Below are 72,089 nucleotides of genomic sequence, written 5' to 3' on the forward strand. Positions count from 1 at the left end.
AGACATGAACAGAGAGCTATGCATGCAGAAGCACTTCTGGATCAGATATATTCTCAAAACATGTATTTTCCCAGCACAGATTACAAATACCATTATAGATGATTGTGCAACTTTGCTTACACACCTCTGCCTTTATGCAACAGCATCACCACTACTGTTATTCATCATCTTGAATGCATATACATTCAAGACAGGCACAATTTCGTAGACAGTGCCTTTAAATGGGAAGACCAAACATATTGACACAATTTAGAGTTTTGGCACTGCCATGCTTTTGTTTGGAGATGCAGCTCACTTCTTGTAACTTTAGTGTTTTTAATTGATTTCTTCTTTACCAGCTGGCATATTGCACAATACACAGTTGATTCTCATTATTTGTGGTAGTTATACTCAGTGAAGTTACCAAAAATACTGAATTAGTAATGTTGAGCCAGTGCTCCCAGCTAGATTTCTGCCAACATCTGATTACCATATTTTTTGCAACCAGTCAAGGTATAAAATCTATGTTATGTTTTTCTGGTCCAAGATACCTTATTTAGAGGATATTGTTGACTCATTAACATTAGCTCACACTCAACTCTATATAACTCTTGCCTTAAAAATGCTTATCTAATACTACGAGCATTTTCTCCATAAAGCATATTACCTTCTGTTTGCTTAGAAGCATTGACTAGCATTTAAGGATGAAAACTCATCCACAAAAAAAATCACGAAAAACTTCAAAATGCAGTATGTGCACTTTAGAATGGCTATTTCTCAAGCATGGACTGTACAAAAACAATTCAGCCACTACATATCTAAAGATTAGATCATATTTTATAATATTTTATTAGTTCTTTAGTGACATAAAAAGTAGTAAGATTCACATCATTTTTTTCAACTCATATCTTATACTACTGTTAAGTAAATCTTTAGTGCTCAATGCTGGTGGCTCATACCTATAATCCTAGCTGCTCAGGAGTCTGAGATCTGAGGGTGGTTTGAAGCCAGCCTGGGCAGAAAAGTCCCAGTGAGACTCTTATCTCTGATTAATCACTCAAAAACAAGAAGTAGAGCTGTGGTTCAAAGTGGTAGAGAGCTAGCCTACCTAACTCAGGTATAGGATGTATTACTCTTATCTTTGATATTACTTAATTATTTAATCTCAGTTTAGCATCATCTCCACCAACAAATCCAAAGCTAGAAAGCAAGCCTGACCAAGGAACTGCCCTTTGAGTTAATCTAATCCTCTAATATGACATTTAGAAGTGAATACATTTTCTGTCACTTCCCTATAAATACATCATGTCTTTATCATTTAGTGGGCTTCATAGCTCAATGCCTGGTTCATAACAAGTGTTGAATATTGGGTTCAAATGAAGTGAACAGAATCAGGAAAGGGGTAGGGAAAAAGGATGTGAACTCAACTCAATTATGTAAGAAAATGAAACCTTACAGGAAATACAATGAGGAATCATTGGAAATTCCATTGATTTCAGAAAGGAAAATGTTTGTGTGTTCTAGTACTGAGAGGGACATGCTTCTCATCAGATCATACATAAAAAATAGATGATTCAGCAGCAGAAAGCAATTACCTTAAAAGCTAACATTGTGCTGAAATATATTAATAGTTTGCCTAGTGTATCATAAGTAATAAACTTTCTTCCATATTTGGCAATAATCAAGCCTTTCCTGAGGTATTTATATAAGTTCTGGAAAAATTGGAACTTACACAAAGATGATCAAGACAAATGAAAATAAGACTGCTAAAAAAGATGAACGGAATGTTGGGACTCCAGCAAAGTCAAAGAGCACCAAGAAGCAGCATGAATTAAAGCTTGTCACTAAGCCCAACCCATTACTTGGCACAAAGCTTAATAAAATAGTCTTTGATTAATTGAAGTATTTAAATTAAGGCTCAAAGGACAGAGATCAGTAGTTCTACATTAGTAATGCTGGCCAAAACTGGATAAATAAATCTACAGATAGATTAAAGAAGTTTAAAGTGGAATCTCTTGATTTTAATAAGTGATAAAGTACTGTAACAATTTTCAGTGTGAGATCTTGAAGTATTCCTGTGTCCATATCCATTAGAACTTTTAAAATAACTACTCTAAGCTGCTTAAAAGCTCCGCCTCGTGGGATGGAGCCTGTGGGCCTTTCAAAGGCTTTCTGAGAATTCTAATGTCTGCTGGTATATGGCATTAATAGTATCTTCTGGTTTAGATGTCTATGACTAGAGGTTTTGCCTTGTTTTGTTTTTAAATGTATTTAGTCTATCTTTGTCATGAAAATTTCTAAGTTTTTCACTAGTGTGTTCAAGATTTTCCCTAAGGATGATCAAAATAAGGCCTCAATTTATATAATCCTTTCTCCCCCTCCCCCCCATCATAGATTTAAGCCAAGTTACTAGGAAAAAAATGTTAATATAGTAAACTAAATCATATCTCTTGCATAGGTAATAACTAGAATAGTTATTTTTATAGCATCTGTTAAGGACTTAAAAATACAAGCCTTGGGAAGGAGGGTTAAAATGCTTGGTCTCATTCTGCCAGATAATTTCCCAGAGAAAGCTACTATTACTATCTCTTTCCTATATGGGAAAAATTGGTTATTTCTTCTAAGTCACAGGACTTAAGAGTTGCTTTGAATTTGTATTCTTTCCATTGTAAGGAGAAAAATAATGGAAAGGAGAGGGAGATCCAAGGATTAGGACCAGCTGGGTTTGGTATTACAGGTAGATAGGCTTCATTGAGCAGAGTTGAAAGAGATGAGAAGATACAGGAGAACCTCTAAGGGAAGAGACACTCTGGCAGGAAACAGCTGCATGAGAGAACTTCAAGGGAAAGAAATCATTCTGCAATGTGTGAGGTACCATAAGTGGGAGCCACTGCTCAGTGTGGTTAGCTCATAGCCTGCAAATGGTAGAAAGATATGCTGTAAAAGTTGAAAACAATATCACAGAGATAACAAAGGGCTGACATTCTGAATGAGGAATTTATCTGAGGGTTTTGAGGAAGTTGTAAATGGGCTGACAGTATTAAAAGCTCCCTCTTAGGGGTTAGCAGGTTGTTAACAGAGTAAAAGTTCGATTTTTCCATCGTCTAGGTGATAGTTCTCTCAAAGCTGGAAGAGGAAGAAGTGATTATAGTCTACAATATAACTGGAAAGTGAACACAACACAATTTGGCAACCTAGGCTCCATAATCTACTATTTGGCCTTAAGTAAACGATTTAATTTCTCAGAGCCTTTGTGCCATTTCTTCAAACTACAGATAGCAGCTGCATTCTACTGAGCAGATTCTGAGAATTAACCAGGAAAATGTATCAGATGTGTTTGGCATTGCATCTGGAACCCAATGGATGCCTAATTCTGCTTCTGCTCATGTCTCTGGCCTTTTCAGCATGCTTTTTCTTTTGTTTATGTGGTCCTAAAAATTATGCTTTAAGGTAAAAGGAAAAAGGATAACCACTTCAGTCTTAAATGAGAAATTGCTTCAAAAGTTAATGAATTTTAGCCAGTTGCCCATGGCTCACGCCTGTAACCCTAGATACTCAGGAGGCTGAGATCTGAAGATCCAGGTTTGAAGCCAGCCTGGGTAGTAAAGTCCATGAAACTCATATATTCAATTAATCACTCAAAAGCTGGAAGTAGAGCTGTGGCTCAAAATGGTAGAGGGCTAGCCTTGAGAAAAAGGAGCTGAGGGATAGAGTCCAGACCCTGCGTTCAGGGTGCAGGACGGGGATCCCCAAAAAAAGAAAAAGAAAAAGTTAATAATACTTAAGGGGAGGGGTCAGAGAGGAATGATGGGTGAATGCAGTAATAATATTTGATATACATATGTGAAAACAGAACCAGGAAACTTGAGGGTATTGGTAGAATTTGGAATAAACAGGGAGAGTCATGTATTGTGCCTATAAATATATATGTTGAACTGAAAGCTTTTTATACAACTCCTTTACAATAATAAATATATAAGTAATTTTTAGGTTAATGAAAACATCCCTAACATTCAACTCCTATTTCAGTGTCTTTCAAATGTAGAGCGAGGGTTCTTGTTGACTTCTGATTTCTTCCAGATATCTCTCAGATCCCATGAGAAATAAAATTTACCCTGGTGGATTTTTTTTAAATGTGCTCTCCAAATTTTAAATTTTAAAGGTTTCCTTTAAAGAAACATATGCTAGCCCAGCTGTCTATGTCTAATAAAGCAACCACTGACATAAGGGAATAAAAAGGAGTGGAATATAACATTTCAGAGGTTCCTCAGCACACGGAGGACTTTGGAATAATACGACTGCAGTTAAATCTGGTGAACATGCAAATAGCGGAAATCATGGAAGAATGAAAGTCCCTAATGCATATTGTAAGATGCCAGACTTGCAAAGGCAATACGCTGTTTACAAGGCAGAAAAATCTCAGGCTACTAAACAAAAACAAAATGAGAGTTCGTTCAGTCATTGATTTTTTTTTTTTTTTTTTGCATAGTTTCGTCTTAACTTTTTTTTTTTTTTTTTGGTGGGTCATGGGGCTTGAACTCTGGACCTGGGTGCTGTCCCTCAGCTCTTCAGCTCAAGGCTAGCACTTTATCACTTGAGCCACAGCACCACTTCCAGTTTTCTTGTGGTTTATTGGAGATAAGATTCTTATGGACTTTCCTGCTGGGGCTGGCTTTGAACCGTGATCCTTAGATCTCAGTCTCCTAAGTAGTAGGATTATAGGTGTGAGCCATGGGTGCCTGGCTCTTCCTAAATTTTTTTATGTAAGATGTTACTGTAACAAGATTTATAATCTTGCCTTTCTAGCTTAGAATGGTTATGTGAATAATGAAACAGGGCCTGACTCCTGTGTATTTCTCCTTCATGTTCAGAATTAGAAGTATTAGAACAGTTTGTTGGTTCTGTTGCTCATTAGAAAATTTTCATTGAACAGTGGGTCAAAAGAAGTTAAAAGAAAAAGAACTTTGAATTTCTAATTGCCTTGGCTGTACATTCAAGTTGGGTCAATAACTCAAAACTTTTTGTCTAGAATTTTCTAGAAGACTTGATATTTTACTTTATTTGTTTTATGTTTTAGTTATCAAGATCAGTTTCGTTTGTGTCACAGTTAATTCTTACTTTGCAAATGATATGGCAATATTAATGGCACTGTCCGAGCCCCTCAAGAATGACTTGATTTCACCAAACTGGAAAAATCTCCTTCTGGAAAAATCTCCCTTCTACTGTTGAAATCTGGATAAAGATTTAATAAAATGACAGCGATGAAAATTTCTACTTTCAAAATCATTTGGAGAGTATTTAACAAGTAGATTTTTTAAAATTCTTACACGGAAACCTTTCCAAGTCAGAATTCTGGGGTAGGACCTGGACATCCTAAGATCACTGCATGACATTTTTACATACCAAAGTTTGAGAAGCACAAATTCTAACTTAAGAGATAATGTGAACAGATCATTAAAATTTATAAATACTTGTTCCTTGCATGCAGATTGTGCATGAGGTTCACATCATCGGTACAGAGAAAGTTTCATCTGATAGATCCATTGTGAATGGTTGCCATTTCTTTTTCATTCTTTGGACCTAGCATTTGCAGTTTTCTAGTATGTCTCAAAGGAAAAAGAAGAGATAGGAAGATATTTTAAGAAAATAGTCCCAGCAATAGATCATGAAATTTAGACATATCACTGATTATAATGAAGCCAAAAAAAATTGGCAAAGGAAAAAGATCAGTGAATGTTGGATGGTCTAACAGTTTCAATGGAGCCAAAGAAAAACGTGCAACAAGCTTGTGTGGACAATTGGCAGGATGAAGAATCTTCTTCCCTGCCTGACTTCACTAGCCTCAAATTTCTAATATGATATTGTGTATGTGTGTGCGTGTGTGTAAAATTGTTGGACATGTAACAGTACTAAAGTATATGAAACTAGCTGCAAATTTTATTTACCATTTAAAACCCTCAAAAAAAATGAACCTATCTTTACTACATCCAAGAGTTTCTAACCCTTCAAAAGTTAAATCAGTCTTTGTAATAATAGGGGTAGAAAAGACCAAAGAAGGGAAATTCATATTTAAGATTGGTGGAGTGGCTCATGTCGATGGAAAAGCCTAGGATCTGAGCAGAGCAGAGTAAGCAGAGGTGAAGGTCAGTGAAGTTGAGGTCAGGACCTTTGACTCACAGATTATCACACACTCACAGTTATCAACACAGAGAGATGGTTAAGGGAATCCATGGTCAAGCAAGTGACCCACAGAGCTGGCAAGACCCAGGTATCTATCCTGTCTGCCCTTGCTTACCATATATCCCCATACATAGCAGAATGTGAATAAAAGAAAAAAAATCCCCCCAGATCCCAGAAATAGACATCCATATAGAGAGCCCTGCCTCAGTATTTCCCATTGGGTCTCACAAATTATCCCATTGCTTTCGATTGATCATATGCAGAAGTCGCAGTGGAAAGACTACTGAAGGACACAGACAGCAAGAAGCAGCAAGAAGTGACATTAGTGAAGCTTTAGAGGAGAGATGGATAAATCAAGTTAATGAGAGATGAGGAGAACTATGCGTTTTGAGCAGTGGCCAAAGATACATTTGTGAGAGGCTGGGAGGTTAGGCTGTCGAAGATCCAAATGAAACTCTGGCCAAAGTTTTAGTGAGTGCACTGAACTCCAGTGCTTTATTGCTGATAGCCTCTGCTCAGGTACCAAACAAAAAGTTGAAAGCTTCTTATGAGTTGGCTCAATAAATCCAGTCCCTCGGGCTATGTTGTGAGAGAAATTTCTCTTCAATTTTGAAGCAGCTCCTCACATTGAACACAGTGGTTGCTTGACGGTATAAGTGGATGAATAGGCCCAGGAAGGCAATGGAGACAATTCAGGCATCTTTAAAAAGCTGGTTATAACCCCCAAAGCATATTGATTACCAAAAACAAACAAACAAAAACCACAAAATGGAAAAAGATAACTTTGGTTCTGTTTGTTTTTTTTTTTTTTTCAATCACCTTAGGTTTATCTATAAGATGGGAATTATTGCAATTCCTGTGTTGAGAATACTCAGGGTGTTTGAAAGCAACAGCACTACATAATTAACGTGAAGGTTCCTTGTGTGATATGTTGATCTTGCTACTTTAATTCAATATTTTATTTTTGAACGATTATAGGATGCTTCTAATTACTGTGAGATGGTTTAGGAGAGAGACCTGCAGCCCTGTTTTACGATCACTAGGCTCCCAATTCTTGAAGGTTAAAGCCTTCGCCTAGAACAATGGAAATTAAAAACAAAAACAAAGTGAAAGGATCAGCTCCACAGGATAAAGAAGGCTGTAAGTTTATAAACACACATGTCAGGTGTATGTGACTGTGTGAAGAGATTGATACGTTGAAGAAAGAAGACTGGAAGAAGAAAGCTTTTTTTTTTCAATTTTATACTGTTTTTTTATTCTGTATCATTCACCTATTTGTACATTGTCTATTTTTTTATGTTATGGTGTCTTCCTCTGTTTCTATATATTATGGAAAGACCTAAAATGTAAATGGCTATTTAGTCTACCTCACTACTTATTTTCATTTATTTGTGGATTTGTACACAAGAAAAGTTCTCACAAAGCAGCGAGGATGAACAGTATGGGGAAAAAAAGTTAATGAAAAGCGACCATTAAAGGTTTTCCTTAAATAACATTATAGAAGTTGCATAAAAAGATCTATGGCAGTTAGTCCAGAAAGTTCACATCTGAATTTAGTTTTTCACAGCCTCTTCCATAATTAACAAAACCCTTTGACTTCCAATGCTTTGGAAGTAACTTTTCTCAAATGTGTATTTAAACTTGGAAAGATTAAACCTCTACAGCTTGGGAAGCTTTTGAGAATAATCTTCAAATCATATTATATCTCAAAATTGTATTTCTTTCCCAGATGAGATTAAAAAAAAAAAAAAAAAGAACAAAGTGGCCAGAGCAGCTCAATTCTTAGACTGACATGCCTACATAGCTTCTTGGGGAATTTCGCCACCTTTGGGAAATTCAGAGTCACTGCAACATCTGCAATGCGCCACACTTGGGATGTTAACACCTAATGATGTAAGAAGAAAAACAGGCAGTGGATTTCTCAGAAATGAGTTAAATCACCTGGGGAACATATAATGCCCGATAGTGTTTTGTAATAATTTTTTTTATCTGATTCCTAATTAATATCAGACCAACATACAGCTTTTTGCTTATTAGTGTTTTATTTCTAGTTTGTTACTCAAGAAAAATTAGAGAATAGATATATTTAGACATATATATATATAGGGCTGGGAAGGTGGCTCAGTGGTAGAGTGCTTGCCTTACATGCCTGAGGCCCTGGGTTCGATTCCCCAGCACCACATAAGCAATAAGAAAAAAGCCGGAAGTGGCGCTATGGCTCAAGTGGTAGAGCGCTAACCTTGAGCTGAAGAGCTGAGGGACAGCGCCCAGGCCCAGAGTTTAGGCCCCATGACCGGACCCAAAAAAAAAAAAAAAAATAGTGAGAATAAAGCATTTACATATGGAAAATTTAAAAAAAACTTAAATAATGATTTTATTATCTGACGGGGTTAAAATCCTAACATAACTTAAAAAATGGGCAAAAATATTTCTTTTAAAATTCATTTATTTGTGCCTGGGAATTCTTAACTAGACTTCCAAAAGAGAAGAAAGTTACAAAGCAGATTATTTGGAAAATAAATATATGTTTTAATTTCTGATGTTTCTGATTTCTTAGAGGATCACAGTACTTTCTGAAGCCATATTTAACATGAAATTTAATCCATACGCTAACCTTTATACGCTGCCATGTAGAAGAAAGGTAATTTGAAGGAAAGTGTAAAACACTTAGGTAATTTTATTTATATGATACAAAAATTGAATGTCATGACTGAAAAAGGTTATGATTTCCAAAAGTTAATTCTTTCTCTGAAGTCCTATTTTTTTATTTTAAATGAAATGGTACACTGAAAATACCCATTTTTCACTAATCAGATGCTTCTATACTATGAATTTTTAATAAAAGGAGGAAAGTTCTAGGGAGGAAATTAATTTTTGTCAATTATTTGGAAAATATGGTATTATAATTTTACAGATCAGTTATACTGTTTGGTGACTTCCTAGTTATTCTCCAACCTGGCTAGTAGATAGTAAGATCATAAGCATATTACATGTCCAGTTATTTTGGGGGTGTTAATTGATCATTATTCTAATTAACTGGTGTTCAAATAATGGGTGATTATAGTTATATCTAGTTATATCTATAATATTTAAAATAATACCTGACATTTAGTAGGGACTGATGGCTGACAGTTAGTAGAGCCACGAAATCCAATGGGGAGGTGAAGGAATCCATGGCTGTCTGAGTTAGGTCTGGCCCCACTCTAAGTGTGTGTTTATGAAAAACACCATTGTCCCACAAAAATAGAAAATATGACCAAGAAATTAATCTCCTGTAGTAGATTAGACTAGTTGGTATACTCTTAGAGATGATTGCTACCTTCATTATTTCCAAATAATCAGTACCTAGTGGCTCATTAGATGTTTAGCTATACACACACACACACATATGTGTGTAGAAAATTGTGTGAATCACCGATCTCTTTGGGGTCATGGTTTTTAGGTTAATTATTATAAGTTTATGGACATAGATAAATAAAATTGACATTTGGTCACTGTCTGATAAAGCTATTTACATTACATGGCTGTCTACATGAAGTGCAAAAAGCACTGTAAACATGCTGAAAATGTCTGAATTTGGAATCATTCTTGGGTTCTAGGATTTTAGCAAAATCTGATTGCATCTCTCCTGTGAATGTTATCTAGGCCAGACATCATCTTTTCTGTCCTTCAGCGCCACACCACCACCTTAGATTCCCATCATGTTTTATCTTGTTCCAACTCCCTATGGACCCTACTTTCTTCTATGTCAACAATTCTGCTACACTGGAGAACCTAAGTGCTGATAATATAGTCATTGGGAGACAGTTGTCACTGGTCTCTTGCTAAAGGTAAAAATCTAGTGGTTGATTTACAAGTCAACACCTTAAAAGTAAAGGATTGTGAGCTGAAGGTGTTCAATATGGAACCACAAGCTTCTTTTGAAGAAAGTAAGGGGTTTAAATATACCAAACTTTAAATCTCTATTGTCCACACTCCAGTCTAGGTATATGATAACTTTAATGACAAACACATTACACTTCACTTAATGCCATCTCTAACTAAGTTCTTATTTACCCCAACCAGTAGCCAGTAATTGTCAGTGATAGTGTTTCCTAATTTAGAGGAGTAATCTGCAATCAAAGAGATTTTTATGCTTTCACCTTAGAAGAAAAAAGAATGAGACTAGCAAAACTCTTCTAATTGTATGCTGGGATAGTTTTATACTCTACTGCATTTCTGTTTCTAAAACATCCCATCTCATCTGTAATCCCAGCTACTCAGGAGGCTGAGATCTGAGGATCATGGTTTGAAGGAAGCCTGGGCAAAAATGTCCATGAAATTCTTATCTCCAATTAACCCACAGAAAACCAGAAATGGCATTGGGGATCAAAGTGTTAGAGTGCTAGCCTTGAGTAAAAGAGCTCAGGGACACCACCTGGTCCCTGAGTTCAAGCCTCATGACAGATCAAAAGAAAAAGAAAAAGGAAAAAAAAATCCTATCCTATAAATTATTCAGAAAACCTTAAGGCATCAATCAATGAGATCCCTCATTTTTCTAGGACAACATTATTCCAGAATACAATATGCAGCATGAACAACAAAGTTTGGCGTAGCTATTGACTCAAAGTTATGTTCTTGAATAATTTGAACCAAATCTAACATTTCCTTCTACTAGTGTGAAAGTTGATCAGTTAATAAAACAAGTCAGCTACCATTACCATTTCTGCTAAGACTGGGTAATTTATTCAATAGTTATAATCTAAAGGTTTTTTTTTTAAAATAAAAAACTAATAAACTAAGAATCTGTGTCTAGTATAAAGTCTGGGTCCAAGTAAGAATACAGAAAAAGTGAGCACAGAATAAAGTGTTAGCTGTGTGAAATTTTAAAGGAGGTAATTTAAATTGTGGCGGGACAAAAATCTTTTTATAATGTATATTTTATTGTAAAGATACTGTACAGAGGGGTTACAGTTACGTAAGTAAGGTAATAAGTACATTTCCTATGGAGCATTGTTACCTCCTCCTTTGTTTTTCCCCTGCTATCCCTTCCCTCCTCACCCTCCCAACTCCTCCCTCCCCACCCACAAGTTGTAAATATGTTTTCAGGTGCACTTTTGAGGGAGAAAGTACCTCAAACATTTAAAGACAGTTTCTCTATCTCCAAGGTGATTCGGTGTCCTGGCAATCACTGAGGTTGTGAAACCAAAGCCACCAAAGGTTTGTGTTCATTTCCTATGACAGTCCATCTATCCATAAGGACCTGGCAATTGCACAAGTCTTTAGAGTACATGAGATGTGATTGGCCCCTACTTACTCTTCAATGTGTTTGACTACTGAAAACGGGTTCAGTATATACTCGAATAAGTCACTATGGTCAGTTAGAATTACCTATCACGCACCATTCAAACACACGTTATTTACTTTTTAGAAGAACTGTCATCATTTATGGCTTGTGTGTGCCACACTCTCCACTGGAAGTAGGTGATGAACTGTCCTTTGCCCTACAACCATTTCTAGGCACAAAGTGAATCTCAGTCGACTAAGTGTCATTTCACAAGGCTTACAGAAGTACTCGCATAAAGTGTTAAGGAACTAGAAAGCAGGAATGTCTGCCATTTCTAGAGACATTCTGTTTCAATTCGTTTATGTACTACTAAGCAAATTATAATACAAAGACTGCCTGAGAGGTTAAGGCAGAGTCCATCTTTTATACTGATGAATGAGCTCAGAGCAGTAGCTAAGCAGCTGGAAAGAGCTAGAAATGCAATGGTAATAAAAATATTAATTATCCTCAGGGTATGAGATAAGCAAACAAGCAGGTTTGTATCCTTCTCTAATAAGTTGTAGTCCTAATAGTTCTAATTAGTGGCTGTGACCATTAATAAATGATGCTCAAGTCCCAGGAGATGATTGCCACACATTCTGCTCTTAAAAAAACTGTACTCACGTACTCATTTTCATTTCTTGGGATTAAAGTCTTGAACAATTAAAAGGGATTTAAAATGTTCACAGACTTTCAAATTGTCTTTTGTACTATCACCATTACAAGTAAAATAAAAATAATATCAGTGCAGACTGCTAATGTTAGTGGCATTAATGACAACAAGAACTCAACATAGAATTTCTGTGGGAATAATTTCTAATAAAATATTATTACCAATATAAAAATATAACTGAATAAAATAGCCACAGAAGTCCAAGGGCTTTTATAGACTAATATTTTTCTCTCCATAGCTTAGTTTTAAAGGTCAAAGAAAGCCCTAATTATGAAACAGCATGGCACACATTTAACAAGTCAAACATAGGAACACATTTAAATAAATAATATACCTTACTAGACTCCTTTGTACCAACACTTTCACAATAATAAATTATGTGTTACAACACCTCTGAAAATGTAAGAACTTGGTTATTAGTCACATTTAATTTTTTAAGTTGGCCACTAGGTGGCACCTATACATTCTTTAGTAGAGAGTTCTGTATTACAAGGCAAAATAGTAGATGAGAGAAAAGAAAGCATATATTCACCTTGTTCACTACTGAAATATTTGTTCAAGAAATAGTGTGAAATAGAGTATTTTATGGGGATGAAAATATTAAATACTTGTCATATTTTAAAAGGTGAACATTGACTGAAAAAAATTGCCAGGCAAGGACATAACATATACCCACAGTAGTCTTAATTTCTCTTTGCAGATCCATATTATAATGTTTCAGCCCAAGAAAATTTTATAACCAATAAAATGTTAAAGTCGGAGGCAGAGGTTGGGGGACTATAGTTAAAGGCAGTCTGGGGAAAGATACAATTAGCCAGACTCTCACAAAACACCTGGACATGGTGATTCATGCTTTTAATCCCAGCCACACAGAAGGTAGAAGTTTTAGGATTGTGGCCCTAGCTTTAGGCAAAAAATATAAAACTTTATTAAACAAATAAACCAAGGGGAAAAAAGCTGTGGGAGTGGCTTACATGATCAAGTGCTTGTTTAATAATCATGGGGCCCTGAGTTCAAACCCCAGTACTGCCAAAAAAAAAATAAAGTTAACAAAAGTAATTGCAACAGATATATGAAGAGCATTACAATTATGCCTTTGGTTGTAATATTTATTAGCCAATATCCAATTAAATAATTCAATGGTGGTGTTTATGTGAAAAGATAAATACAAGTTAGAAGATTTAAATTTCTAGAATTAAAGTGGTCAAAGTGTAAGCATCTTAGTAAGAATACTTAAAAAATAAATAAAAGGGAATTATCAATCATAAACATTTCAAATATAATGTGAAAACATCAGAGATACCATCAGGAGATATCAGCTTGAACAACATTTTAAATACTAATTAATGTCAATCTAAAAACTTGAAAGAGAAATATAGATGTCTATGCTTAGATGTAAAAGTGAACTCAAAACTATTTCATGGGAATACTAAAATATCAACAGAATTTGAACAAAAGGACAATGTAAAAGAACATGACAGCAGTCATTAATTTTTCTTTCTTTCTTTCTTTTTTTTGGTCAGTCGTGGGGCTTGAACTCTGGGCCTGGGCGCTGTCCCTCAGCTCTTCAGCTCAAGGCAGGCATTCCGCCACTTGAGCTACAGCACCACTTCCAGTTTTCTGGTGGTTTATTGGAGATAAGAGTCTCACGGCTTTCCTACCTGGACTGGCTTTGAACCGGGATCCTCAGATCTCAACCCCCTGAGTAGCTAGGATTACAGGCGTGAGCTACCAGCGCCTGGCAGTCATTAATTTTTTTATTACAGCTTTGATTATTAAGGCTCTCTTCTTGCATTTACTTTTATAAAATCCCAGCATTGAATTGAATCCAGTGTGACGGAGTGATTTGAAGCAGATGACAGAAGCACTGAGTAGTAATCACAGTTACAGACCCATGTGGCTCTGTTATAAAGCATCTTACTTGCCCTCTCATTGGGAGGGCAAGTGTCAGGTTCTTCTTCTTAGACAGCCTTCTGATTATCCCGTGTTTCTGTTGGAGGACTCCTACTGTGTGTCCATGTTTAGACATGTATACTTCCTTAAGTAAATTTTCTAAAATGGTTGACCTATGGAAGTTAAGTTCTACACTTATCATTCTTACTGGAACAGAATATATGCTGCAGGGGGCGAGGGGAGCATACTCCATTCAAGGCATTGCGAGAGAATATTTAAATGTAGTCTGCTTCAGGAATAGATTGGTCTGAAAAACTCCTTCCCGTCCCCCACCCCCAACCATAGTCAAAGAGCAATTAATTATATACCACGACTTATAGCAGTAGACTTATAGCAACAAATCATGATGCTATATCATGGATTGTTCTAAATAGATAACTTTCCAATTTTCTTGGCCATATAAAGAACTATCCCTCCTCCATAGGAAGGATTCAGTCTAGTGACCTTGCAAGCCAAATCAACCTTCTTTCCCACTCAGTGGAGATGCATGTGTGAGCACAAGAACTATCTGAGGAACGGAGATTTTTCCTGTCTCTTCATTAAGTGCTTATCATTCTAGTATTAAAGAGATTAATGCTTTCTGCCCTACTGAGAAAATATATTTTTGATTTAAACAGGTGGTTTAGGTAAGGCTGTAGGGAAGCAGACATTTGAAGTACTAATCGTCAATTTAGGTTCCAAAACCTTTTCCTTTGTTTTTCACTCCCTTCATCCATAAAAGGAAAACGAAGCATTCATTCTCAGAGGAGTCACAGGTTTAAGTTAATAATGTAGGTTCAGCACCTTACACAAAGCTCAAATGATTTTTGAAATCTAAGGTCTAAAGTTTTCAGTGTTCTCCTTAAGTGACAAGAAAAATATTTGATGTTCTTACCCATATATATTTTAACAAGATAAACTTTTAAAAAATGTAATGTTTCACATGTTTGCATGTTATCCTTGCTAAGCTCTCTTAATGTAACAAACTGGCATTTTCAATAAAATAGTAATATTACAAATATTTTTCAATATGTCTGTAAAATTACCTGTAAATTATTGTAAGTAGTCTTCCAAAATAAAATGTTTGTTTTAATTATAGCTGATGCAACACAAAGTAGACTATTTTATATCACTTAGATATTTTCCCTACCAAATATGTGTGTATTGAGAAGTTGTACAAAGGAGTTGCCAATTAACAAAGCAGTTTATGAATACAACATATCTTGATTGATGTTTAGAAAAACCAATGCATTCTAATATACTCTTATATAGCAGAGTTATTAGTATTAGCTAACAAGAACGAGGGAAAATCGTTGACCTGAGGGCAAAAGCAAGGCTATACGTTATAAAGGACAGGAGATCTTATTTCAGGATTTCAGCTCTGGGCATTTTATTGGTTCTTGTCATCTATATTGGTTTATGCACATGCAAATCAATGTAATATATCTGATTAGAGTTATCCTATGGAAATCAGGACAGAATTAGTGCTTCACTTTGTGAATTACTGTGAGTGATTTCATATGGATAGCTTTTCTAGTTAGGAACAAGTAACATTTAGATGCCATATATCAATACTCAATGTGAATTCATTGGCTAGTAACTCCTGGATGTCTATTCTGAATGTTTGGCAAAGATTAACAATGCAGTTTACATAATAGCATAGTATCCTTGAGGTCACACAAAGAGTAATTGATAGGATTGTGAATGCACAAAAACTACAGTCCTACTTCTTAAAGTGCCAGGAGTCATGTACAGTGGGTCTTATCCACAATCGATAGATCCTGTACATCTTTATTGCTCATACCTCTCACTTAGAGACCTTGTTACAAAGCAAATTCTGGAAAACCTGTGCTTTAGTACTCCTCGCTGTGGTGTAGATTTTGTTGTCCCCATTAAACTGCAAAGAAGGTAGCTGCTTGAATTTGCAATTTTAGCATAAGCCCAAACTATATTTCAAAGTCAAGTTGTTTTCTGCTTTGTGTTTGATGATGAAGTACAATATCTGGATATCTGAATGTGGTAGAATTGAATGGGATGTGATTTCCTGGGTCTTGCTAATGAATCTAGGTGGATAGAATTTAAGAGGGATCACTGCAAAATGCAATTCAGAATATAATGAGTAACATTGATACATAGTCCAAGTACAATTCCTAAACTATTTGGTTCTCACAACAGGCCTAACGGTAGTGGAATTTTACCACTGGGGAAACAGACCAAGGCTTCTGCCACAGTCAATTTAAGGAGCAGAAAATTACACATCCAGTCCCTCCTTCTTCATGCCCAAATCTTTTTACTTTTCTCCTTCCAGATCAGCTTGATAGTGAACAGTGTTCCATTAATTATCTAAAACTAAATACTTTGCAAAGTTAGTACTGAAATTAGCTAAGGCATAGCCATGTTCTGACTTTGTTTTAAATTTACAGGTAATCAAGGCCAAAGTGATTCTGAAACATTAAAAGAAATTATCAGTTGTTATACACTAATATAAAGTTATTGGTTAGAAATAACAGGGCTCTGTATATCATTTCATTATGCTGTTAAAATTAAAATGACATTTAAGGAATCCCTTGTGTTAGTTTTTGCATCACTGATTTCCTAGATTTGTATGGTTGATATAGCTGTCAAGAGATAGGCTGTCTTTTACCTTTTTTTAAATGGAACTAAATGTATTATAAATATTATAAATACTATATTCTTTATTCTTTTATTTTTATTTTAAAGGTGATGTATAGAGGGGTTACAGTTATATAAATCAGGCAATGAGTACATTTCTTTTTGAACAGTGTCATATCTTCCCTCATTTTCTTCCAGTTCTTTTTTGTATGCTTGCATTTTTTATTACGTGTTTTGCAAAGTCAAATTGTGGAAACAAAAAACAGATTACGATTCCCCATATTATATTGAAGGTAGAAACTGGACTGTGAAGGTTCTCTAGAAACTTCTGGAAGGTGTGCGAACAATTTAGTGTCTTCAACATGCTGGTAGTTGCACAACCACATGCTTTTGCCAATATAATATAATAAAAAGGGCATTTTTCCTATATTTAAACTAAATATTAAGGCAAAGTAAAGGAAGCACTAAAAATTTTTAAATACACATTATCAAATCAAAGTAAGATTACATTTTTGTAACTCATCTCTTAGCTTCTGAGAGAGGGAGAATATTTCCAGGTTATAGTAATACAAGACCCTATATTGAAAATGAACCTTACCACTTTGTGGGGGGAGAAGTTTTTCTAGTTTTTTCCCTCCTGAAGCCCTTCCTCCACAAATTGTAGAGTTCATTTTCAATATAATGTCTAGCGGGTATCACCGCTGCATTTGTTCATCCTGGAGATATTATCAAATGTCATAAAATCTTTTTGGAGCTCAAAGTTGATCTCTAAACATCAAATGCATTTTTCATCCTTAAAGGATATTTTCTGTGGAAAATTCCTCCTTAGTTACGGCAGAAATAATATACGGAAAACAAGTTACAAAGTGCTATCAGTCACTAGAAGAGGAAACTACCAGAATGTCTAAACATAAGAGTACCCCACAATAGATAGTCATGTTTATCAAACTGTGACCTTTCTTGATATGTTTAGGATTTATATTTCTGATAACTGATAAAAGAACAGCTCCGTTTCTAAAAGAAATGCCTATGTGGCCTTTCTTTTTGCAGTGTGCTCTCCATCCACCTTTGGAAGGACTTAAAGTTGAATGAGTTTCTTTTGGAAAACTGTGTTTATTTTTTTGTCAAGTGCCTACTTACCTCTAAAACTAAAGACTGAATCTCTTAGGAGTCAAGCTAAGATTGAGAAACTACTGGTTCATCCTTAAGTGGTCAAGAATAAGCTGTGAAGAGTTTCTCGATGGCAGCTGAGAGCTGGAGGCCTTCAATAATGTTAAGCAACAGCCTCCTAAATCTCCAGTATGTGATCCAAGGAAGGACAGTATTTGAGAACTGTAATGGCCACTGTACTGAGATGCTAACCCCTCCAACCCTCAATCTGGCCAACTCATATATTAAGACTCCTCTATTTGCCCACCCTTAAATGGTTTCTTCAGTGAAGCCAAGCACTCACCATCCATTTCCCATGACATCTTAGTGACCGTGGCTGGACACTCTTAAGATATCTTAGATAGAGCACAGAGATAACTGTGCTCCCAAGGTGCTAGTAAGCTCATTATTATTATTATTATTATTATTGCCTTTGCATGGAAGTTCCCTTTCAATTTCTTTTCCTCCAAAATATCTCTTCCTTTTAAGGCCAAAGCCAAACTTCCATATGCTGAAGTCATGGGTAAAGTACTCAAATATAATTAGGATGGCCACCATTAAAGAGTCCATAACAAAGTGGTGGGCTTCACCAAGCAAGCTAGATAGGCATTAGACCTGCAGCCTCTGCATGTCAGTCTCCCTCGATCGTACACCAACTCAGTAGAAATCATCCAAAGGCAGATCCTTGCAGTTTCATCCTTACTAGGATTTTTTCTCTACGTTTTTAAAAAGTATTTTATCTTTACATAGTTGCACAAAGGAGTTGCCATTCACTGAAGGAGTTTGAGTGCAGTGCATCTTGATCAATTTTACCCTTTGCAATATTCTCACCCACCCCTCCCAGCCCACTCATTTCCTGACTTTTACAAGTCTTCTCGTGGATTTCAGGTCATCCCATCCTGTAGCAGTCTATTCATCTCATGCCGATCTCATTTTGTTTGCCTGGTTATTGGGGATAAATATTTTTGGGGATAAATATTTTTGCCACACAGCCATCAGCCATTTCCCTGAAGGGCCGTGGCCTGATTTGTATTGGACATGTGAGTACTTTGCTCCAACCACTCCATTAGTTATGGGAAGATGTGCACAGCAATGCTTTCTTCTGATGTGCTTGTCTTATACATCCTCTCTTTTCTGTCATATACAAAAAATAAAAAGAAAGACAATGTAGCATCATTTCAGAGCCCTACCTTTGGATTTACTGTGGGTTCCCGAGAGACCAGCCTCCTTTCTTAGAAGCATAGGTCTATTTTCAGCTGGCAGAGAAGAATTTCCAAAATGGAAACCTGACACAATCATTGAGAAGGACACTAAGCCGGGCTCTGGTGGCTCACACTGGTAATCCTAGCTGCTTAGGAGGCTGAGATATGAGGATCACAGTTCCAAGCCAGCTTGAGCAAACTGCCCAACAATGGCAGTTTGAATTATAATACCTCTACCTCCTAACAATTTGTTCTGGAAAAGAGAAGAGACTCCAAAAGTTCACATTTCCCCACCTTGGAACTAAGAAACAAACCATGTCAAGGCTGTATCATTGTGAAGTGTTTGACTCTGGATAGTGAGATGTTGTCACTCTCAGAACTGAATTTCCTGTAAAAGCAAGGCCAAGGGATTTCTCTGTAGAAGTAATGCCTATTTAACCCTTTTCTTTGGTGGTCAGGTATATTCCTTGGTATGCTTGTTGCCTCCTCTTACTCTGATTTCCAGAGACACCCCATCTCCTTTTCTCTGACATTCCCTTCTCCTTATCTGGATGTCCAGCCAGAACTGTCCAATTGATACCTTTTCTTGTTCTCTTGGGAATTTTAGTAGGGAATGTCAGAAACTATCTAAGTACCAGTGATACATCCCAGTCTCTCAAAAGCATTCAGCCTTAACCTACAGGAAATTGTCAAGGTTCTACAAGACTTTGCACGACTAGGCAGGTATTGTCTATAACTTCCACTGTAATTTAAGCTACTCAAGCTGATACATGTTCTTCCTTTCCGTGTTAATAAATCTATCCTGATTCAAAGGGAACTTAATAGATCTGCTCAATAAAGCCACTATGGACCAAGGAACAGGCCGCTTCAGGATGACGATGATCTTCCCAGGATTATCGGGGAACAGCCTCAGCTAGCCACTCCCACTCTTAACCTCAATCCTTCAAGCATTGAGTGTTCACCATATCATTTTTTAAATGCTGAATTTCATTTCTACTTTCCAGGTTAAAGAGGCTCTCTTTGTACTTGTGTCTATGAGATATTCTAGTCAACTTCTCTGAAGAAACAGGTATCAAGTCACAACCCCTAGATGCAAACAATTACTATCATTTACTATTTGGTTCGCTCTCCCCACCCAGTTGCAGAAGAAAAAGTTTCAGAAGGGCTGAGAAGGTGGCTCAGTGGTAGAGTGGTATGAGGCCCTGGGTTCCATTCCTCAGCACCACATAAGCAGAAAAAAAGACGGAAGTAGTACTGTGGCTCAAGTGGTAGAGCGCCAGCCTTGTGCTGCAGAGCTGAGGGAAAGTGCCCAGGCCCAGAGTTCAGGCCCCATGACTGGACCAATAAAAAGAAAAAGTTTCAGAAGAAAATATCTCCTTCCCTTATTATTCCTATTATTAAGGATATAGTTTCCTTAAAGAGGGATACAGAGTGTGAGATACAGAGAAGGCAAAACTAGAATAATAACAAAGGACTCAGGGAGCTGATATGACACTGTGTCCTGGTACATGTCTCCAAACTTCTAGTTCCTTTGTTCTGGAGTAACAGTTGAGTATGGTTGAAGCTACTGCATAATAGCTGGGATTTTCCAGACTCTTGAGATTAGCCAGCTGTATTGAATTGTCATTTGTAGGTGCTGTTTCACATTTCCCCTCACATTGCCATCTTGGCTCTGAGGACACCTTATTAGGGAAACCACTACTCCCTTTTCTCCTTTGTGGAAATAACCTCCCATTTCTTGGGAAATTTCACAATGATGTACATACACTTAGCCTAACCATAATAATCATCAACCACTATCTATAAAACTGCCTATGGCTAAAAGCATGAGGCACTTGACCTCTTGGTCAAGCTTCCCACTGTCTGTTTCCTTTGGAGGTGTACTTAGGCTATATAAGTACTTCTTTAATCAATTCTAGCTTTTGCTTAATTAAATCTGTTCTGCTAAAGACTTCTCTGTGTGTCCTCTAAATTCATTCTTTGGTGAGATCCAAGTACTTGGCATCGTTCTCACCTTATAAAGGTACCTTAATATCTGTGCTGCTGCACATCTGTTATCATTGCTACACAGGAAGCTGAAATCTGAGGATTGTGGTTTAAGACCAGCCAAGGCAAGAAAGTTTGTGAGACACTTATTTCTAATTAACTACTCAAGTGGGAAGACATGAACACAAAGTATAGCCATAGTCTTGAGCACAAAAGCTTGGGGAACATGCCTAGACTCTAAGTTCAAGCCTCAGGACCTACACACACACACACACACACACACACACACACACACACACACACACACACACACACACACACAACCTCATGTAGAAAACCCCAGTAACTTTCTTCCTTCATTAACTTTTGCTGATGTCTATTTTAGGAATTATCAGATAATATGGCTTCTGCCTATCTCAATTTTAATTGTCCCTTCCAACACGAATCCTCCCTCAGTCCCTAAATTCACCCTGCTCCTCTTAGCTCCTCTACACTGAGTCCTTCTTCTCATACAGTAGACAAGGATGATACTCTTTATCCTCTCATAGTGTTTCTTCAGAACTGCAGTGACCAACTTGTCTAATTATTATGGGTTTTCTACTTAAACATGAGCAACATGAATGGGAATTCTGCTGATTCACCATTATGTCCTTATCACTATTCAGTGTTTGCTTCCTTGAAATATAGTAACTGTTGAATGATGTCTCATGGATTAGAACAGAAGCTTCTGAAGCATTGTTCGTATCCCTTTGTGACTATTGAATAATGTTCTGTACATAGGCAATTGGCATGCATTGTTTTTAAGCATTGTTTTTAAATTTGCAATTTGACTTGAGGAAATGCAAATGTTAGATGGACTTAAGATTACACTCAAATTTGACCTATTTCAAGCATCATGAGGATAGTGATTGTGTGGATTTTGACTTAGGAGGGTTGGTCTGCATGGGGGAGAATATTGATTTTTTCTCTATGAATACACTTGAACAATAATAGGCATATGGTGACAAATTTGAACCATTTAAATAATTTGAACCATTTAAATAGGCTATTTAGATTTACATCTAGAGCTTTTTAGTGTGCAACTGGTTATTCGTTGCTGGAACTTGTAATAAGTGATGTAATTTTTTCCACAATATTTGAGTTTCTTCTTTTGTGCATCTTGTTGGACATTAGAGTGCTGCTGCATAGATTATTACACCAGTGGCTCACGCCTGTAATCCTAGCTATTCAGGAGGCTAAGATCTGAGGATCACGGTTCAAAGCCAGCCCAGGCAGAAAAGTCCCTGAGACTCTTATCTCCAGTAAACCACTAGAAAACTGGAAGTGGCACTGTGGCTCAAGGGGTACAGTGCTCACCTTGAGCTGAAGAGCACAGGGACAGCGCTCAGAGTTGGACCCCATGACTGACAAAAAAAAAAAAACCCAAAAAACTTCAATGTACTCTGGCATATGAGTGAAATCAATATCCAGGTAAGATATTGCCATTGGTCTTCTCTTTAAATTGGTCTTCTCTTTAGTCTTCTCTTTAAGTGGTGGTTCAAACTAAGAAGTATGATCTGTTATAAGGTGTAATTCATGTGGGAGTATTCTGGAAATGTGCTACAATTAGAATGTTTCATTCAATGCTCAGGAAGAAAGGACTTACCATAGGTAATAGTTTAGATAGTATCAAAAAATAGCTCACACAGGCTCACATGCACAATCTTTGTTTTAATCTCCTTTATAAGAAAATAAATTAGGAAGCATAATGTTATTCAACCCCCAAAAGGCAAATACTCATTGATTTTAAAAAATCCATTCTGCAAAAACTATACAGTTCCTCTGAACTTATGTGAGGACTATATCCAAGAACAAGGCTTCAAAACCTAAGCCATGTTCTGTGGTATCTGTGGTATGCAGTTACCTTGGAGCTGACTTCTGACCATGGGGAATCCTCTCCATGATGGATTATGGATTGTTGAGGCCATGGCAGAGAACCAGTTCCACAGAAGCAACTTCATGTTCTTCTGAGGAAGATCCATAGCACTGTGGAACAAGGAATATAGATGAGCATTGCCAGAAGACACTGCAGATAGGGTAACCAAATACAACCCTCAAAAGTGAACACTGTGCCAGGTGCCAAAGGCTCATACGTGTAATCCTAGCTACTCGGGAGGCCGAAGTCTGAGCATCTCAGTTCAGAACCAGTCTGGGCAGCAAAGTCTGTGAGACTTATCTATTTACTACCAAAAAAAACCCCCCAAAAACATGAAAAAACCAGAAATGGAGCGGTGGCTCAAGTGATAGAAAGCTAGCCTTATCAAGCGATAGCTAGCCTTAAGCATGAAAGTTTAGTGCCCTGAGTTCAAGCACCTAAAGATCAGCACCTAAAACCACCACCACCACCACCAAAAACAACAAAAAAAATACCTCTTGATTGCAAAGTACAAAATGTAGAAAAATTGTTATAAAATGACATTAGAAGAGCAGTTGGGAGGCATTCAGTTACCACTGCTTATGCTTACGAATGTTTGATTTGCAGCTCAATAGATAAGCCAATTTGTATTTTCACCATGGTCTGAGTAATCTCAATTGTCTAGAAAGAATAACGAAAGCATTCAAACTGCAGTAATAAAATAGTTGGCCTTTAATTATTTCCAGTAAAGTTGTATCTGAAGGCTTCCCCACCCCCACCCCCAGTCATACACATCCACACCAACTTTTAAATACTTTATAATGGCCAAAGAAGAGTTTACATAGATATGTTTTATTAGTGGGACTCACTTCTGAATTCGTGTTTTTTTTTTAAATAAGTTGCCAATCCATTTTAGCCTCAAATCAGTTCCATCCCATTCTTCAATTCCCATCCAGATGTTTAATTGTTAATGTCCTGTAGCATAAATAGCGCGTCCTGTGGCACTTTGGGAATGATCTGCTCTGAGTTTAAATAAGAAAAGTTTATAAAGTCATCTCGCTCTTCTTCCGCCCCGACGAGGATTGACAAAGGCATTTCCAGAGACAAGTGATTTTCTTCCTCTCTCGGCTCTTCCTCCTCCAGCCCCTCCTCTTCCAACCCTTCCTCTTCCACTTCCTCTTCCTCTTCTCCCTCTTCGCCCTGCTCAGTCTCTTGGACCTCTTCTTCCTCCATCTCTTCCTCCTCGGTCTCCGACTCGGACTCTCCACTTCCTTCCTCCTCCTCTTCCTCCTCCTCCCCTTCCTCCTCGCTCTCCTCCTCCTTTCCATCACACTCTACCGGCTCACACTCATCATTTTTCTCCTCTTTCTCCTCCTCCTCCATCAGTGGCAGGAAGGGTGACTCGTCCTCCACCGGGACAGGACTCAAGGCTAGAGAAGGATCCTGCAGTAAGCTATAGAGACTTTCTTCCTCTCCGCCGGTAAGGGGCTCATAGTGACCCAGGGGCGAGCCTGGCGGGGAAGGCAGCTCCCCAGCCTGGGCCTGCGGTGCCCCACGCAGCACCTCCTGCTGGTGCCCCAGCTTCTCCTGCTCGCGCATGTCTCGGTAGACCTGGTTCATGATGAACTGGGTGGTGTTCCTGGGCGCTCTCATGCCCGGCGCCCGCCACCCGTACAGGTTGACGGGCCGCAGCAGCTTGCTCAGGTCTACCTGCTGGCTCCTGGGGAAGGAACGGCCCCCGGCGTGTCGACGTAGGCCGCGTCCCCGGTGGTGGTGGTGGTGGTGGTGATGGTGGTGGTGGTGGTGACCCCAGCGCTTCTTCCGGCCGGGGGGTCTCATCCAGCCGGGGTTCCAGGGCTCGCGCCAGCAGGAGCAACAGCACAGGCAGAAAGGGTGCAGACCGTACACGCGGATCATTTGCAGCACCGGGCAGAGGGGGTTCCGGAATCCCGCCAGCGGAGGGTGCCAGGGGCCGCCGCCTCCGCAGCGCTCCCAGTCGGAGCACACGGCGGCCCAGTAGGGCTGCCGCCGGCGGGGCTGGAACCACGGATCGGAGGAGCCGTGCGGCCCTGGCTTGGGCTGCTTCCTGGGTGGCTCAAACTCAGGCTTGGGGCCGTAGTTGTAGCGCCGCTTGTAAATGGGAGCGCCCCTGCGTCTTCGATGGTAGGAGGACCAGGTGCGCAGGGGGACGGAGGAGGACCAGCCACCGCCCAGATTGAGAGGGTCCTCCTTCTTGTTGAGGGTCTGGGTCATGGTTCCGGGGAGCTCGCAGAGGCCTCAGTGGGTAGCGTCCTAGAAGCTGTCCTCAAGTCTGACCAGATCTGAGAGTCCGCCTGGGCGGGGTGGGGGGGTCTGGGGGTGCGCCCAGCGCAGGCCCCCCCCCCGCCACGTGCCTGTGGCTGGGATCACGCCTTTCCTTCCACGAGGACCCCCTCTCCTCCTCTTCTCCACTCCACTCGCTCCTCCCTCGTAATCGCCTTCTCCTTCGCACCCGGGTGGTCTTGCCCCAGGGGTGGGTTGGGTTGGGACTAGGGCTGGGTAAGGATGGTGGAGGTGGGAGGAAGGTGTTTGGTGGGCGACACGCAGTGAGAGCCTCTCCCGGGTCCCACGCACCCCCGCCTCGGCAGAGGTGCGGGCTGGGGACTGGGGGAGGCAGGGGTTGCGCGCGTTACCTTGTTGCTCCCTCTCAACCCAGGTGCTTCACCGTTGCCGTCCTGGCCGGACTGAGCGGGCACCCGCCCGGGGCAGCCTTTAAATACCGGCTGGGGGGCCCCCACGTGACCACTGCGTCCTTGGTTGCCCCGGACGACAGCCAATCCGCGTCGAGATGGTCCCGCGTCGGTGTTCCGGCCTAAACTAGGTGTCCAGTGAACATTCTCAGGGGGCTTGTGACGTGGCATTTGAGGGGCGGGGTGGGGAGTGGGGGGGCCAAGGTTGGGTGTACGTTGTCCAACCCAGGCAACCCTGGAGTAACTTGAGGCGCGTGGTGGGGGAGGGTGGTTGGAACACCGAGGGGCTTCAGTTGAAGCCCGTGGAGTGGGAGACGCAGATATGAACGAACTTACGTTCTACACTTTGGTGGGAGGGGGGGAGGGTGTAGGAATAAAGAAAACCTGACCGAGTAGGAGCACTGGCCTTTCTCCTCTGACCCATGCCTCGTCTTTTCGCCCTAAGAGCCGCGATCCATCACACAGGAAGCGCGACCCACACTTAATTGCACATGCTTCTTTGAGGAGCCAGTTACGCTTGTGTCCTGTCACCCTCAAGTCTATCCTGGAAGGTGGTTTCCCGCCTTTTCTCGGATTAGGAAACTCAAGGGGTGGTTTCATCCAAGGTTGTGGCGCTGCTGAACTTCAGACCTGATCTTTAGACCTCGGTCAGCTTGAGTACAAAGTTCTGTCTGTACCATCACCACCCCACCCTTCGGTGAAACTCTTGGGGTAAATCAAATACATACATATGAAAGCACTTTGCCCGTTACAATGTTCCATTGGTTCAAGGGGAAAAGCCATGGGATTCTTCGCCGCATTATATATGCCCTTATATATGTCCTCCCAAGACCATACAGGATATGCATAGGGACCCTTAAAATACTGTGGTTAAACACATGAAGTTTGCTTTACATAGATGTGATTTAACTCCATCTCATCTTTGTTACCTCTGGGAGCGTTAGGACTCTTATCCATACTATCATTATAGTTATGTTATATAGTAGCATCACACAGAAGTGTGAGAGAATTAGGTTCCTCCATTAAAGTAGTTAGCACAAGTATCCCTTACATAGAAGTAACATACCATTATTGTATTTAACTACTTTTTTAAAGGGATGATACACAGTATAGGCAGACACCTAACCTTGTGCCTGATGCAACAATAGGCATTTTACCACCTTATGTCCTGTGTCCTGTGTCCTGTTTTTTATCTCACTTGGTGGAAAATTCAACAAAGTGGTACAGGGATTGAAGCTAGAGGAACAATTCCAAGGTAGACCCCTCTGTTACTTTCCTGTGGTGAGGGACGGGGAGCATCAGTCCATCAAAGTTCAGAGGAGCTACATGTGGGAAAGCAGCTAAGTTTGTCAAGGTCATTTATTCATTTCTGGCTGAAAATTGAGACCAGCGTAGGGTTTCCTGGGTCAGGACTCTAGCCACGGCCCTGGGACTTGTCCACTACACAGGCATCATTCAATTTTACTGTGTCTGTGCTTTGCTGAAGATGAAGCCTGCTTGACTCAAAGTGCAGACTGCGGACATACTTAGGCTTTATTGTCCCCTTCTGAATACAGTTACTCTAACCTTGCTCTGCTTAGCTGAGAATGGCCTGATGATAGTCTTGATCTATCTCTCTAAAGACATGTGGATCATTCCATATGGGCTTTGAGAGCTTTATAAATTGACCATATTAGTCTAAGGGGATTCTCTCTCCTTTGTTTTCATTTTAAAGAAGATGATGGATTTACTTTATATCTGACTGGCAACATTTTTGATCTTTAATGTGTCTTGTATTAAAACAGTATTCATATTTTCTTGTCATACCCGTAAGCAGCAAATTGTCATGTTTTCCCCCTAAAATTGGGATTGTAACACAAATTTTATAGTATGCTAGAACACTACCCAAGACAATATACTATCAGAATGCATTAAACATAAGAGTCAGAAATGTACTTTAGGAGTTAAAGGTATGTTTTTATTTGACCTTTTTGATTTAAATACTGCACAATGAAATATTCGTATTAAATTTTAAAGGCTATTATCTGAAAGACCCCAGTAGTAGGGATTCAGGAATAGCTTTGCTTATCCCTCTGCTCAGAGGAGAAATAAGCTGTAGTCAAGGTGTGGGAAAATTTGCTCCACAATTTGTGACTGTGTGTCCTTCCATTTGTTATCTCTTATTGGAGGCCATCTTTAAGACTTAGCAGGCCAATCAGAAGTCTTAGGGACCAGCATTAGTTCTTAGCTACTAGCCACAGATCCTTGCCATGGGCTACTGTAATATGTTTGTTTCTCTCTTCAAGCCGGCACTGGGCGCCGGTGGCTCACTCCTGTAATCCTAGCTACTCAGGAGGCTGAGATCTGAGGATCGAGGTTCAAAGCCAGCCCCGGCAAGAAAGTCCATGAAACTCTTATCTCCAATAAACCACCAGAAAACCAGAAGTGGCGCTGTAGCTCAAGTGGTAGAGAGCTAGCCTTGAGCCGAAGAGCTGAGGGACAGCGTTCAGGCCCAGAGTTCAAGCCCCATGACCGACAAAAAAAAAAAAAAAAAGCCAGCAAAGAGATCTTTGCAACATGGAAGTATATAGGCATGAACATATGTAATCTGTATGAGTGTGTACCTTTCATATGGCCAGGACATTTTTACCTTCTACTCTCTATGCCTGTTCTGTTGGTTAGATGCCAGGTCCAGATCCCATCAACATTCAATGGCCCTCAGAAAACTTTCCTGTATTTGTGATTTGAAAAAGAGAAAAATGGGAGAAAGGGGGACAAAAAGAATAAAGCTTTGGAATACTGGAAAGTTATCTTGTAATGCATTTGCCATGTGTACGAATGAAATCTGGCAAAATATGTCCCAGATATGTCCTCCATGTTCAATAGTTACTACCTTAATGACATTGTAAGTATTTTGAAATTCCAATAAACATGGTATGATGGATGACATTGATTATACTTTAAATTGCACATAGTAGTATTTTTAAAAATTGAAAACACATTACAATGTTCAAGTGCTAACACTTGGTGGCAGTAGTAGCCCATTTCCCTCAGTAAGAGTTCAAAACAATGAGAAGCAAACTCATTTTTATGTTTTATCACAAATTTCATTTTAAACAATTCCAGATTGACAATATTAGATCTCATTTATTCTGACACAGTGGAATCAGATGTATCTAGTAGATTTGAACATTTTATATTTGGCTTTCTAAAAGCAAACCTCAGCTGATTAATTTGATAAATAAAATGTCTCGGGGAAAAGTTGTCTAAGCCTGATACACTTTGCCAGGAAAATGAAATTGAACAAATTTCATTCATATTGACGCAACCAATTCTGTGCTATGAGATACAAATGTAAATAAGTAATGGGAACACATACACTTCTCAAAGCCTTGTTTTCCATACCAAAGGGCTTCACATACTCATTTTTTAAAACTGAAAAGATCAACACTATCTTGTGGTCACTAAGACTAAGTGCAAGGTATTAAGTTTTTCTAGTTTTTCAGAGGTGAGAAAAAGTTACAAAGTTATTCATTATTTTCTCTTAATAATTTGCGAAGTGAGGTATGCTACACATCAGAGAAAATCATGGGGATATTTTTCCATTTTGTATCCTAAAATCTCAATAAATTGGGAAGAGAAAATTATGAAACTAGTAAAACTGTGTTTCTGCCGACTTAAAGACAAGTAAGAATGCCAGTTTTACATTTCCAGTAGTTCTATGTGAAGGTATGATTTGTTATTTGGAAAATGTTAGCAATCCTATGGCAACTCAAGATTTTCATAGAATGAAACCATACATAGTAATTTGAAACACAGGATTACTCAGTAATGACTAAACAGGACTTGCTGGCCTGGACATATTGGGTTACAAATACAATATTCCCATGCGAGAGAATTAAATGCATTTGTTTTTCTTGGCAAATGACCTGCAATAGTTAGAGAAAAATAAATCTAGCATTTTAATAAGAAAAGGAGTTGGATTATTTAAATGTTTTATATTGTGTTTAATCTGGAATCTTGGAATGAGAACTGTATTTTAAGAGTTTGAGGTCATTTAAACATGAAACAATTGGAAGGACTGCGATGATATCATAATTCCATGAAAGAGTAAACACTTTTCCTCTCCAGAGTTCATGGCAAAGGACTCTTGTCAAGTAGCCTTCTGAGTTAGCAGCCATGGGGTTGAGGATTTAGCTCAGTGGAAGAGCACTTGTCTGGCAAGTGCAAGGCCCTGAGTTCAGTCCTCAGCTCTGAGAGAAAAAAAAGAAAAAGAAAACAAACAACAAAAAAGGCAACTCAGTATGCAATCATATTTATCCAATTGTTAATTAGCATTTCACATTTGCATAGTAGTGCCCTTTTCTTTCTAGCATTTTATTTTACTTATTTTTATTTAAAAAGTCCCCCTAATTTTGTAATAACAATTACTCTGAGAAGGCTGTAAGGACAAAAAGGCATTGTATGACATTTGTAGGGGCACACGTTATCAATAATATTTTGCTAGGCCGAGCCTTATTATGAATTTCATGAGATTGTTCATCCACAAAGTAAAAATAATGAAATAAGATTATATTTTGTGACTCTTGATATAAAGAACACACATTAGATTGATTACTACATGTTTTTTATCATTACCATGGTCTCCTTTATATTGTGCTTAATGATTGTTCTGAGCTTTCCTTTGTCCAAGAAACCCTAAAAGTCTCAATCTATCTCCCTATTGGTTTTCTACAGGCAAAGACTATTTCTAGGTTTTGTCCCCAGAAATGGTTCCTCTATTGTGACTTGAAAGAAAATCATAGATCATTTGGTAGTCACCATGACATATAGGGAACCATGATGAGCTATATACACTAGGACAAGCCCATAATCCTGGTACAGGCTGAGAAACTAGTGAGACACTGTCTTAAAAGTGATCACTTTTGCACCCCTGTTCGGTGAACTGTGATGATAGTCTAAATCAGGAAGACTGCTGGTGTGTCCTGGGGTATTGGAGCAAAAGACTGAGGAGTGAACCCTTCACAGCACTAGCAATTCAAGCTCCACCCTTTGATTGATGGCTTGGGATGGTTTTCTCAGTTCTTAGATTGTTGGGAACAAACACATGCAGAATATAGGACACCTAGTTTGATATAATAAGTAATTACTGTTATGATGAAAAAATGAATACTAGAAATGGAAACATGGGGGGGGCAAAGGGAGGACATAAATGAAAGGAGAAAAGGGTGAGCAAATGCAGCCATTATATCCAATAGACATTATGTAAAAATTGGATTACCTAACTTTAGGGTAGAGATGGAATGGGGAAACGTGGGGAGGATGATTGAAGGGGTAACATTGGTTGAGATGCTTTGTACTCATAACCTGATTTATCTAATTGAAATCTCTTTGTACGACTATATAATAATAATATATAATAATTGTTATTATAAGAAGAAGAAAAAGAAGCAGCTTCAAGAGAACATTTCTGTCCTTCAAAGTTAAATTCTGGCCTAAAAGTAATTTTATGACCTTATCTATAAAATCACTCTTATGGTCTCTTTTATTTTACCTACATCTATTTTCTTTTAAGGTGTTCTAGCTCTGAACATTTTAGACCACATTATACAAAGTCATAACAGCCCTGTGAATATTCTAGAGCTTTATCTTCATTAAAATGGATATAGGATAAGATCTGTCATGATTTTGTCTCACATATTACTTTTCCTCATATTTCCTCAATATATATAACCTCAGAGAACATTAAAATATACTTTTGGACAGAAGTACATCTATATGTTAAAAATAGCTGAGTTTTCTAAAAATTATTGCAGTCCTTTTTCTTATACCCTAACAAACGAATTGAAACCAAAATGATTCAGTGGCCTCATCAGCATAGATATTCAGAATGAGAGAAGTCAGTGATATTATTTATTTCCTTGCCCATATGGAGATGTGACCACAAATAATCACTATTTATTCCATTTATAGACGTAATAATAAAGCGACTTCAGTAAATACTCTTAATGTCTTCTTACCTTTTCCACTACTACCACTTATGTCATTATGTGGAGATTTAAGTGTAAAAAAGAAGGCCCTTCTCTGTGGTTTAATGCTACTGTGATCTGGAAAGAGTGGCAAGTAGACTTTAAAAGATGGTTCTTGAAGAATTCTAGCCTCTGAGCATTCAAAAATTAGGTAGCTACTATTGTTAAATTTTTGTATAGTTGTTAAAGTCCCAAGAAAACTGACTTTAAAATATGGATGTGATCTATGTGGGCTTGGCTATTAAAGAAGCTCTTTAAAAACAGATACTTTGAGGCTGGGAAGGTGACTCAGTGGTAGAGTGTTTGCCTTGCATGCATGAGGCCCTGGGTTCAATTCCTCAGCATCGCATAGGCAGAATAAGCCAGAAGCCATAGTAATAAAAACAGGGTGGTACTGGCACAAGAACAGACCTGAGGACTAATGAAATAGAACTGAAGATCCAGAAATGAACCCACAGACCTACAGCCAACTAATCTTCAATAAGGGAGCTAAAAAATATAGAATGGAAGAAAGCCTCTTCAGTAAATAGTGCTGGCAAAATTGGTTAAACACCTGTAGAAAACTAAAGCTAGATCCTTATGTATCACCCTGTGCCAGAATCAACTCCAAATGGATCAAAGACCTCATCAAAGCAGACACCCTGAAAACATTACAGGAAGGAATAGGAGAAACTCTAGGTCTCCTTGGCACAGTCTGAAATTTTCTTAATAAAGACCCAGAAACACAACAAATCATAGAAAGGTTGGACAAATGGGATTGCATGAAATTGCAGAGCTTCTGCATGGCAAAGTACATAGCAGGATCAATAGAAAGACCATGGATTGGGAGAAGATCTTCACTAGCCATACAATGGGTAAGGGCCTCATATCTAAAATATACTTAGAACTCAAAAAATTAAATCCCCCAACAACAGATCCTCAAAGAAACAACTGCCCAATAAAGACTAACAGAGAAACTTCTCTGAAGAGGAAAGAAGGATGGCCAATAGACACATGAATAAATGCTCAACCTCTCTAGCCATAAAAGAAATACAAATCAAAACAACATTGAGATTCTATTTCACCCCAGTTGGAATGGCTGTAATCAAGAAATCTAATAACAACAGATGCTGGAGGGGATGTGGCCAAAAAGGAACCCTACTGCATTGTTGGTGGGAGTGTAAACTTCTTCAACCATTTTGGAAAGCAGTATGGAGGTTCCTCAAAAGACTCCACATAGAGCTCCCCTATGACCCAGCAATCCCACTTGTGGGCATTTACCTGAATGATCACAAACAAGGCTATACTAAAGCTACCAGCACGACTATGTTTATTGCAGCATTATTTACCATAGCTAAGATATGCCCCCTCAGTAGATGAATGGATCAAGAAAATGTGGTGTATATGTATACAATGGAATTCTATGCCTCCATCAGAAAGAATGGCATCACCCCATTTGTTTGGAAATGGAAAGTCTTGGAAAAAATCATATTAAATGAAGTAAGTCAGGCCCAAAGAAACATAAGTCCCATGGTTTCCCTTATTTGCAATAACTAGTATAAGTCTAGGACAAGCAGAAAAGGTCAAAAGCTATGTACATATGACCATATAAGATGATGTTAAGTGAAATAAATCCCAAGATAGGGACACAACTTGTTTTTTCTTTCTTGCTATTGTTTTTAACGTATTTAAAATGTACTATGTGATTTTTTTTTGTTTCTTTTTTATGTTCTTTCCCCATGGTATAACCCCTTTTTTCACTGTATTTGATGTCAGTGTCCTGCATCTTGTATATACATTTTTCTAATTTGGGGAGGAGAAGGGAAATAAGAAAATACTGAAATAAGGATACAGGTTTACCCATTGTAACAATGAGATGTATAAGACATTATGTTGAAAACGACCTTTAACAATTTGGGGCAGGTAGGGGGGCTTTGGGGAGATGGGGAGGGAAGGGATGGTAGGGGAAAAACAAAGGAGGAGGCAACAATGCTTGATAGGAAATGTACTCATTACCTTACTCATGGAACTGTACCCCTTCTGTATACTAGTTTTACAATTAAAAACATAAAAAACAGGTACTTTGCTTTTTTTTTTTTTTTTTTTGACAGTACTGTGGCTTCAACTCTATGCTCACCCTTGCCAGGCTAGTACTTGATCATTTTCTTCATATATCAGCAAACCAGAGAGATTAGCAGCATTAATTGAAACAGACATGCTATTCCTAGTGTTGAAGTTGGAAGGGGCCAAGTACAGAAGTTATATAGGTGAGCTCTAGAAGATGTTCCATGATTCACAACCTGGGATTATGAACCTCAAATCTACAAGCACAATGAACCAACTCTTCCAGTCATCTAAATGTGTTGGAAGTAAGTGATTTCCATTGTCTCTAGGTAAGAGTAAAACCCATTAACAATTGAATTCAGTCTGATTACAACCAGGGTACAGCACTCAAGTAAGTCCTGTAGAATTTCTATTCTACTGAAACTGAGAGATGATGAATGGCCATTGTCTAGGCTCCTGATTTCGACTGCAATTTTTGTTAAGCCATGATAGAAAACTAATATAGGTATTGGATATTAGAATCAGATTTTACTTTCAGTAAGAAGATTTTATTTTCAATCTTGTTCACAATTACGTTTTTATAAGAGAGTGTATCTATGAAACCCAAATGAAAATTCAAGTTTTTTATGTCACTAACTCATGGTGCCTGATGTTTGGATGGTTATTTTATTTTGTGAGTATTCATATTTTCATTAGTTTTCCTTCATGGCTCTCAAGCAAATCAACATGTATATTTTATTATCAAAGATGTATTGGTATTTATATATTTAACTTGAATCAAGAATATTTTTATACCTAAAGAAGAGAGGCAATAGAGAAATGCTCTCTAAAAGGTTGGCTTTCATTAGTGTCTATAAATAATGGCTTAGAACAAGTACTGTGGGACAATGAGAAAGAAATCAGGTAATTTAGATATAACATTTGATTGAAATAGCTGAAAATCATAGGTTGAGTTCTAAATGTTGGAGGTGTACCACTGTCTCATGTTTTAACTTTAACATAGGAACTAAAATTTTGACTTCACCATATTGAAAAGGTTGATGTTAGACCATGATAGTGAGATTGTCCAGTGCTTTTTCTCACACTGTTGGTGAAAGGGTGTTGATTTGGCAGAGTCTATTAACATTTGAGGTAAGGAAAATTTGGAAAAGTTCATTAACATTTGAGATAGTTATTTGACCAAGAATTCTACTTCTATGAACAGAAGTACTCTCACATGAACACAAATGTGTTTACATATAACCAATATATTTTATCATTTGGGAGTAAATGCAAATAATAGATCCATATAATGGAATAATTGGCAGTTTTCAGAATCAGTAGAGCTATGGTGATATGTAAATATCACCAAAATGTTTTAAAATGAAAAAAAAAGAGACTATAAATGGATCTTTTGTATTTAAAAATACAAGTGTTTGTGTATAGAGATATAAAAGTGATATATATATACATGTTACATATATATCATATATATGAAATGCATACACATTTATATAAAAAGGAAGAAATTGTTTATATGCAAGTTTTTTTTTGTTTTTTCAGGGAAAACTTCAAAGATGTATGTAAGAAACCATTATTTCTAGTGAGTGAACCTTGGGCTTTTGAACCTGAAAGGAAACATGCTTTGAATTTCTACCATTTTTGGATGTCTTAGGATTTTGAATTGTGTATCTTTATTATGGATACTCATTTTTGAAAGATTACATTGCTCCACAAAGCTTTTCTTAGCTTCTTCCCTAGTATGATTATCATCACATCTTTTATAGGCTCAGTTTTCCATATTCTAGTTTTATACATGCACAAAAACACACCATATAACTAGTCAATTTAGGACCACTCTAAAATGAGTTATCAAGTATTTAACATCATAAAACATCGTCCCTCAAAATTGCAATTATAATGAATAGTTCCCTTTAAGGCCATTGTAAGTTTCCAACACATGTACTATTTATTCATGATCTTTTTTATTTGTGCATTAGGGGAAGACATGCATTAGTGAGCAAAAAGGAATATAAAAGTTTATTAAAACCGTCTAAGCTTGGGAAAAGATCTAATGTGTGTGTTTTCAGTTGTCCTTTATCATATACTTAATTTGAAAGGAGATAGGCTATGAATCATGAAGTTATCAAGAATTATAAGACCATCTATGGAATCTTTCCTATCACATAGTTTTTCTCATTCATTTGATATTTATCATATCTTAACATTTTTAGTTGGAGTTTGTGTAGTTGCACTATCTTTTAGAACATAATTTTGAAAACATGTTGATTTCTGTTTTCTGAAAAGACCATTAAGAGTTGGTTTGTGAAAGCAAGTGTCATGGCTCCAATCCTTATCTGAACTTATACAAGACTCCCAATAGGCAAACGAGGTAGACATATATATGCTTGTGGAGTTTTGCTGAGATTGATAGGGTTTCCATCCAATCGAATGTCCTCTAATGCCTTACGAATATAAGTTACATTTTTAGTATTACAGAAGGTGTCTTCATGCATCTCCAAAATGTTGTTATTCTAGAAAACATAAAAATAAATGATAAGACAAGACATACCATATCCTCAGCATTGACTGTGTGTGACCTATTTTGCTCTTTTCATTCTTTGTATCTTTCCTCAATCAAAATTTTGCATTGGAGCCGGGCGCCAGTGGCTCACACCTGTAATCCTAGCTACTCAGGAGGCTGAGATCTGAGGATCACGGTTCAAAGACAGCCCGGGCAGGAGTCTGTGAGACTCTTATCTCCAATAAACCACTAGGAAACCGGAAGTGGTGCTGTGGCTCAAGCAGTAGAGCGCTCGCCTTGAGCTGAAAAGTGCAGTGAGAGTGCCAAAACCCAGAGTTCAAGCCCCACGACCGACAAAAAAAAAAAAAAAAGATTTTGCATTGGGCGATTATTACATGCTAAGCATATATAAATAAAGGAGCAAAATAAGCATAGTCCTGTCTTTATGGAGATTATGTTAGTCAGCGAAATATAAAATGAATATATCAGAAAATCGACTGAATAAAAAAAAAATACTCCCCCAAACTAAGAAAGGATAGAGGCTGTGAAGTTACCTTAAGAGGTAGCAATTGAGCTGAGAATAGAATGACAAGAATGCAGAGGCCTGGGAAGAACCAAAAGAAGACTATTACAGGAAGAGAAAATATCAAATTCAAAATCCTAATGAGCTGGTAAGCAATGTAGCTCTCTCCACATTTAACATTCAAGTTAGCTAGGTTGAAAATAAAGAGAGAGGGAGGAAATATCAGGAATTACAGTGCCAAACATCTGGGCAGGAAAGTCCATGAGACTCTTATCTCCAATTAACTACCAGGAAACTGGAACTGTCGCTGGGGATCATAGTAATAGAGCACTAGCCTTGAGTGTGAAAGCTCAGGGACAGCACGTAGGCCCTGTGTTCAAGCCTCATGACCAACCAAAAATAATGTATAATATGAATGATACTGTGGATTTTCAGCAATATAATTTTAAAATATTTTCAATATCAACTAAAGCAACTCCAAGTATATTAACAGTGACTATCCTCTTTCTCCCCCGACACCAGCACCGACAACTGCTAGTCTACTTTCTGTTTCTATGGACATTTTTCTTCTTGAGAATTTACATAAATGGAATCATTAAACCACATTGTGAGATTCAGTTTTGTAATTTGCATCCATGTTTTCAAAAGTCATATATATTACAGTCCGTGCCAGTACTTCATCTTTTGCTATTGTATTTCTCTTCCACTTCTAATTCTTGTATATTGTTTTCATTATGTGAAGCTTTTACTTTTTTTCTTATATTAAGAACCTCTGTGTATCCAAAAGATACATCATAATCTTGAAGAGTGTAGAAAGAATGGCTAAGGTTATTAGAAATCAAGCTAGATAAGGCATGAGTGTACAGATACTGTGTGATCAGACAGAAGCAATGAAAATAAGAAGCAGAAAATCTGCCCCCTGTGTAGGTCATGTGTCCAGACATACATCATCAGTTTGGTGTTGCTTTTCCTGGAGCTTCAGGCTCACCATATGATTAGAAGCCTACCTGGAGGTGAAGGGCACGTAGGTTTTCTGGGAGTGGCAGAGGAATGTGGTCCAAGTTGTTATCCGTCAGATAGAGATGGTGGAGATCATACATGTCCTGTAAGTATTTCAAATGCAGGACTTAATAAAGTATCTCCTTGCAACTAATAATATGTCTATCTAGCCTTAAAATAATATGTCTATCTAGCCTTTTTTTCAAAGTTTTCCAGATAACAAAACCTAATTTTAGAAAACATTGGCTATGATCAAGTGTTACTTTATGAAAATGAAATCTATTTCTCAATCCCTAGGAAGAACCATACTTTGTTCAGTATGAATTTCTCATTTTAAGCTAGGAAGCTAGTTCCTATAGAGGGCATTTGCATTCTGATACAGAATTCCCTTCATGGTCTAGGCATTATTCCTCCACTAGAAAGACTGGTAAATTAGTAAAGAAAAAGGCAGCCTAGCAAGACAGAGCAGATATAGACAAGAGTTAGTCTACTGTCCAGCCATCCCACCAAACCAATGACTCAACACTGCCCATGCCTAGAGATTTCATCTTTTCTCCATCTATGAAGACACCTCATCCACCACTGGCAGATAAATAGTGGCCACATGGACACATCACCCACCATAACTGTCTTCTAAATGCTGTGGTATGTCTTCAAAATGCTTTGTGTAAAGTATATGTAGAAGAATAGCTCCAATAGGTAAGATTGTGTGACAAAATTATTTGGTTAGTTTTTTTATTTTTAAAGCAAATCCTCTAGTACCACACTTATTATCTTCAACAAAGCAAAATCAAATGTTAACTGAATCCTACACATCTTATAGGATAATTTAGAAGCTTTCTGTCCTCAAAGCAACATACATACTCATTTAATCATCTTTTAACCATTTCAGGTTTTCTTCTGGAATAGAGTTTTAGGTAAATCCTACTGGCTGGCTTATCTACCTCTAGACTCTCCCTGTAGGTGGGTGTTTGAACACCTCAGAATATTCCAGAATGCAGGATTTATTTTAGAGGTTAAAAGTGTTATTAAATTAACTCTGCCCAAAGAAATAAAAAGGCTTGTGATGGACAGCAAGTGAAAGGAGAGAAAAACAGTCAGATGACATGTAAAACTTACTTTAAATGCTTCCTGCTTAATCCCTTTCCTTCCAAGTCTATTGTTGCTAATATCAATAAATGTCAAAGTTGTTGGCAGTTCTGGGAGCTGCCTTATATTGTTATCACGCAGGACAAGCTCTCGAAGTTGTGGCAGCTTTCGGAACGCATCTTCATCAATCTCAGATATTAAATTGGATGTCAGATCAATCCTTTTTAAATTATCTAGGAGGAAAAATGAATAAGATAGCTAGGTACTCTTGATGATGGTATACTTATACAAAATGTGAATATAAAATGTCATGCATGTTGAAAATAAGAATAGGAATTTCCCTGGTATTGGAGTTAGTGAAATTAATTATTTTATAAAAAATTATGCCCTCCTACTTTACTTACAGGTATAAGAATTCATAGCATTAGCAAAGAAATTTGTCCATTGTTTTTTAAAAAATTGGTCTTCACACTTTTCATAAATTTTGTTTAGATTTTTTTCCATTTCATATATTTTCCTATATGGAATATTTACTAATAGCCAAAGATACAGGCAATAAAAAGAAATCTTCAAGTGGTGAAAATACTATACAAAGGTAGAAACTGATACTCTAAGTTGGCAATAACTATAAAGTCAAAATATAAGCTTATCTTCATTAATCATAAAGCAAGTATGCTTTCATAGAAACTTGTTCAAAACAGCTAAAACTCAGTTAATATATGACCATTACATTTTCTCCTGAATGTCATATGTATCATGGTAAGTACTAGTATATATTATTTATGATTTCTATTGAAATCTATTTCTATTGAAAATAGTCCATGTAATTATTTATGATTTATATTAAGTTGACAAGACTTTCATCTTGGCCATTCATTGTTTATTCTTATTATTATCTGAACAAACTGAGGTGCTCACGTAGGAAATCAATTGATTTATGAGGTATATTTTGTCTACTTCATTATAATATAAAAGATTCAGGGAAGTCAGTAAAGAAAGAACATCACAATTCTAGCATCCATACTCAGGCTTGCAAAGTCATTTCTGTCGATCCTTCTGATTCTGTTAAAGCGTGAGTAGAAGTAAGCAGTGTTCTTGGGAAGTGGAGGAATAGCATCCAATTCGTGATCATCACAATACACTGTGGTGCTAATGCAAGTACACAGGAGGCAGGTGGGAAAGTCTGAAAGGGAAAGGGAAATATGTGAGTAATAGCATCTTTCTAGGAGTAATGTGGATAGCAATATTTAGTCAAGAAGAATCTCTCACCTGGCACATTCCTTACTTAACCATAGATTTTTTTTTAAAAAAGAAGTATCAAAAGGAAATACCTTGATTGAATGTGCTCCCAATAACATTCTAAAGATCTCCTTTAAAGTTTAGAGTGGCTACCTCATGGTTATTGCTTTTATAAGCTTCAGAAATGTTTTCAAAATGCAATTATGAGGGCTGGGAAGTTGGGTCAGTGGTAGAGTGCTTGCTTTGCATGCGAGGCCCTGAGTTCGATTCCTCAACAGCACATAAGCAGAAAAGGCCAGAAGTGGCACTGTAGCTCAAGTGGTAAAGCACTAGCCTTGAGCTGAAGAGTTGAGGGACAATGCCCAGGCCCAGAGTTCAAGCCCAGGAGTGGCAAAAAAAAATCCTGCAATTATGAGATATTGCTTTCTTATATACTTAAAATAGCACACATAATATGTTTATTATATATTTGATTCAAACAATTCAATAAAAGGGCCCCACTTGTAGTTGGTGATCAAGAACTAATAATGTGCCTATAAAGGTTTCATTGGCATTAAGTAGGACAATCAGTTATAGTAACAACTACAGGAATGAAAACCATTTTAAGAATGAAAAGGCAGGACAAATTTCTTTAAGCAAAGAAGCTCAGAAACAGCGACCAGGGCATGAGTTCGAGCTCCAGGACCCATCTCCATCCTTTCTACCCCCACCCTCAAAAAGAGAAGAACACTTTAGAGACTAAAATATTTCTTAACAGGAATCAAGTTTCAGTAATGCAGAATAAGTAAATTCTAGAGACTTTTAATTGATAAAGCAAGCATTTCCAATAAATACACAGTCCAGAAATCTCAACAGACTAGTACTATATCCACCTTGCATCTGATAAACTACTCTCTTGAGTTACAGTTTCCTCAGGTTAAGGAAAGAAGTATTATGAACACTCTCACAGGAGGTTGTGATCGATTAATTAGTAGAAGGTCTCAGTATGGTGAGGCATAGATGGCACATGTTTAGTCAGTGCAAAGTATTATATCCTCACCCTCATCTGTCAGCTCTTTATCACGTTGAATTGGGATGGTTTGATCGTAAAGGCAGAGATTTCTTCTTCTGAATCCAATGCTCATTGTCTCAGAAATCTTTGCCACCACAAATGTTTTGTGTAATATTAAAATGCAAAGATTTCTTCCACAAATCATTGGTTATTTGATTTTTTCCCATCAGGCCAAATATGAATTATTAAAATGGTTTAATATTTGTATGCATCATACACATTTGTAGCTCCTGCTTTGAGCTTAGTGTATTCTAATATGTCAGATTTTTCTGAATCATGCAACACCACTGCGTAGTTAGAACCTGGTGGCTTTGAGAGATGAGGAAGGAGACTCTCAGTTTAATGTGTCTGCCATGTACCTTCATTGGTGTGTGGGCCTAGAACCCCTGTGAATTCTGGCTCTTGTGGGGAAAAGCCATCAATCAGCCTGGGGGTGGATTCCTCCTCATCTTCTTCCTCTTGGATCTCCCCCATCTCTGGGCCTAGATGGAGGAGCTCTCTGTTCCCAGATGGCATCACCGTCACTCTTTCAATCTGAACACGAAAGGAAAATGAATCATCAGGTAGTTTTCTGTCTCCTGTCCCTGTCTCAAGGACCTGAATGGGAAATGTAACTTCTTTGCCACAAGATGTCACTCGTGTTGTGTTCAACAAGATGTTTGGCCTGCTTGCTTGTGCAAGCACATAATGGATCTATGAACTATCAAATGTTGCTTTTGATGTGATTTATTTCTTAAACTTTAGAAATTGTCTCCTTGCTCTTGACATTTAGCATTTTACATGTTCATTCATTTCATGGGGCTTGAAGGTCCCTATTTATTGTTTTCTGATGATGCAGAGATGTATAAGAATTGAATTATTTTGTGAAGGGTTCAAATTAATTTGATACTACTCAAAGTAAAACCCCAAATGCCCTTCACTCCTCAGCTCTCATTCAACTCCCTTGAAGAAGAAAATGGATGAGTAAAGGGTGTATATTTTCTTTTCATTTTTTAATCTCTCATTTCTTCTATGTAAATATTCTCTTCTTCAACAATTTATAGTGTTCTTTGATATTTTACTGGAAAGTATCCTTCTAAAACAATATGTACAGTGACATTAAAACTGAGTGATCTTATTATTACATGAACGTCCCATACATTCAATATTATTTGGATCACAAATAAAGTATTTGCTCAAACTGACCTTTCTGAGGGTTTTGCCAACCAGAGTAGTTTAAACAAATTGCAAAAATGAAACTTTTTCAAGTCATGTTTCTCTCAAATTATATTTGCTTCTGTTTTGAGTTGCACCTTTGATGTTATAATTTTTTTCTTGTAAGAATACTCTTTGCATTTAGAGCAAATCCTCTCTAATATGGACTTCTTGGGTTTTTTATCTCTGCTTTATTTGCTTACAAGAGCAAAACACACATAGATTGCTTTCTAAATTACTTTATGTCAAATGATGTGCAAACCATTACTTCAGTCTATGGGATAGGTAGTTAGACTGGATATTTTCTGATTGTTTAAAATAACTATCTGATTTTGAAGATACACGTATCATTTTATGACATATTTAAGAGATTCAAATGCATCTGAATACATCACATCAGAAACAAACCCTTTGAAAGAAACAGCAAACCTGTCTACTTTATGCATATCCTAATCTATTGGATGGTTAACTCAGTTATGTCTTTTACCTTTACACCATTACAATATAGCCTAGTAGGCAAAAATACAAGCACTCACAAAGCATAATTTTTAAAAGATTTTCTTATTGGAGATACATTTAACTCATACATAGCTCTTAACTGTAGGCATTTTCCTGGAAGGGCTCAATGGATGCATGGATGCTTACTACTTGCAAACATTTCAAGAATGAAATCAATCAAAAGGGAAATCATTTTGCATTTGATGCTCTAGAAAGATATTATAAAGCCTGGTCAGATCTCTGGCTGAGAAGACTAAGTAAATCTATGGAGAGACATATGAATCTCATCAGGGTGCAGAGGGGAGGGGGAGGAGGGGGGCAGAGTGAAGCCAATTCAGATGGAATGGATTTTCAGAGACCAAAAGGAGGCTCCAGGAAGAGAGGAAATTGAAACAGATGTTTCATGGAATAGAAGCAGTCTAAAGGGAAAAACATATTCCAGAGACATTGCCTTGAATCTTTAATTTTGTAGGGAAATTTCTGCCCATATTTGCTTTTATAGATAACTGTTTTTCCACTGGTTTGATGTGAAGCTCTAAGATCACATTTGTCATACAATATAATGAGACAAAATAGCTTTTGGGTTTATCAGAAGCTGTTCTGTTCATGCTTGCTTGTGCATAAAATAAGCAACTTTTAAAACCAGGGAAAGAAAAATGCCCTTATTTTGGCTTAACAAATTTACAGAAACTATAACCCCCAACGTACTGTGCCTGGAGAACCTTTATTATTACCATTAAGAAGAATTTACTTGGGTTTGTCTTTTCCCTTCTTTTAATCATCTTTAAACTGCCATTTGAACTTGTGAAACAACATATACAAAATATGAGGCCAGGGACTCATGAATGCCTGTCTGTCCATGTGGCTGAATTCTATGCTTGTGCTATTGAAACCTATATTAGATATAAAGCATCTCTGTCCCCTTTTGCTAAGCTAGTCAAGAACACTCAAATATAAATGTAATTAGTCTTGAGCCTGTATTTATTCTTCCAGTTTGTCTCTATCCTTTTTCCTTTCTATCCTTACTTTTCATTGATTTTCTTATGAATTGACTGTTCTGTTTGTTATGTTTTCCTAAGCTTTAGAAACATGAAAAGGTCATTCCCATGTGTGATTTTGGCCTTGGTCTTGCCTGTATTTGTAATTCATCAGTTAGTGTTGGGAAGGCTCTCTCTGAGTTAATTGCTTTACAGTAAATTGTCTATGCCTGTTGTCTTCTTTATCTATCTTTAGAACTGTCACTTATGTCACAGATTATATCTAGGAGTACAATGTCCACAAAAGAGTGTAGACCAGAAATGACAAGTGCATTGCCCAGAGGCAGTGACGAGGAGAGAAGATCTCAGCAAATGTCATCCTGGAAAGATGAGTTCTCAGACCTGCTCAGCTTCTCCTAACTTACCAATTCCCTTATTGTATTGAGAGAACATACAAAACATTTCTATTGGTTGACTTATCTAGCACACAGTATGACACTAGGATAACAGGAAAGCACATTATTTTGCTGTTTGTTTCTGGAACCTCTCTAGCTTCTCTTTCAAAAGCAGTCAGTCATTCAATGATCTTGATTATTTGGTGTAGTACTGAAATATCTTATTTGCTAAATTTGAATGACTTGAGAAATATACAAGTCTTTCTATTTCTAAATTTTAACATGTGTTCATCAAAGTCCACACTTTGTAATATAAATATCAAAATTAGTTAATATATTCTTTGCTTGCAACAAAATATCCTTACATCATAATGTTTGGATTCACTTGATAGGATATCTTGTATCAGTGTTACATAATACGTTTTTCAATCTCCCTAAGTATGTGGTTAATCATTACTCAAGAACATTCAATGCAGAACAAACAATAACTGATTTAGCTTTTACTTAATCAAGTTCTCTATTCTTTGTGTCTTTTGAGATGGTGTTTTTTCCTTTGCTCCCATGTTTATTTTCTTCTTCCCTGTTCTGTCACAAGATGGCTACATTCCAGCTATCATTGCCAAAAAAGATTTTTCTCCTTCAGTCTTCTTCGAGTTTATTCAATACTTGACTCACCACATCTCCTTAGCTCTGCGAACGAATATCTTAGTCATCTAGTTCTAATTGAATGTGTCCAAATATTATAAAGAATACTTTGGCAAAGGCTTTAGAAGCATTATCTAATAGAATAATTATCTTCTCTTTCCTATAAATGTCCTTGCTCCCCACCTAAGTATGCCAGAAGGACAATTTAGAAAATATATTGTAAACGAAACTCAGTAATTTCATGAAGATACAGGCAGGAGCAGGGAGCAACTGAAAACAAGTAGGACTGAAAAGCATAACTAGAACCATCCAAATTTTAGTTCTTTATTTTTGATGGAGTAATTTAGTTGCCTTTGTGGGGTTTTGTTGGTAAATCAATATTTTTCTATGCAAACACAAAGCAAATTGTTTCTTCTAACACAGCCTTTATTGAGGCACAATAACAAAGGACTCCAGATAAGCCAGCGTTATCATCATAAAGTGAAAGAAAGATTCTTTTCCAAGGGATAAAAATGTATCTCAAGTTGTTGACGTTTATGAGGTTTCTTTTTTTAACATTTCATTACATAATAGAAATCACCCTGCTAATAGGAGAAGATTGTTGAAAAGTAATACTTCCCCACATCAGCTGAGGTGGATTCCTAAGTGTGTGTGGGGAGAGGGTGTGGGGGGGAAGAGAATAACAAAAGAAGGCACTAATAATGGTGAAATGCTCTTGGAGGTAGACTTCTTGAATTCCATGACAAAACACAATTGTAAAGGCATGAAGCACAGGCCATTCAGTCCAGAGAAACCTTCTGGCTGAAAATTCTTCATCTCAGCAGTGTGCCACCTGACCTCACACACAGTGCATGCAACAGCAAGTACCCACAAACTCAGGACTTAGTATGAAGATTGCAAATCAAAGGCTCTGGATATATATAGTAAGACAAAGAAGCTAGAGGAGACCTGATGACTGAAAAAGCCACCATTGTAGAGTTATACACTGCCCTAAACAGAGGCAAGATTTCAAGTGTTTTCCTGATTTAATGACTCTCAGTTCTAGGTTTGTCCAAACCACATGAAGCATTCAGTAAACCACTGGACATTTGGTGCCTTTCTAAAGGTTTGGATTCCCTTATCTAGAAAGAACTAGACTACCTATATTCCTGCCGTAGATCTCAGGTGACAGGCTGTTCTTCAAAATGGGATATGCCTACAGAAGAATTGCTTTAAGATTGATAGAAGATGATATTATAATTTAACTGCTGGTGAGAGATTCTAGAAATTGTGGTTAAACATATAAGTTGTAGAAACAGCATTTGAATAGTGCAAAATTAAGATTTTTTTCCTCCATTTTCTGATTTTACTCAGGTTTCAATAAGTCACTTGAGTTTTGCAACTCTCTATAATGGTTCCTGAGAATAGGCTCTTGCATAAATGTAACTATTTGGGGGAGAGCCAGAATTAGTGAATCCATTGTGAGGCAAACAAGACTTTATTCTCTAAATATGTAGGCAACATGAGAATTAACACTACACTCATAAAATTAGTGTGCATTGGAAGAAACTGTCTGGAAACATCTACTTGATTTGTAATGAACAAAATAACTTGAGTCAAGCATTAAGAATCCATCTAACTGGGCACTGGTAAGTTCAAGCTTGGAAATCCTAGCTACTCAGGAGGCTGAGATCTGAGGATTGCACCTCAAAACCAATAGAGTCAGGAAAGTCAATGAGACTCTTTGTCTCAAATTAACCAGAAAACCAGAAAGTGGTAGATTTCTAGCCTTGAACCAAAAAGCTAAAGGACAGTGTCCAGGCCCTGAGTTCAAGTTCTATGACTGATAAAAACAACAACAATAACAAAGAATCTATCTAGCTGAGATGAAGTAAAAGGAATTGAAAAGGGGACTTTTATACTGCATATTTTGGACTTGACATCATAAGGAGAGAAATTCTAAATTTGTGCTCTAATATTTTTAGATTTGAAAAAAATAGACTATAATTTGCAAGATGCTTTGTACTATTGTATCAACACAGTAGCCAAGCATGGGAAATATATTTGGAAAAGAGGTTTAATTACTTAAGTTTTGGATATTGAGAGTCTGTGATTAAGTTGTTCCCTATGTTTGAACTCCAGTGAGAGTCTAATGGTAGTTGGTCTTAGTATGTGAACATGGACATAAAGGAGAAATCACATGGACAGAAATCCAGAGAGACCTGAGAGGAATCAGTCTCCCCAAAACCTTCCTCAGGGAAATTCTCCAGGAGCTCCAAAAGCTACACCAGTCAGTTCTCAGGGCAGATCCTTCAATGATCTATATACTTCCACTAATTCTCACCTCTTGAAGGTTTTTACTGGTTCTCAACACCACCACAATGAAAACCAGAGTCCTGCCATGTGAACACTTTTGGGACACATGCAGCCCACAGAAGGGATAGTCCAAACCACAGAAGGGATAGTCTGACATATTTAGTCTTTCCTCACAAACATAACTATTGGTGTGGGGTTATTTAGACATTCGTAACATCTTTGTGTTCTTGCAGGTGCATCCCTTAGCAATTAATTTTATTGCAGAACTTAACACAAGCTTATTTTCTTTGATGTGTTATGATATAATTTTACAAAGAACACAGAATCTAGGGTGGAATGTCAAACCTCAGATATTGACTTGGATTGAGATAGATTCAGTGATGTGTTCTTTGATATATTTTAGTGTTCTCTAAGGACTTTTCTATTTCTAAATTATAAGTAAAACTATAGGTTATATTTATAAATCTTTATATGTTTACTTTTATACACATGATAGCATTACTTGTACATATGAGCTAAATAATATTCATAAAAGATGATAGGTAAGCACACAGGTAAAATGTAATAAATAGCTGGGCAATGGTGACTTGTGCCTGTCATCCTAGCTACTCAGGAGGCTGAGATCTGAGGATCATGGTTCAGAGCAGGCCTGGGCAGGTAAGTCTATGAGACTCTTATCTCCAATTAACCACCAGAAAACCAGGAGTGGTGGTATGGCTCAAAGTGCTAGAGCACTAGCCCTGAGTTCAAACCCCACAACCAACAAAAAAAGTAATAACTGTATCTCACATTAACTGTCAAATTTACAACTCATAACTAATTTGAGGATTTAACTTTGCAGCAATACTTTGTAAATAAACTCGTAGATACTTACATCCCAATAGATACCTACAAATCTTGCATACATATCTTTTCAACATCATTTTTGCCTTCCAAAATTGTATTAAATTACCCATTTATTAAACTACTAGTCTGAAATTTTTGAGGGACAGAGAGGCTTGGTCTAATTTATCTGTCCTAATTCCTGGTTCCTAAGGCAAACCTGAGCTCAGTAAAGTTTTGTTTTCATCATAGCACAAATCCCATTTTTCCCATTAAGAAATTGTCCTCACTAATGTAGAAACTTCAGGAGCTTGTATCTGAATAATTCCATTGTAAAAGTATTCATGTTGATGACTATGTATAATGACTATGCCTAAGTTCTATGTTAAATATTTAATATATTTAAATTATTTAACCCTCAAAAACTATATTATAATAGGAGGCTAAGGCTCAGAGGGGTTGTGTACAAGGTATAGCAACAGTACTTGTAGAAGGTGTAAAAGATTAAACCTGCATGTTGGGATTCTGACTTGAGAATCTGTGTTACTCAACACTTTACTGTGACAAATGCACGGGAAAAGCATATATGAATGAGCAAGCCCCATCTCAACCAATAAACTACAATGGCATGCATTGTAGTATGCATGCCAATGGTCTATGGTCTTTGCCCAGGCAAAGCCATATTCTTAAGAATATCCTCATCTATTAGTTTAGGTTGAGGTGTACCTACTATGTTAACCAGTTCCTAAACAGAAAGCCTAGACCATCTGTAGATATTTAAATTGTAGATCTGTCCATTTATTTTCAGAAAAAGTACTTAGAAATAAACTTGGAAGTTTATCTATTCACAGACAAAAGTTTGGGGGATTTTGTTTTGTAAAAAAAAAAATAAAACTATCTCCACAAATCATGTTTCACCATTGTAGAGATAAATCTTGATGCTATTCCTTCTTGTTACTATTATGACAATTGCCATCCAGAGGTATTAAAAGGGAATAAGCTTTTCACGCTGGCTTCTAAGAATGTACTCGTATGGGTTTAACATCAGGCACTAGACTTGTTAGGCGCATGGAATTTGAACAGAATTCTAGGGCTGAAATTTATTTTGCTCATTATCAAAAAGAGTGCCACCACTTTGGGTGGGGGGAGAGGGAGAATGTAGTTGTGGAGGTGGGAGGGAAGGGATGGTAGGAGAAAAACAAAGGAGGAGACAACAATGCTTGATAAGAAATGTGCTCATTACCTTGCTCATGTGATTGTAACCACTCTGTACAGTATTTTCACAATAAAAAAACTTATTTAAAAAAAGCATGTCACCTGTGGACACACAGTGGATACCTGACCAAAAAAACCTGAATTTTATTTTGTGTTTAGGCTTGAAGTAGATGAGGCAGGAGTGTGCTTGGCAAAGATTTCTCATTCCCCAGGTTTCTAACCAAAGTACTTTCAAAAGTTCAGAAGTATTATGTTACTTCTTGTTCCCTTAAGTGCTTTGACAGCTTAAACAGAGAACTGGATATTGTGTCAATTATAATCACTTGAAAAATTTTTGTCTGATTTCTAATAATCAAATTACTTAATTTCAAGGAATGGAGACCTCTATACTGGACACAGTTAAAAGAAATCAAGATTGCAGAAAAGTAGAAAAACAAGGAGGCTTTTTACTACCATTTATCGCTGTTGGTGTTGAAAGAATGTGGTTTAAATTTTACTCTGCAATTTATTAGCTGAATAACCTTGACAAACACTGCAAGTCTTGGTTATTCTTATGAAGTGGATATATCTGTGCTTCCTATAGAGTTTAAATGGATATATTTGTGATCTTATGAATAATGTATAATACACATGCAAGGAATCTCTGGTAAAGACCAACAGAATTTTTTTCTTCAGTGAGTCTTTAATTCCAGAAGTAGAGATTAGGATGGCAGTGTTCAGTTGGGGTAAAAAGTTAAAGAAGCCCCATCTCAACCAATAAACTGTGTGTGCTTATAATCTCAACTACATGGGAGGCATAATTATGGGAACTGAGTCCAGGCTAGGCTGAGCAAAAGCCCTCTCTGATCTAAGAGAAATGGACTATTTACAACTCCCAAACTAAATATTAGAAACAGAAAACACCAAATAGATATTTCCAGAAAAAAAAAAATCCTTGAATTAAGCCTTACTGAGAAAACAAACTTTTGAAAAATGTTGTTTTCTGAAGAGCCTCTTAGGAAATGTTTAGATATGTTTTCCCAAACAATGTGATACACAAGCACACCCACCCACAAACACATACACACACGTATTTATCTTTTGTCTAGAACTTAAATAAATATTGGAGAATGCCTATCTACAGTTATTCTTGGAAGTAATCTCAAGACATTCTTTCTTACAATAATTAGATAACAAAGTCAGTTATCTGTAGTTCACATCACCCACAAATAGAAGTTTATTTTTTTTCTGGCATCTAGTTCTACTAAAAACAATATCAAATTAAAATGATAGTTTGGAACAGTGTAGGAAACAGAGTGAAGACAATGCCATCTTTTATTACTTTGCTGGAAGTCAATTTCAATTATAAGAAGATACTATCATAACTATCATTACTATTTATTCTTAACCAAGTTACTTAACTGCATTGTCTTAATATCTTCATTGAAATAACAGTAGCAATTGATAACATTTTAAAAACTAAATGTTAATATGTCATATGGCTAAAGCAAAATATTTAGCTTCAGGTTAGCTTTTGTTCATCAGAAAGCAAGAGGTACATGTTTTGAACATGTTGCCTATAATCCATGACTTATCATACCTTTACATTAAAGGACACCTCATACTTTTGTGTTTTATTCACTTGGTAATATGTAGCACTATGACTGGAAAGCTAGCTCCAAAACCTTTTAACATAGAATCCAGTGGGTATTCAAGGCTTTCAGAAATCAATAAATAATGCAGTATACTATTAATGTATGGAACTATCCAAACAAAAATAGTTTACTGGCTTTCTCCCATCCACTAAAAAGTCCATGGGTCTCAATTGAAATCCCAACACTGAGTTTGTGGAGGTGTTTGACTTATTGACCTGGTAAATTGCTGGACTCACAATGCCAAACTTGCAGTAGTCTAATTCAAATTCAACATTCACAATAATGTTTCTTACTACATGTTGTATTTATTTCTGTTGCTGCTTGTCATGGTGCCATGAACTTAGTACCTTAAAACTAATAAGTCAGTGCTGGGAACGTGGCTCAGTAGTAGAATACTTGCTTTGCATGCATGAGGCCATGGGTTCGATTCCTCAGCACCATATAAGCAGAAAAAGCCAGAAGTGGCTCTGTGGCTTAAGTGACAGAGTGTTTGCCTTGAGCTGAAGAGCTGAGGGCCAATGCCCAGGCCCAGAGTTCAGGACCCAGACTGACAAAAAAAAAAAAAAAAGAAAGCGAACACACACACACACACACACACACACACACACACACACACACACACACACACACACACACACACACACACACACACACACACACACACACACCAAAAAATCTAATAAGTCAGCTAATAGAGTTGCCTTTTTTCTGCAGTGAGGTTGGAACTCAAGACCTCATATTTTTGGTAGACAAGTGTTCTACTACTTGAGCTACATCCTGAGTAGCACTGTTTTTGCTTTTGTATGTTTTTAGAGAGAGTTCTTGTGCATTTTTGTACGTTTTTTTATTGTAAAAATATTGTACAAAGGGGTTACAATTACATGAGCAAGGTAATGAGTACATTTCTTATTGAGCATTGTTGCCTCCTCCTTTGTTTTTCCCCTATCATCCCTTCCCTCTCACATCCACATTTGTTAGGCAAGGAGTCACAGTTCTCCTTCATCAGCCTCCTGAGTAGATCAATGTTTGCCAGGAGGTCTGGTTTATTTTGTGTAAACAAGATCACACACATTTTTGGTCTTGGTTACGTTCATACCATGATTCTTCAGGCCCTGCCTCCTGAATAGCTAGAATTATAGATGTGTGTCACATTGTCTGGCCATGTTGCCATTTTGTTAATTCATAATTTTCTGTGGCTAAGTCCAGGGCTGAGTCCAGTGCCAGTGGCTCACGCTTGAAATCCTAGCTACTCAGGAGGCTGAGATCTTAGATCACTGTTCTAAACCAGCCCTGGCAGAAAAGTCTGTGAGACTCCTATCTCCAATAAACTACTCACAAGAAAGCCAGACGTGGCACTGTGGTTCAAGTAGTAGGGCACTAGCCTTGAGCACAAAGAGGCTCAGGGTCACTGCCTAGGCCCTGAGTTCAAGCCCAGGTCTCATTAGGCCAAAATCAATGATGACAGAGCTGCTGTGTCATGTAGAACCCCAGGTTCCTTGCTTGTGGAGGACTGAGGTCCCCCTGTGATGGCAGGCTATTAGTTTCTCTCAGAATTTAGATGTCTTTTGCATTGCTTACCCCATTGAGGTTCTTTTGTGTGGAATTCTTCACATGCTCCAAATGTTATTCCTTACTCCAGATGCTGATATAAATGGCTCAAAAATTAGGCCAGCCCCACCCAGCTAATCTCCTTTTTTAAAGTTCATTGGTGACATAACATAGGAGTGACATCCCAATTTATCCATGATGCTAAATATTCAACTGACATGGTTACTTACTCTTTATTCTTTTCCATTTATAATTTCATAAAAAGATGATGAAAGTATTGGTTGATTTCTTTGCTATTGAAGTAATCCTTCAAGTGTTCACAATTTCATTTAATTTATACTTTAAAATGCATCTTTTTATCTTAGCATATGTTTATGTGTATTAATATCTATACTCATAACATTTTCTTTTAAAACAGGTTTCTGATGATAAATTCATCTTAAAGGAATAATATATTTCAGTCCACCACAGGAAGTTGTTAGTGGTTGTCTGGAGCCCTAGTTTGTTGAAAAGTACTTGAGTGCAAAATTAGGGGTGTTTGTATAGGGTAAGACCTGAGCCATTTCACGATACAATGCCGGGCCTTGCAGGAAGTTTGCTATTACAGAATATGAAAATACTGAGGTAAGGGTTTATAGTGAGTTCTCGTTGTCTAAGTGTTTATAAGCTGGAATTTCTTAATGGCCAGAAAAACTTCAGTACCTCTTTTGAGAATGTCCAGGGGTTTGGAGGCAATGAGAAGGATCTTGATAGCAAGAGTTTAAACGTTGATAGCAAGAGTTTAAACGTTGTTCAGATAAAGCACATCTTTTTCATAATTTTGCTTAGGAAAACTTAATATTTCTTCTACTGTACATTGGATCTTCTGCAAAGGTAAGCTTGAGAATCACTATTCAACCATACTCAAAATGCATGAGTGAGTGTATTCATTAAATCTTTGATCTAATATATTTCTCTTTCTCTAACATATTTAATGTGGTGTGTTTGTGTGTATGTTCTATGTTCTATGGGACTGAAACTTTATTAAAGGAGAAGCAATTGGAGAGATGGAGAAGTTGAGGGAAACTGAATCAGGGTGATTGAGACGTGTAAAAAATGGTGAAGTAGGAAATACCACTCATTTCACAAATCAACATAAACAATGTTGAACATTTATACTATAATTTGCTTGATAAGATATAAGTTCTGTATAAGTTGAATATGTAATTGTCTAAATATTTTATCTTTTGCAGTCAGAACTAGTTGTTCCAAAATTTCAATCACCTTTTAAAGTTGACGTCATGTATTTTGTCTGTAGTTAGATTTTTATCAATAGTATTTATTAACTAGTGCTTAGTATATCAGAGTCCACTGTTTACTGATCTATGAGAATTACCTGTATCTTTTAGTTAGGTAAAAGTGTGAAACATCAAGCATTAGGATGATATCATACCTAAGTTATGTACTCTTACCAAGTTTACGCTACTGCTAGAAAGGCAATCAATCATTCAGTAATGTACATTCACTCTTGATGCAAATTAGGTCCAAACCATTGTCCTTTCTGCTTTCTTTTCATTTACTTTAGTTGTTCATTTTTACCCCCAAACTTTTCTGTTCAATGTATAAGTAGTATTTTTTCTTTTTCTTTTCTTTTATTTGCTAATTGCCTTTTCTTTAAATTTACCTGTTATAACTAGAAAGAAGTTCCTCTATTTTTTTTCAATGTTGGTGAAGATATTTGAGGCAAATAAAGTGAACTGGTAGAAAGCAAAAACCACCCTTAGCATTACCTTCTAAAAAACTTCCCTGTTCTGGATAAATGGTGATTGTGCAATCAATAAGATAAAATCTCTCCACTTAGAAATAAGCAAAAATATATTTCCAATGAGAAAATTCCAGTCATCCCTTATTTGATGCTGTTAAAAGTCTAAAGAATGGGAAGAACCATTTACCTTTGCTTGATCAATAGGTACATTTTCATAGCTGTAGAAATCATCCAGGTCTTCTAAAGTGGCATCGTAGGATTCTGAATCATAGCTGATAGACTCTGGGGTTGGGGCAGTCACAGCAGCATCAAAGATGACAAGCCCTAGAATAAGTCTTGCTAATATTTTCATCTTTCAAACTTTCCTAACAGTAAAATATGAAAATACATAAATATTTAATTGATAATAGATTAGGAATGGCTTGCACATAGTAAGAATAATACATCAATGTCAACATCAAGGAACTCCAGCTGGTAGCTTTCTTTTCATAGATAATGTATTAGGTGGCTTCTGAAGTCACTGGTACCAGGTATTCAAATAAGTTCATAAACCTATTCACATTTTTATAATGGATGTTTTAATGGCAATGAAATCAATCAACGTTATAGAGAAAATGGAAAAAGTAGGATGTAGAAAGACTATGATGATCACAAAAGGGTTTTCTCAGTAAGGATTAAGTTCCTTTCATTATCTCTGGGATATAAACTTAATGATAAAGATGATGATTACGATCGTGATGCTATAACTACTCCAGTTTTAAAGAAGTAGGAACGAAGAACAGAGGTCACTGGTAATATAAACATATTCTACCTTTTTCTTGTATTTCATACTAAAGATTTTTTAGAACAAAATAAGCAAGTTTTGTTCAATTTTACTCTGAGGATAGAATATACTATATATTACAATATTTGTGCACTGCATGCACATTATATATAATGATTTCATGCAAAAATTTCTTAACTATAGGAGTAAAATATGAGTTATATAATTCTCTATTCCTTAGTATTTCATTTTAATTCCTAACAGGAGACAGTAGGACTATAGGGAATCTTTGACAAGATTCCCTGAGTGAAGTATTGGCACGTAGAGGATTATATTGATTTATATATAGGATTATATTGATTCTTTAAATAAGAGCCATGATTTTTCCCACTGTAACTGCAAGCTTTTGTGTGCTAAATCAAGATCTTACGGTTTCAGTTGCTCTTTGTGTTTCCCTTGAAATGCATTTTAGTTTAGGAACAAAATATCCTCATGTTAAATTGTAAACATTTAAGTTGGCATGTCTGAAAAAAGGTTACCTAGTGATATTGTATTCAGGTGGCAAAATAGTATAAAATGTGTTTAAAAGCTTCTATTTTGGATATGCTTCTCAAGTACTAACACCATATGTGGTATTAGTATGAAAGTGATTTCATTAAAACTGCTACTCTTAAACTTAAATTCACTGGCAGAAAAACTGACCTTCAGGTAGTTGAAAGAAAGTCTTTATGAAGCAGATGTAGTCAGAAGGATGGGAAATTCCTCTGAGAATAAGTAGCAGGACAAAGAGCTCTTTTTCATCCCTTCCTATGCTCTCTTCAAATACTTAAAAAAAAAATTCACACTGGATAAACTTGGTTTTTATGTCACCTGCCACTGCAGAGATCTTTGCTGGATGGCAGATTTGGAACTGTTGTAGGCAATTATTAAAACTGTTGTAGGCAATTAATAAAACAGTGTGGTTTACAAATTTTCCATTAAGCATTCTTCTATATTCAAGTGGGAGGCATTAATCATGGCCACTAAACCACAACAGTACTTTCCTTGTACTTTAATGACAACCTCCATTGTTCAAAGAAATGATGCACTTACTGAAATCTTATCATACTTTATACTCTATAAATGATTATAAATTTATAACCATTTGATTATAAATGGCCACACCTCAGAGTAACTTGCATTTGGCATAGCTTCTAAAGCTATCAGCAATCAGGTAGTCTGTGGAAATCTGAAAAAATGTGAAGACTATCTGCTTAAGTGCATTTACTTAAAAATGCATGCTCAATCTTTTGAGGAAGGAATTATAACATGACTATTGTGTATCTAACAGATTAGTTGACCATTTGTTGATCATTTGCACTCTTCTATAATACTTTGAAAAAGTATGCTTTTTTAAAACTTTAGAGTAGGAGAAAAAATGAGGGAAGGGGTAACAAGTTTGACAAGAAATGTACTTATTGCCTTACTTATATAATTGTAACCCCTCTATACATCACCTTGGCAATAAAAAAAACAACTTTGGATTATTTAGTTTAAAAAGACATTCTAAGTGCATGGTATCCTAGAAACATAGATATATTTAGAAATATAATAGACATATTAGAAAAAATAAAAATATAATAGAAATATCACTATTTTCTCCCCTTACAATCATATTTCTATTCATATCAATCAATACTGCCTGTCTTTTACTGCCCAAATTGTGGTTTGTGTCAGGACTCTTGATTTAAAGCATCGATTGGAAACTACTATAATTTTATTGGCATCTGATATGACTGTTAAAGGTCAACTATTTTGCCCTGTTATTAATTCTTAAACTAATTCACAATGTTTGGCTTTCCAAGATTAATATAACTATATCCACCACAAAATTAAACCGAGCCTGTAGGATAAAAGTTCACTAAGAGATTATTAAAACAAGTTGAATTATTTTTAAAGGCTTTTTTTTTCTTTTTATAGTGGAGGGAAAAAGTCTCTAATCCAAGAAAAAGGCAAGTGTAAAAGCTTACCTTTGGCTCCTACTTGGTGGAGTGGCGCAACGTGACTGAGGGTGTAGAGCCAGGGGTATTTGTCCCCTGACCAATGGGTATGAATCCTGGTCTGTGGGAGGTGGAATTTATAACACTCAGCTTTCTGTTTGGAAAATCTAACCTTCATAAAGGCTTCTCAGTCTCCAAAATCTCCAAATTATTTTATAGTCATCCAAACCAAGGTTTTGAATTTATGTTAATGGAGTTATAATACCAAGATATCTCCTTAAATTCTTTTAATGGAAAAGTGTGGCTTTAATATAGCTCACCTATAACAAATTGACTCCAATTCATATCTATAACAAGTTAGAAGAAATGAAGTTAACACACAGAGGGATACATAGATGGTAACAAGTAATTTCACGTCTTGAACTTCCTTCTTCACTTTTTATTAATATTAACTGAATCTGGTAAATGTTGCAAAAACCTTACCTGTTTAACTTTGGGAAAGTAAAAAAAAATTTTTTAAGATATCCAAACTATTTTCATTGTCTGGAATGCTTTGATAGTAGTGAACAATGAACCTTTTGTCTGAAAATTTGAAAAGTAAAAGGCTTATTTCTAGAAAAAAGACGCATAAATACAATTTAAGTGTTTGGGTGCAGGAGAGGCTCTTTTTACTCTTATCAGAGCCAAACAAATCAAATTACATAAGAAAAAACATTTCCCCTAAATGCAAGCTTTGTTTTAGGCTTTTAATATCTGACATGGTTTGTGAAAGAAACTGAGTAGTTACAGATATGGGGATTACATTTCCATTTCTCACTTTCACAAAGGTGAAGTTCCTAGAGAAAGAAATGTAACTTGCATCTCATATTCGGATATATTTCACATGAGTCTAGGGGTCTGGTTCTTAGGCATTAAGAATCTTTCCTTCATAACTGAAATGAATGATTAGATTCAAGTTTGGTTCTGGGCCAACTGATTGGAGAGGAATCCTGTCTTCAGGGCTCTCTCTCCTAGTCCCTTAAACAAACTTCCCTGCCTTTCTAATCTTTGTCCATCTAGTCTATCTAGAGCATTCTTATTCATTATCTCCACCAGCCTGTTCTGTTTGCAAATGACTTACTTTCAGTCTACATTGTTTTCCTTGGGATCAATTTTATTTGGCATGGCATGGCATCTACCAAGACCTCTCAAAAAACATAGAGGCCATCTTGGTGTCACAGATTTCTTCCAGGCATCCTTAACATCATATGTCACTATAGGATGGAAAAAAGGGATGGAATCTGAATTCCTATGCCCGCACTATGTAGCAGGAATGTCCCACATTGAGTGAAATTACATCAGATTTTATTGTTAATTCTCTCAACAAGTTCTTAAGCAGAATGCATTCATGATTTCACTATTGAGAGTGATTTTCACTGTGGGGATACTGAACCTCAAATATTACATAATGCGGGATCACACACAACACAAAGAAATCGCTTGCTGCATTGGCCCACATTCCAAGACACCACTGAGAGTCTGGTTCAAAATCTGTGTACCTATTAGCAGTTTTTGAGGTCTTCCAGATATTTACAAGTAAAAATAGTTAAGTAGAATATCTTTGAAATATCTAACATTTCTTTCCTTTCCATCATTATTTAGTCCTCTGCACACTGTCAAGTGAGAAAGAGGTAGGACCTTCTAATCCGAGGCTGTCTGCAGGAATCTGGTTGAGCCTGTAAGATTATTTCAGAAATAGTATTGTCATACTATCCTTTGGTCAACTATTGATATTTCAATGAGGCTTGCCTTAGGCCTTAGAGCTGTCTCTACTCAGATAGTTGGAGCCCTATATTCATGACAATTTAAAAGTCAAGACTCATCACTGTAGAATTTGAAAGCAAAAATAATAATCGTTCCTCCAAGTTTCAGTCTTCCTAGTGAATTAAATTTTTACTTGCCTTATAAAATTTGTAAGTAGCTAAGTCATTTCCATTGGTCTTATCTGGTCATCTTCCAATATTTTACTGCCTGTCTTAACTATTAGGGTTCAAGTTTAAGAAAGTCTCACATGGGCCTAATTAACATTGAGCATTCAAAAAGCATTACCTACCAGGTCTGGCTGGCTCATGATAATTTTCTTAATAGAGCTCAAGCTTGGTTATTACACCCCCCCTCCTGCAAAATGCTCAAAGGATCAGTTGTTGTGACTAGTTGTGTTTTCTAATAATTGAGATTTTATTTCTATTTCCCTTTTAAGCCTGAAAACATTTTAGAATACCTTTGGGATATTATTCCCTATGAAATAAAAAAAAATAGCATCCTGAACTGATTTAACAGAAGTAGCTTTAACAGTCTTGTACTAATGGTCGTTGTCTTTCTGTTTGATAAATGATGATCTGAGAGCAGTCATTACACTGAGGATAATCTGGTCTGCTCTGCCCTGGGCCCAAAATGCTATCTCATAATAGTCACAGGAAGGTAAATACACCTCCTCCCATTGACTATACGTAATAATGCCATTGTCTATGATGCACTGCTATTTTCTTATCATGAACTACTTCAGAAGCTTTCCTGTGGTGTCACAATAAGCACATATAAATGGTGTTGCCCATAGCTGATAATCACATTGTCTTGTCCCAGAATTTTTAAAGCCTGAGCTGCAATCTACAAATTCTCATCTTCTGTTTCTTTAGGAAAATTCTCCTTTATTGAAAAAAAGTGTGCCCGGGTAAAAGCGTGTTTATGAGTGTTTAGTGTGGCGTGCCCACGTATACCAGGGTCCCTCGGCTTGAATTCAGGACCTCCCCTCTTGTCTGGCGCTTTTTTTTTTTGTCAGTCCTGGGGGCTGAAATCTAGGTCTGGGCGCTGTCCCTCAGCTCTTCAGCTCAAGGCTAGTGCCCTACCTCTTGAGCCCCAGAACCACTTCCAGCTTTTTTTCTGCTCATGTGGTGCTGAGGAATCGAACCCAGGGCCTCATGCATGCAAGGCAAGAAGCGCTCCACCACTGGGCTAACTTCCCAACTCCTTGTCTGGCTCTTTTGCTTAAGTCTGGTGCTCTATTTCTTGAGCCTTACTTCCACTTCCAGCATTTGCTGCCTTTGAACTGGGATCCCCCAATCTTAGCCTCTTGAGGGCTTAGGATTACAGACATTAGTTACCACAAAAGTGTTTGTTGTTTTTGTTACTGTCTTTTTAACATTACGGCTGCTCCCCTTACCCACATAGGCCAAAGATGGAAAGGATTCTGTTCTCAAAAGTTTCTCATCCAGGCAACTTCTCTTTACCCTGTCAAAAACTTTATAAAATAAAATTAAAAAAAAAAAACTTTATCCACTCTGAAACTCATCACAGATGTGACTTCCTTACTCATAACGTCTCCATCTGCTGTACTTCTTTGGTGAGACCTCCCTCTTCTTACAGATGACTTTGTGTTTGGCAAAGCTGCAAAACACATCCTGGACCTCATGTCCAGTGACATGAGGAGACATTAGCTCAAAGCCAGAAACTGCAGTGCATTGTGATTGAAGGGTGAACAGAGTAAGAGAAATAACCAATGAAAACCATTTACTTTCAATTTTGTTTCTGTAACAGGGACCATAAAAATGAGACAGTACTGAAATAAAATTGGGAGTTCAAAGGCTATTTTGATATTGGGTCATAACTACAAAGGTCAAAAATGAGCAATTTTCAATGTCTTTATGTGATTTTTGTAAAGTTTTCAGTGTGTTAAAAAACATTTTGTGCGCGCGCTCTCTCTCTCTTTGTGTCTCTCTCTGTGTCTGTGTCTGTTTCTCTCTGTCTCTCTCTTTTGCCAGTCCTGGGGCTTGAACTCAGGACCTGGGCACTGTTCCTGAGCTTCTTTTGCTCATGGCTAGTGTTCTACCACTTGAGCCACAGCACCACTTCCGGCTTTTTCTGTGTATGTGGTACTGAGGAATCGAATCCGGGACTTCATGCATGCTAGGCAAGCACTCTACCACTAAGCCACCTTCCCAGCCCGTCTTGTCTCTTTTTATCCTTTTTCCTTGTGTTACCTCATTTGTGTCCATGCTATAATTACCAAAAAAATACTCCAGTGAAGATGTTAATAATATCTAACATGTTGAATATTTACTGTAAGACTGTCATTATTGAAGAGGAAGCGCAGGTCTAGGAAAGTTAAATGACTTTAACAAGCAAAAGTCTGAGTCAAAATCATAGCTAAGATATTCTGGCAGTAGAGTCCAAGTTCTTTTAACCACAACACAAACCTTCTGTTTAAATCTTCCAGTATGGTAGAGTGCTCGCCAAGCATCCATGAAACCCTGGGTTCAATTCTTCAGTACCACATACATAGAAAAAGCCGGAAGTGACGCTGTAGCTCAAGTGGTAGAGCGCTAACCTTGAGCAAAAAGAAGCTCAGGGACAGTGCCCAGACCCTGAGTTCAAGACTCAGGACTGACAAAAAAAAAAGGAAAAAAGTAAATCTTGAAGTGTGATGTTTCTGTCTCTACTCTTTGTATTTTACTCTGAGCTACATGACTTGGATATTGTCTTTATAGTCATTAAACATTTATTTGTTCATAATTTGGGAAGATGGCAGGTTTTGAGGGCCTGGTATGGGATTCTACCTTCTTGCTAGTAGAGATGTTGAAAATACCAAAGGTGGTGTGAGGCCTTGCAACTCAAGTCCCTCCATCTCATACTCATCCAGGCTCCCAAGTGACTAGTGAGCCACAATGATGGTGTTATGGAAACTTAGTGAACTCCCATGGTTCTCACTTACAAACACAGTGGTTGTATTAAGTTTCTATCCTTTCTTTAATACCTCCTTGTGGGGATTATATTTTACCATTGATTTTTGTGGCAGCACTCAAAGCAAAGTGGTATCTAATTAGAAAATAAAAATATACCTAAAATGATTCTATTTTATTTTATACAATTGCTTTTAGATCCATCTTGTGATGATGGTCTTGATTGTGGTATCAATGGCTGATTCTTGCCTAAAATGGTAAATGAATACCTTTGCAGTGCATTTTTTTTCCCTCATTTTTTTCTGGTCTACTGAACTTCTCTGTTGTCCTATGACCCTTTTCAAGTTGTGTTCTATGGACTTTTTTTCCCCCAGTGTGGGACCTGAACTCTGGGTCTGAGCGCTGTCCCTCAGCTCTTCAGCTCAAGGCTAGCATTCTACCACTTGAGCCACAGCACCACTTTGGGCTTTTTCTGCTTATGTGGTGCTGAGGAATCAAATAAATGAAAGGCAAATAGTTCTCCTATCTAGGGAGTGTTCTTCTCTTGGCATAGTTCTTAGATGGGTCTTCATGTGGAAGAAGTATTATGCCTGCATATTATCTTACATTTTGTCAGATTAAATTCAGAGAGGAAGAGGAAACCTCTTCATCTGAGAAACCTTCCCAGAATGTATCCCTTTGTATCATTGGGTCTAGTCCAATCACATACTTATCACTCAATTTATTTTTAATGGCGTTTAGAGGATTTAGTCTTCAAGATGGCCGACTTCTCTCTTCATTCCAAGCTCTGTTTAAATGAGACCTTTGGTTATTCCATCCCTGACAAACTCAATTTAACTAGGACCTACTTCATAACATCAGAACCTATTTGACATTGTAATATAAATTATTTGTTCATTTAATTCCTCCCACTAGAATTTTCATTCCATGACACCATGGTGGACCTTTTTATTGCTTAACACAGAGTAGGCATTCAATAAATACATATTGTCAAATAATTAATGAGCTGACTTAGACCTTATACTAAATTCTTTTACTCCTTAGTCTTCAATGGACTGATAAAGAAATAGATAATGATTCCAGCGAGGAAATGAAGACAGAAACCATCTTGAGCAATAGGATTCTGAAAATGAACAAAGAAATTTTATGAAGTTTTTTTTTTTTTTGTGTGTGTGTGTGTGTGTTGTTGTTGTTTTGGCTGAGATGAATAGTCTTTCTTTAAATTTCTGATTGTTCTGATCAAAGAATTGGATAGAAGATATAAGTAATATCATTAGTTAACAAGATATGACAATAATAATAAAATTCCTCTTATGTTTAGACTTGGATATGTTATTCCATAAACATTACATTGCTCATGCTTAATTAAATTAACAGTTATAATCTGCCAGCATCAGTACTAATTTTATCAAGATAATTTGATTCACATTATTCCTTTTTACTAACTTGTATTTCATTTTTTTTTAAATGATCATTTTGGCATAACCATCATTTTAAAATATTCAAGAACTATATGGAGAAAAGGAAAATCAATCACTACCAGAAGACTTACCAGCCAATTATAATTGCTTGCTTACATTTATAATTCTTACTTTCAATTTTTGTTGGATTTTTTACTTCACAGGTCTTCGTAATAGTTGTTACCCTGTATCTGCATGTAAAGTTTTCTATCTTTAATATATTTTCAGAGGTTCTTATATCTTCCTCGTGTGTAATGTTGTAACAATTTCAGCCTTTACAATGTCCTTATATGAAAGCTAGTTTATATAGATGCTGAATGAAGGTTTACACCTAGACTCCTTCTAACTCCGGATATCCGAGGAATGCAGTTCAAAGCCAGCCTCATCAAGAAAGTCTGTGAGACTCTTATCTCCAACTAAGTACAAAAGCCAAAAGTGGAGCTGAAACTCAAATACTAAAGTACCATCTTTGAGAGAAAAAGCTGAGAGACAGTGCCCAGGCTCTGAGTTCAAGTCCAAATACCACCCCAACCCCCCAAAAGTTAGTATAATTAATTTACCCAGATTATCTTATTATAGAATACTCTATGATATTTTATTCTAAATATAAGCACAAAGATTTTTAATGATATTAATCTCCTGTCCATACTAGCCTAATTTTTCAGATTAATTTTGAGAAAGTTCTTTTCTTTTTCGGCTGTTTTCATTTCCAATTTTTTCCCACAAACAAATCTTTTACATGTTCCATCTTCTATCTTCTTGAATGTTTGAAGATATCTGTAAGCTTTCTGTTCTAAGGGAAAATTGTTTGGTAGTGCAGTTCTGGGTTACAGTTTTCTTAGGACATTGAGACATGCTTAATGGCCTTCTGGCATGACAGGTCTCAATGGAAAAGTCTGAAGCCAGGCTATTTGCACTGTTTTGGTCACTTGCCTTTGAGCTCCAGAGACTCACAAGTTGTTTGCTAAACTTTGAACCATGGCAACCTCACCAGTGGTCACTTGGCCTTTATATTACTAGATCAATTTTTCCTGGAGAAGATGATACATTCTTATTTGATGATTTCTGTTTCTGAGTATAATATCATATATTATGGTTTTGAATTTTTATTTCTATTTAACTGTGATATTTTTCCTAAACAGTAAAAATGTCCTATTGAAATGCATTTTGCATATTCCTATCAACGTCATTTCTCATCACAGGTGGTATCATTCTTTTATGCTTCTTTTCTTGATTCTTCCACTTCTACTGTCTTGAGTAAACATTTTAAACTATGTCCAAGGAAAAGTGAGCAAAGGCCTTTCTATGGGAACCTAGAGTAACAAAGCACAATTTGTCCTGGAAAAACTAGCCTCAGCCAGCTCCCAATTCAGGCTGGCTTCCCTTGCCTCATACAAGAGAGAATATTCAAACAAACAAAACTGAAAACAGCTTCTGAAGGTCAGAGCAAGAGAACTCAGGTTTACTAAAGTCTGCCATTTTAGTATACAGAAACACTCCACTGCGTTAACAGGAATGCCATATGAAAACACTGATCACAGCTAAGATGATGGATGAAAAAGGAAACCGAAGCTCATAATACTAATGACATTTTGTGAACATTAAATACAGATCAACTCCTTAGCCAGATTAATATGATACTTGACACCAAAACCAGGATTCCTACAAGGACTGTTATTGAATATGCTGTGTCACATTTTCAACAACAAATAAAAGTATTAGGGATGCCAAAAGAAAAGAAAAACACCTTGAAGGAATAGTGATTTTGAATGATAAAATACAGAATTTGAAGCAGTTAAAATTAATCTGTTAAGAACGCTACTGAAATAATCACAATATACAAGACTGGCAATGGAAGGAAAATTTGAAAGTCAAAGATATTATAACAGAAATGAAGTATGTTTTCTATGAATTCAGAAGACTATGTGGCCAAAGAAAGAACCACTGTAGTTCCCAAAATAGACACTTGGAAGTGGCACTGTGGCTCAAGTGGTAGAGTGCTCACCTTGAGCTGAAGAGCTCAGGGACAGTACCCAGGACCAGAGTTCAAGCCCCATGACTGACAAACAAAACAAAAACAAAACAAAAAACCAAAAATAGATGCTTAAGAAATTTAAACACAGAGGGCAAACAATACTAAAAAAAAAAGAATAGCATATTCAAGAATTGTCATAACTACAAAATATATGAAATATTTTACATATACATATAAAACATATATACATATTTGACCTATAATAAATCATAGACATATCATAAGTACAAGAAAGATGGAGATAAACAGAAGACATATATAAAGTTAGAATTGTTTCTCAATTATTGAAAGACATTGGACTACAGATCCAAAATATTCAGAAGACCAAGTAGGGTAATTACCAAAGGACTGCTAGTTACATCTTATACAGACCATAAAACATTAAAGACAAACTGAATCATTGGGTAAACTCAGAAGGGTGCAAGTGTCTTCTTATATTTGTGTGAATGGGAATAATTACAATGAGCTTTTAAATCAGAAACCATGCTAGGAGCCTGTAGCTCATGCCTGTAATTCTAGCTACTCAGGAGACTGAGATCTGAGGATTGTGGTTCAAGGCCAACCAGGGCAGGAAAGTCCGTGAAACTCTTATATCCAATAAACCACAGAAAACCAGAAGTGGCGCTGTGGCTCAACTGGTAGAGCTCTAGCCTTGAGCTGAAGAGCTGAGGGATAACCCCCAGGCCCAGAGTTTGAGCCTCATGACTGACCAAAAAAAAAAAAAAAAATCAGAAACTATAAATGTTAGAAGAAAGGAGGGTGAAATTATTAAAACTTGTTTTTAAAATCTCAGAATTATATATCCATTAAAAGGAAAAGATAAAAAATTAAAGACAAAATAAAGACTTTTCAGTATGAAGAGCTGGTAGAATTGGACATGTGTACATTTGCCGTGAAAAACAATGCTAAGCATATTATGGAGAGAAGGAAAATCATATATGGGTGAAATGAATTTATTAAAAAAAAGGAAGAGTAAGAGCAGGAATAAAGATACAATTTATACTCAGCTTAATTTACCTAACCAATGATAATTTGTTCTAAATAATAGTAGCAACAATGTACAGAATGTTTATAGAAATGTGAAACAAGAGAGCTACAAAGTTCGGGAAACATGAATGAGACTAATGTTTAGATCAGGATAATTCAAAAGTGCCCTAACCTAGAAACAATTTTCTAGGACATTTTCTAATAAGCAATAGTATTTCCATCTAGTGGAGTATTATTAAGAAATTTTAAAAATGGGCTATCAAGTGATAGAAATTTAATGGAAATTTTAAAATATATTTTTAAATAAACAAAGCTAATCTTAAAAGTCCCTATATTGTGTTATTTCAACCATATCTCAGTCTGGAAATGGCAAAAACAAAGAAACAGTATAAAGATAATGAAAATCAGAGCTTGGAAGGCTTGGATGGAGGTGAATAGGAAAAGCCCAGGGGATGTAAGACAGGGTCATTGTTCTGTATTATACAGAAATGATGGATACATGACATTATACTCAGTGAACCCCTCAGAAATATGCAAAAAGCACGCTAGTGAACTATAATATTATTTATGGGTTTGAGCTAATATATTGATATGGTAGTTGTACCATGTCCCAAAATAATGAAAGATCTTGATAATAAGAAAAGTATATGTGGGATGGTAGATCATTGTGTGACTCCCAGTATTACTGGCTCAGTTTCCCTGTAAATCTAAAATGGGTCTAAAATGTTTAAGATATTGACTTTGCCTTATTTATTTATTTTTTTGTTCAGTGGTGGGGCTTGAACTAGGCCTGGGAGCTGTCCCTCAGCTCTTCAGCTCAAAGCGAACACTCTTATCACTTGAGCAACAGTGCCACTTCTGGTTTTCTGGTGGTTTATTGGAGATAAGGGTTTCATGGACTTTCTAGCCCTGGCTGGCTTTGAACCATAATCCTCAGATCTCAGCCTCCTGAGTAGCTAGTATGAGCCACCCAGTGCCCAGCTGCCTTACTTTTAAAATTCCTATTGTATCACAGACTCTATTCTTGAGGCACAAGCTCTTTTAGCATTCTCATGGTGTAATGAGAACACAAACTAAATATGGAATATCATACTGGATTAAGGATTTGCAATGTCTTAAAATTAAATGATTATTCCTTTATTAATTTTAAAAATAATGGATTTATTTATGACATTGTAAAGCTTTTGCATACTATGTACTCCAATTTCACACATTCTTCCACATTACCCTCTCTTTTTTCTTGTTCTACACTTCTCTAGTACTCTCCCTGTCTTCAAATAGTTCTTCATCTACATTTACATCTTTTAAAACAAAAGTTTAGACTCTACACATGAGAGTAAAACATGCATTATTTGTCATTTCAAGTCAACTTTGTTTCACTTAACATGATGACCTCCAGTTCAAATCCATTTTCTGACAAATATTACTCTCATTTATTGCCAAATAATACTTCCTTGTGAACACATAGCACCTTTTGCTTACCACTAAATCTACTGATGGTCATGTACGCAGATTCTCAGTGGCTATTGTGCATAGTGCTGTATTAGGAAGACTTGGATTCTTTTGTGATTTACCCAGGAATGTTAGAGCAGAATCATACGTTACTTCCACTTGCTAGTTTTCAGTAATTTCTATATCAATTTTTATATGATCTAAAGTAATCTGGACTCTCACCAACAGTGCTAGTGCCCTATTACCTCCCACCATTCCATCGCTATGGATGAGTTCCCGCATTAATCTGCAAAGGCAACTGCACACTGTGTGCATTATACATCAGCTCAACACATCTGGTCTACTTTAGTAAATACTTCTTGTTAAAGAAACATTTTTTAAGTCAAAGAAGGCTTTTACTAAAGCAGGAAAACTGTATCACACAGTGTATGTATGGTGTTCTTACTACAGAATGGCCTTTTTCTAACTTTTAAGATCTGCACAAACCTACGAATGTCAACATTTGTAATACTTTGCCCGCCCTAGTTTCCCAACAGACATTTATTAGGTCTCTTACGATTAATATTGAATCTTCTTCTGGTCAACTTTCTCTATGTTGTCTAACTTAGTTAAATCAGTCTGAATCAAATAAGTTAATTCATGTACTTATTTACAAAATGATATATTTTTTACCTTGGCATTCATTGCTAGTATAAATTGAATAGGCTTTTTGCTCTAAATTTGATTCACATCCCAAAACATCGTCCAACATTCACTCTGTCTATGCTTCAAGTATTGGTTTTACTCTGTTGTTTTCAGGCAGTGACAACAGTTGGTACAGTTTTAAAATTGCTAGCAAATGTGTTGTTTTCTTTATTTTGTGCAATTTTTTAACTTCAGGTTTTAAAAAAGTACTATTTCAAGTTTAAAAAATACTGTTTTTGTAACTGTTGATGAAAAGTATAGTTAGATAATAAAAATAAACATATCCTAGAAATAGTGTTGAAGAAGAGATTCTTGTAGGGTTACATACTAGTATTTAAAACATTTAAAAAATATCTGCAACATTCACACCAGATATAAAAATTAAATTTTATCTCACCCTTTTCCTAATGACTTAATATACCAAGTAACAAACTGCAAAATTACAAATGCTTTTGATTAAAATGAGGAAATTCAGATTTTCTGTTTATTAATTAGATGTTCTATTTATTACATCCATTTCTATGAATTATTTTATATTTCTGTCTGGGTTTTGAAGTTATTTTTATTGGCATTGCTGACCATTTACAAGAAACAATACCTTGATCCCTATGTTTTACATTAAAATCTTTAATGCAACTATAAATATATTGAAAGGGTATGAACTCTTGTTTTTCCCACTTCACCCAGTTTTCTAATAGGCTTACTTCCCATGCATTTTGAGACAGATCAGTCTTTTTCTTCCCCCAGGAGAACAAGATTTTTCCCCACGTTAGGTTCTATATCTACATGATTTCTTTTCTTTTGTATATGTTTTTCTCCTTCTCAAAAAATATTACTGATCATCATTTATATGAAAAAGAAGTTTGCATGGCTCTTCAGGCTAAACTCTGTTCCTTGTTATCATCCATTCCAACACCCTTATTTTTCCATATCACTTACTGAATGTTTTGTGTTCATTTTTATCTAAAATCAATAATTCTATAGGGGCAAAAATATCATGATTATTTTCTTTTTCTTTTGTTTTTCAGTGTCTGGTTCTGTGTTTGGGACGCAATATTTGTTGATTGAAGAATTCACAGGTTCAGCATTCACATTGAGTTGAAGTTTCCCCTTGCCTTTAGGGAGAGAACACAGAAATATATGTGATCCAAGCAAAGTGAAGGAAAACCACTAGAGAGTCAGTTTTCTCATGCAGGTAGTAGATGAAGCAGTACTTGGCACTGGTGAGTTTTCAGTGAATCTAATACCAGCCCTTGAGCTGGCGCCTCTTGGCATATTCGGTAATCTTTTCGAGTAAGGCTAATTGTTATTCTGAAATGTGATTATTGAGATATTTAATTATTCTCTGGGGAGCAGGAAAGGAGATATAGAATAAAATATGAGAGAAGGCTCAAATAAGTGGGATTTTTGTTTTTGTTTTTAGCAGAGCTATCTGGCAACGGATCTCAGAGAACCTGTTAATAAGGAGAAGTTGGGGTGTGTGTGTTTGAAGAAATTACAGATGTATTTAGAATCCAACTCATCTCCCTACCTTTCTCAAGCCTGCTACTCTTTTTTTTTTTTGCCAGCCCTGTGGATTGAACTTGGGGCTTGGGTGCTGTTCCTGAGGCAATTTGTGCTCAGAGCTATTGCTCTACCATTTGAGCACAGTGCCACTTCTGACTTCTTCTGAGTAGTTTATTGGGGATAAGAGTCTCATGGACTTTCCTACCCTGGCTGGTTTTGAACCATGATCCTTAGATCTTAGCCTCCTGAGTAGCTAGGATTACAGGCATGAGCCATGGCTGCCTGGCTGCCACATTTTTAACAAAGAAATTAAACTCAATTAAAACAAAGAGACTCATCTCAGATGTTGGTATAGTGAATCAAGGGAAAAGATTGTCTGGGCAGGTAGGAGATTTTACTTGGTATAACTTAAACAACTAATACCCTGAAGTACCAAGCTGATGTAGCCTAGTCATCCTTTCCCTCCCTCCTTCCTTCCTTCCGTCCGTCCTTCCTTCCTTCCTTCCTTCCTTCCTTCCTTCCTTGCTTGCTTGTTTTTTGTTGGTCCTTGGGCTTGAACTCAAGGCCTGCTCTGTCTCTTAGCTTTTTTATTCAGGGCTAGAGCTCTACCACTTGAGCCATTTTCAGCTTTTTGATCATTAATTGGAGATAAGAGTCTCAAGGGTTTTCCTTTGAAAGGCTGGCTTTGAAGTATGATTCTCAGATCTTAGCTTCCTCAGTAGCTACAGTGACATAGATAAGTTACCAGCACCTGGCTCCTAGGTATGAACCAACACAGTGTTTTCCCAACTTTCATTATTCCCAAAAGACTTCCGTAATGTTTGTCACCAATTCCCTTAATTCATATTTTTAGTAAATAAAAAACAACTCTTTAAAATGTAATTCTAAATATGTTTAATAATGTCTAAGAAATCATAGGTGATGCAATTATCTGTGTTTGTGTGCATGTATGTGTGAATCCTATTAGAATAAATTTTAGCAGGGATGGTGGTTGCATACCTGTAATCATTGCTATTGGGAATGTGGAAACAAGAAGATTGTATGCTCTAAGCAAGCCTAGCCAAAGTTCCTGGTGAGACATTGACTCAAAGCAAAATAAAACAAAAAGGATATGGGAAGGGGAGGAACTCAAGTGCTAGAATACTTGCCTAGTATATACAAGGCCCTGGGTCTAATTCCCAACACTATAAAAATAAAATATAATTTAAATCTATCAATGTACTCTGCCTAAATATCACCTTTTGTCAATCAAAAGAGATAAATACAAGACAAATATAAAAATAAAGGGAAATATAAACTAAGTAGCTTTATATTTAAACAAATACTTCATGAATTTCTCCTTTCAATAAATATTTGACAATAACAATGTCAATAACTTCTTACACTATGGATGCCAAAGTATTTTAAACAGTCAAAACTGCTTTTCTTTAATGTACTTTCAAATTAGAACTGACATACTTAAAAAAAAATAAAGCAGACAAATAATAAGGTAATTTTCTCGGAGAGTAAGTTATCTACTACGTAGATTTCAAATTTTAGGAGGATAATCCTCAAAAGGCATGAAGATGGGCAAGAAATACAAACATGAATCCTTTTATAAATATAAATTAACAAAATTACATACATACCCACAAGTGGGATTAAGTTGGAAGAAAATGCTACCCAAATAGCAAAAAGTAACCAATATTCAGTGGAGAGATTCTTGTGGTTACAAGGTTCAATAACAAATCCATAAACACTGCTGATTTTTAAGTAGGTGACATAATCCTAAGATTCAAAAGCAACTGGCATTAGATTGGCTTCATAGATGGGGGGAACTTCCTTCTGGATGATTTGTTTTTGAGTACAAGAATATGGAGAAAGATAAATGGAAAATCACACAGAAAACCCACATAAGACATTAGTCCAAGAAGAGATTACAGACTTTTCACATTATTGTGAGCAGTTTCTGGTTGCTGACCTCAATGTTTTTGAATAAGTCAAAGTAACAAACTTCTAGCACACACCAAACTTCTACCATTTCCCATCAGGCAGAAATATGACACTGGCAAAATCTTTAGAATAACTTCCTTCAAATAAACTAGCAAGAAATTCATTTTACAAATATTAGTTATCAACGTCTAAATTGTCCCGATTCTATGCTTACAATGCTCTTTCCTGTTCTTCTTCCCTTACTACTCTTTTCATGTGGTCATTAATTCTGTCCATAAGGGCTTTGCTCTCAATACTGACAACCTCCTGAAGGCCTAACTTCTTAGAACTATCACATTGGCTCTTCAGTTTCAGCATGATGAAATTTGGACAGAGTACAAATGAATCTAGAGTTGAAAAAAAAATTCAACGAAATTGATGATCACAAGAGCTTGAGGGCAAGTGACTGATATTCTCTATCTTGGAAAGAATGTTTTTAATTGGATGTGCTTCATAAACCTTGACAAATGTAC

At 36.8% G+C, this 72,089-nt stretch overlaps 2 protein-coding genes across 2 annotated transcripts; both read right to left on the minus strand.

The window, feature by feature from the left end:
- Positions 1-23,873: 23,873 nt before the first annotated feature.
- Positions 23,874-25,166, minus strand: Ccer1 (coiled-coil glutamate rich protein 1). The gene has a single exon (XM_042693021.1). The coding sequence runs from the start codon at positions 25,164-25,166 to the stop codon at positions 23,874-23,876; it is 1,293 nt and encodes a 430-aa protein (XP_042548955.1).
- Positions 25,167-36,035: 10,869 nt separating this feature from the next.
- On the minus strand, positions 36,036-54,416 carry Epyc (epiphycan). The gene is made up of 6 exons (XM_042693381.1): positions 54,252-54,416; positions 41,457-41,631; positions 39,832-39,990; positions 38,838-39,040; positions 37,727-37,822; positions 36,036-36,206 (listed from the first exon to the last, which is right to left on the minus strand). The coding sequence occupies exons 1-6, from the start codon at positions 54,414-54,416 to the stop codon at positions 36,036-36,038; spliced, it is 969 nt and encodes a 322-aa protein (XP_042549315.1).
- Positions 54,417-72,089: the final 17,673 nt, after the last annotated feature.

This window comes from Dipodomys spectabilis, unplaced genomic scaffold (assembly GCF_019054845.1).
Source record: "Dipodomys spectabilis isolate Male_0828 unplaced genomic scaffold, ASM1905484v1 ptg000163l, whole genome shotgun sequence".
NCBI lineage: Eukaryota > Metazoa > Chordata > Mammalia > Rodentia > Heteromyidae > Dipodomys > Dipodomys spectabilis.

Coding starts and splice junctions, on each gene's coding strand:
- Epyc (XM_042693381.1), bottom strand. CDS start 54,416: ATGAAAATATTAGCAAGACTTATTCTAGGGCTTGTCATCTTTGATGCT. Junction 39,991..41,456: donor AGGCCCACACACCAATGAAG/GTACATGGCAGA, acceptor TTTCCCTTTCAG/ACTTTCCCACCTGCCTCCTG. Junction 36,207..37,726: donor TACGTGCCCTTCACCTCCAG/GTAGGCTTCTAA, acceptor TATGTTTTCTAG/AATAACAACATTTTGGAGAT.
- Ccer1 (XM_042693021.1), bottom strand. CDS start 25,166: ATGACCCAGACCCTCAACAAGAAGGAGGACCCTCTCAATCTGGGCGGT.